General features: G+C 31.6%; 2 protein-coding genes across 2 annotated transcripts; one reads left to right on the top strand and one right to left on the bottom strand.

The window, feature by feature from the left end:
- Positions 1-32,922: 32,922 nt before the first annotated feature.
- On the top strand, positions 32,923-33,683 carry LOC139483157 (uncharacterized). Its single transcript, XM_071267192.1, has 2 exons — positions 32,923-33,233; positions 33,380-33,683. The coding sequence occupies exons 1-2, from the start codon at positions 32,923-32,925 to the stop codon at positions 33,681-33,683; spliced, it is 615 nt and encodes a 204-aa protein (XP_071123293.1).
- A 7,269-nt stretch (positions 33,684-40,952) lies between these two features.
- LOC139483156 (transient receptor potential cation channel subfamily M member-like 2) lies at positions 40,953-71,214 on the bottom strand. Its single transcript, XM_071267191.1, has 19 exons — positions 71,209-71,214; positions 70,340-70,442; positions 68,994-69,141; positions 67,672-67,783; positions 66,531-66,627; positions 64,251-64,408; positions 62,400-62,513; positions 61,723-61,782; positions 61,207-61,309; positions 60,000-60,179; positions 57,244-57,343; positions 55,827-56,124; positions 54,873-54,941; positions 53,793-53,924; positions 47,400-47,651; positions 46,440-46,635; positions 44,318-44,477; positions 42,980-43,173; positions 40,953-41,066 (listed from the first exon to the last, which is right to left on the bottom strand). Exons 1-19 carry the CDS (start codon positions 71,212-71,214, stop codon positions 40,981-40,983), a joined length of 2,568 nt encoding a protein of 855 aa, XP_071123292.1. The 3' UTR covers positions 40,953-40,980.
- Positions 71,215-72,089: the final 875 nt, after the last annotated feature.

Here is a 72,089-nt window from a genome sequence, read left to right as displayed (position 1 = left end):
TAGTAGGAACTCATAATCTAAAATGAACAACATTTAAGCACCAGTAAAGTTTGACTCATAGAAGTATATTTTTAGTAAAAACTACATTCAATTGTAAGATTTCTATATATTTTGTCGTCAAACAACAGTAGATATTAGAAATGTGTTAAATTTTAATTGTATGGTGTAAACGTGTGACAAATGAATTATTTTTATATTGTTAAAGCATTTGATATTTAGAAAATAATCAATCAATCAATGTGTAGCAAACGTCAATCTTATTATGTATTCGTTAGTCTTGAACAGTATGGTATTGATAATTAACAAGCATGAGAAATAATATATACAACTATCATTTTTTAAGCTTTAATTATTTTTATTTCACTACAATTCAACATAAAATATATTCTAACATTACTTATCCATATATATATATAAAATATGAAATAAAAATAAAAATAATTAAAGCTTAAAAAATGATAGCTGTATATATATATTCTTTAACGTTAACATCTACGCATTTGACATTTCAAATACACACATAATCATAACTATCACACTACAATCAATTCAAAAAATTCACTTCCTCATACACAATTAATCAATAGTTTTTCAATGGACGGTGGGCGATGAAAATTGTTTTTGCGGTGTAAGGAAAATTCTGCGTTTCATCTCTTCTTTCAATGAAAACCGACATATAAGAATATATTTTTATTTTTTTGTTTTTTAGAGAGAAGTAATCAACTGATTGATTTTACTAATAATCATGAATTTACTTCTCGAATGTCTTTACTTTCTTTAACTCTTCAATTAGAAATAAAATATGTATCTTGAATCATGCCAAAAACAACGAAGACGTGTGTGTATCATTAAGAAGCGAAAAAAATGTCGAGAAAATACATGACGGACATATTTACCTGTAACGTCACTTTTGTAGTGTTGATCCAGTCGTGTGATGGACAGTTCGTGGTTCTGTTGTGCTTTTTTTGTGTGCTGTCTTAGGTTTTATGTGTGTTTTTTTTTATTCTGTGGTAAGCATGTCGAAATGTTCTATCGCATTATTTATTGGTGTATTTTTCTGCCCTGACTGTTTTTGCATTATTCGTACTGAATTCCTGTCATGTAATGTTGTCGTTTTAATGTTATATTTAACATTGCGATAAAAGCGCGAGGTTTAGCTAGCCACAAAACTAGGTTCAACACAACATTTTATTTTCTTAAAATGACCTTTACTCAGTCATTAAATGACAATTGTTATCTTATAGTTCGTTTCTGTGTGTGTGTTGCATTATCGTTTGTATTTTGTTGCACTTCAGATTTTTTGTTGTTTCGTTGTTTTTCTCTTATAGTTGATGTGTTTCCCTCGGTTTTAGTTTGTAACCCGGATTTGTTTTGTCTCAATCGATGTATGACTTTCGAACAGCGGTATACTACTGTTGTCTCTATTTTAGTTTCTCTCCATTTTGACCTTCTTTCATCGATTAAGGAAAATGATTGTTCCTGGTCGAAAGAAATATACATTTTTGACAATAACATCTGAGTAGTGACGCATCCTGTTCGTTATACGTAAGGGTTATTACGAGTGAGAATTTGATATCGCTTGATATTAACTCGGGTGATTTAGTTTTAGTATAGCACAAGCCAGTCTAAATCAAATAAAAACAGTGGAAACATGTATCAAACAATCCTATTCTCAAGAGGTATTAAACCTATTACTTTTATGGTAAACATTCTCTGCGTGTTCAAAATGAATTCCGCGGCTCGGAGAGGGCTTAATCGTTTTAACAGGTGTTTTGCTCCCTCGTGTGTCCAAGAAGAGGAAATGTTCCGTGGAGGAAGTAGTATGATGTGTGTAGCTATTTCCACACAGGTGATTTTAAGTGTTTCAAGAAGGTTAAAAATAAGTCCAATTGGTGAAGTTTAAATAAACTCATCATGCATCATAGATACAAGGATCGGAATTTTATATTTGCGCCAGACGCGCGTTTCGTCTACAAAGCTTTTTAACTTAGCATATTATTAAATACATTTCAATGTTGTTTACACTGTTGTTTTGATTTATACACGTAATGTTCATTAAAATGTATCCCTACAACTAAACTATGCCCGGTACATGTATGTATCACAGTGCAGAATTATAATGAACTTTTCTTCTTTTTTTCTGAGTTTCATGACTAAATGTATTCAGCAATGGACTTTCCGTGATACAAAAAGTGACCATGTGTCAGACCATGTACAGGATATAAAAAAAGCTGTGAGACTATTTAAAACTACGTTCATGGAAAATATAAATGTGAAGTATATTTGTCTTCATCAAATGTTAATAAAAACTTCAAAAAGGCCCACACAAAGGCAAGCGAACATGTATCAATCCGCGGTGGTAATATTTTAAAAGATATGTATTGGTTTTTTTAAACGATTTTTTTAATTTTTTTGACACAACTGAACCGACATAACTAACACCATATAGATCAAAACTATACAGGCGGTTATTATTTGTAAAACATAGTTTTATCGTAATTCACTTGTTGTTTTTTTCTTTTATATTTTGTGATTCAGACTATAACACAAAGTTGACTGCTGTATCCCTATTTTACCTACTATGTCTGTCTGTTTTTTTCACGCATCGTTGTCTATATAATGGAATTTGATGCGACTGTCATACAAGTGAGAGGTTTAGCTACCTATAAAACCAGGTTTAATCCATCATTTTCTAAAATGAAAATGCCTATGCTTATACCAAGTTAGGAATGTGACAGTTGTTATCCTATCGATTGATGTGTTTTATCTTTTGATTTGTCGTTTGATTAGGGACTTTCCGTTTTGTATTTTCCTCGGAGTTTAGTATTTTTGTGATTTTACTTTAAGCAACGGACTTTTTTTGTGCTATTAGCAGCTTGCTTGATTTCTGCGTACCGGACTAATGAAGACATTTTAGCAACGAACTAATTATTTGTAATCTATTATGTACCAATAAACTGCACCGATTGTAAACATAACAAAGTTTGATGTGGCATAAAATGGATAAACAATGTGAAGCTGGTGATAGAATTGTATCCTGATTTTTTTCTCACTTTAACTTAAAAACTGTTGTTTTGGTTTATACACGTAATGTTCATTAAAATGTATCCCTACAACTAAACTATGCCCGGTACATGTATGTATGACAGTGCATAATTATAACGAACTTTTCTTCTTTCTTTCTGAGTTTCATGACTAAATGTATTCAGCAATGGACTTTCCGTGATACAAAAAGTGACCATGTGTCAGACCATGTACAGGATATAAAACAAGTTGTGATACTATTTAAAACTACGTTCATGGAAAATATAAATGTGAAGTATATTTGTCTTCATCAAATGTTAATAAAAACTTCAAAAAGGCCTACACAAGGCAAGAAAACCTGTATCAACCGCGGTGGTAATATTTTAAAAGATATGTATTGGTTCTTTTAAACGATTTTTTTAATTTCTTTGACACCACTGAACTGACATAACTAACACCATATAGATAAAAATTATACAGGCGGTTGTTATTGGTAAAACATAGTTTTATCGTAATTCACTTGGCTTTTCTTTTTTTTTTATTTAGTGATTAAGATTATAACACAAAGTTGACTGCTGTATCCCTATTTGACCTACTATGTCTATCTGTTTTTTTCACGCATCATTGTCAATATACTGGAATTTGATGCTACTGTCATACAAGTGAGAGGTTTAGCTACCTATAAAACCAGGTTCAATCCATTATTTCCTAAAATGAAAATGCCTATGCCTATACCAAGTCAGGAATATAACAGTTGTTATCCAATCGATTGATGTGTTTTATCTTTTGATTTTGTCGTTTGATTAGTGACTTTCCGTTTTGTATTTTCTTCGGAGTTTAGTTTTTTTGTGATTTACTTGAAGCAACGGACTTTTTTTGTGGTAATAGCAGCTTGCTTGATTTCTGCGTACCGGACTAATGCCCGCGTCACACTGTCCCGATTTTTTCGCCGATGGCAATACGATAATGGAAATTTTCAAAATCGGGACTGATCGTATCCAGATCGGGCTATTCGTAGTGCCATCTTTAACCATCGTAGAACCATCGGCCACTTTTTCTAGCCTTCGGGGGCAACTTCGGGAAGGGTTCTAAATTTTTTAACATGTTAAAAAATCCCCGAAGGTGCGTCCGATGTTGAGGGTTCGTATTGAGTTCGTATCACCATCCTCACCATCGTAATGTCACCGGGAATGCATCTTTGCACATCGTAATTCATTCGTGTTTTTATCGTTTCTATTGGGCAGTTTTGACATTACGATGTCTACACGAATGAATCACGAAGGTACCCGAAGGTCTTATGATGGCAACACGACTTCGTGAAGACCTCGTAATCCCGTCGTGTTGCCATCGAATAAAAGTACGACGGCGACAAGATGGAACTACGACGGCAATAAATCCAGCTAAATGTAAGTTAATTTTCGCGCTAAAACACATTTAAAGTGCCATGCGCGATATGCACTGGTCAGTCTAGTACGACAGTTAAGAAAGACGTTCACAAAACATGGAGCTCATATCATATGATTCTATGAGAACAAGAAAGGCGACAGCGTTGTTTCTATTAATTCAAATGGAACAAGAAGAGCAGCTATTACAGGCTCAGAATTTACTTTTACAAGTAAAATATTATTTTTTGTCAATTTTTCATATCAAGTAACATAATGAAAATCATAAACGCGCCTCGTACACCAACACTGCAGGTACACGTATATAGGGAAACCAACTTTTTCTTCATTATTCTGATTTTTTTTATGTATCTTCTATGTTGTTGTCACACGAATGTTTACTCCATAACCATTTTGTTTTCTTTATGTCATATTTTGCCGCATTTGTTGCTTTCCCCACATCATTCCTTTTGTCTATATTATTATGATATTCTCCTGGAAAGAGCTCTTTTTGAATAAAAGGGATCAACGAACCCATTACCTTACCTTTAAAATAGATCAGTAAACATGGGCATAATTATGGGTGATTATTCAGACTAGTGCACACATTTTACAGTTCAAACAAGGCAATGCAGAGCGTGGCATCCCCTCGTATTTAACATATTGGGGACAAATATGGACACTATATTTGTATATGACACATGCAGAAAGTGGTAAACTGAATATGCATATTTGATACATAAACTATTTTTTTAGAAATCAACCAAAACATTCAGTAACTGGAAATACCTTTAATATTGTCTTTAGAACCAGCAGGTAAAAAAATGAGCAACCAATTTCCTGTGTATTATGCTATTTCAAGGAGAAAAAAACAAGTCCATCTGCATGACCTTGACCTTTGGCCTTGAACGTAAAAAATGTCAGGTCATTACAAGGAGGAACATTATACCAAATGTGGTTAAAATCTTTTGAAGCATATTGGATTTAGAGTGTCCACAAGGGTGATATTGCCTTGTATTAGAACTGCCACTGTGACGTTGACCTTTGAACTTTAAAGTCAATAGCGCTTAATATATTCTTAACGAGTAACACCATACAAAGTTTTGAGCATTTTGGTTTTAGAGTGTCCATAACAATTGTATCTACACGCAACTTACATGTAGTAGGCGAGGGGATAATGAACTAAGTTTTATAAGAATTAGACAAAAAGATCGATTTCCCTCCATGCATGGCAGACTTGTAAAGAAACGATATATTGTCGAAATTCTGTTCGTATCTTTTAGACATCGTAAGGCCATCGCGCCATCATCGTAATCCATCGTGTACCCTTCGTAATCCATCGTGTAGCCTTCGTAATCCATCGTGTAGGCTTCGGCTGAGATACGAAGCTTAAATACCCGTCTTCGGTTAACCTTCGTATGTCCATCTTTTGCTATCGTATATAATTTCTGCACCATCTTATAGACTTCGTTATTCATCGTACTTGCTTCGGTCACTTTTTGGTATTTTAAACGAGATCGGGACCAACTTCGTACGAACTTACAATTTTCGCATTCGGGTGTCCATCGTATATAAAAATCGGGACAGTGTGACACGGGCATTATGAAGACATTTTAGCAAGAACGCATTATTTTTAATCTAGTATGTACCAACAAACTGCAACGATTGTAAATATAACAAAGTTTGATGTGGCATAAAATGGATAAACAATGTGAAGCTGGTGATAGAATTGTATCCTGATTATTTATTACTTTAACTCAAAACTTTAACTTCACAATAATTTTCAACCAACAGGGTCCGTATGTTCGTTCATGGTGTTTGATTAGCAACAGTCAATAACTTTATAGAAACTTAAAGATTAGAAATTGTCAATGGTACAAATGTACTTTAAATTGAGATGACTTCAAAAAGGATTTAGGCGATACCTTTTTGTAATTTGTATTAAAATTCAGTTGGTAGTTATCAGAGTGAAGACTTGATATCTTAGCGTCCGATTATTTGTAAGGGTTATTTATCTTATCCGTGAACAATCGGTTTGCAGTATTTATAAAACTATAGACCGAATGTAAAAGTTTGATGTGAAACAGTAAAGTATCACTACACAATTGAAGAATATCGAAACTTTTAGCCGTATTGAAAAATCGGTATCTGTTTTGTTCCGTTTTGTCAAAATAAGCCTAAAACATCGCAAATGTATAATAGGCTATACATCAATAATCGAACAGCATTCAAATCCGTTTTCCTACAATCTTAAATTTGAATCTTGGATACGTATGTACGAACCAATTATTCAATTGTTCAATTATTGGACAGAAAAGTGAAAAATGGATTCAAAATTTTGTGTAATAATTTGTCGAACAAAAATCATTCATAAACAGATAAAACGATGATAACATTTCTTAAATCTATAACTGGTGATTTTAATTGTTTCAAGAAGGTTAAAAATAAGTCCAATTGGTGAAGTTTAAATTAACTAATCATACCTAGGCAAATAATCAGTACACATTTACGGTTTACAGATTGTGACAGGTGATTGTCTGTCTCTGTCTCTTTATATCTATTTTGATATTTACACCAGGTTGTTATACCATCATCGGTCTCATATGTCCTCGCGATGATTTATTAGATAGCGTCTTAGTCTAGTTAGTTATTTTAATGTTTTTTTTTGAATATTGGATACACTTTTAGTATCAAATCAAATATGAGAATTTTAGTCAAATGATTGTTCATACATCAAATTGTGTAATCTAAAGCATAGATATTTAATTTCGTTTCAAGTAATAGTAGTTAAACTTAATACGAAAACATATTATCTGAACATTCTTGCTTCTGTTGCTTACTATTTATTTGTTAAAAAATAAAGTTGTTTATTTGATAAACAAGCAATGTATTGAAGAAATAAAATCACATATTGATTTCTACGATTTTGTTTCAGCTGAGATACAAACTGGATACTTCAAAAGTGGTAAATATACATGGAAAGAAGCAAGAAATAGCTGTAAACTGATTGGGTTATTCGATAAAATAAAGGTTTCTGAAAATGATAACAGACAATATGGATGGGTAGATGCGTCTGTAGAATACACACCTTGGGTTGAATATAAAAGTAAGTATCACCAAGAAACGTTTTAGACAAATCTGTGGTGTGTATTTTGATAATATTATAGCTGAATCAATTGGGGAGGGATTGTTCAGCACGTCTTCATCTTTGCTTAAGTAAACGATTATTGAGTAGTAATTTTTCTTAACGAAAGGAAAGGACCAAAATTATGAAAAATGCAAAAGTTTTGAAATCCGTTTTTTCTTTGCCAGAGTACTTTAAGAAATAATACACAGATCAGATCGTGATGACTCAATTTAAAATGTCAAAAAAACAAGAAAAAAAAATACAAATGAAACCTGATCGGGACAATAACATGCATAAACATATAAGTTTGAAACGCAATGAACGTATTCCATTTTCAAATTGATGCATTATAAGGTCATGGGGAAATGCAGAGTTTATACCTGAACATGGAAATACTATTTGTTTTGTATATTGTATATTTTAACTCGTTTTTACTTTAGAATGCTTCCGTGTTAAACAAGAGTACAGAGAGAAGAATAAAGTTGTAAAATATGGAAATCAGTTGCAGGAATGTTTGCAATTTTGTAAAGACTATACCTATATCGGATTACAGGTAGATTTATTCAGTTAAGTAAATATATATAAACATGCTTAACAGCGATATTATATCTGAATGATCTAATTAATTATGTTCATTTCGGACTTTTTTTTACTATGACATATATTTGCAGTTGAAAACTTTTATCTGACATTTACTATACTGTACGACAAACAGTTAAAAAATACCAAAAAGTAATGTACAGTAATTCACAAGAAAAAAAATCATAAATTTTTGAGATAGTATGAAAACGCAAAGAAGTTTTAAGAAGATTAAACACAGAATTACAAAAAAAAAAATAACTAAAATAGTACCTTTCCAATAAAAATGTTCACAAGTTGTTATAATGGAAAGGAAAGAAAGTAATTTATCAATTCCTGAAACCAGACCACTGCACGCACATAAAATAAACATGTTTGCGCCTGTCTAAATCCGGAGTTTCTGGCTTTTGTTAGTCTTGTGTGTTTATCTAAATTTAGTTCATTTATATGCAACTGAGTTTATTGTGACGTTAATTTTCACTGAACTAGTACACATTTTTGTTTAGGAGCCAGTTGAAGCACGTTTCCGGGTGTGGGATTTTCTCGCTGTGTTGAAGACCATTTGGTGGCCTTCGGCTGTGTTCTGCACTTTGTTCGGGTTGTTGTCTGTTTGACACATTCCAAATTTCCATTCTCAATTTTATGGATATTCAGGAAATAAAATAGGGACTTCATTTTATCTTAAATGAAACTTTCATTAGACCTTAAATGGAACTATAACATTAAGTTAAAAGTGATATACAAAGATAAGATATGTCGAAGAATGACCCGTAGTGTTACTGTAAAACCGCAGAAAAGTCTCATTTAGTAATTGCATGTACAAATACGAGGAAATAAGAATCTGACTGTGGAAATATTGGTTTAATAACTTCTATGTCAACAGCAACTTCCCATCGTAGATTTCTGATGGGAACCTTTAAGTAGGAGCTATTTTGTTTTAGATATTTCCTACTTTCAAGTATGTTTTTTTTTGACTGAACCCAATTTGGTGGTAATACATCTTATAAAGTCTATCAGAATTGTTTTTCAAGGAAATCCGCTCAAGCCCATGCTATAAGGGCTGTCTAAAAATTGCAGTGAGGTTAGAGTTTTCTGCTCCTAGTTGAAGGCCTCGTTGTGACTTTACGATGAAGAACAGCAATTCAAGAGCTATTCCTTTGCTTTTTGTTGTGCACGTACTGATTTTGTGTCATGGATAAATACCCAATGTTCTTTGTTTTTCTATTATTTGTCCCTGAATAAAAAATATGAAAAAACAATTAACGATTCGATGATGTTAATTGAGGATATCTTTATCAATTCATGTTTCTTTTTAAAATAAAATTGTGAATGGAAATGGGGAATGTGTCAAAGAGACAACAAACCGACCATAGAACAGACAACAACAGAAGGTCACCAACAGGTCTTCAATGCAGCGAGAAATTCCCGCACCCAGAGGCGTCCTTCATACCTCTAAACCAATATATATACTAGTTCAGTGATAATGAACGCCATACGTAACTCCAAATTGTACACAGTTTCATATTTTTTTTTTTTTTTGTGAATTATATAAGAAAGGAGCAAATATTGGCGTCCAGAATATGAACCAGCATACAATGAATTAAATTATGTAAAAATGATAAATCTGTTCTGCTAAAGATGTCAAACGCTATCCGTATTAATTATCCGAAAAATATAGGGTATTATTTATCAACACTCTAAAACAATATTACTTGGAACTACCAAAAATAAGTAATTCATTTACTTTATTCAAGTAATTGAATTTGTCAAACTTATTGATCATTGATAGTAATTATTAGTAATGTTAAGTAATTTCAAGTAAATGCAAGTAATTTACACTTTTAGTAATTTTTCAAAAATAGCTTACCAAAGTCAAATGAGAACCTAATTCTGATTGGCTGAAAATATTTTTAGTCTCAAACCAAAACCTACTAAGTCGTCTTAATTACTTGAAATATGAAACAATTTTGTACATTTATCGATAGTCAATGTATCAGTTTTAGCACCAATTTTATATTATTAAATTATATGAAAAATGACAAATGATAGCTGTAAGATATTTTGATTTGAAAATGATTTGAGTAATGGCTAGTTATTTATAAAGTAATCATATTTAGTAATTTGAGGTAAAATTAAAAGTATAACCAAGTAATCCAAAGCAATTTTTTAAAGTATTTTAAAGTATTATCCCCAAAAAATTGCTAGTTATCCAAACTTATGAAATTTTCAGACTGTGCAACCAACATATGCTGAAACTGTAAACTTAGGAATCATTAATTATCCAAATTTATTAAACTCAATGCAAGTAAACGACATTATGAAGTGCCCGAGCCTACAATTTTGTTAAGGAAGAACAATTGATATGTGCAATTCTTTAAAAATTTTACAAAATTCAAGTTATTTCTTTTTACTTAAAACAGGAAGTTATTACTTGATATTTATGTTAATATAAATGAAATCTTTTATCTGTATAACTTGCAGTGTTCATATAAAAGTTTCAAATTTAACTTTTGATCTAGACCTTTTTCAAATTTATCTATATATCCTAACTATTAAGAAACATAATTTTATGATGCCCTTCTATATATTGACAATTTTATCTAAAAAGTGATCAAGCACAATATTTTTTATTCATATATTCAGCTTTTAATATTTATTAAAATAATTGTGCAAACTGCCAGCATTCTCATTTATATTTCAAAATATACTTATCATATATTGACAATTGTATTTCCATATCAATCTGATATTTATATCACTAAACCCTCAATTGACAAATTAACTTGTATTCCCATTGCTCCTCTCTGCATACACATATTATTGTGAATACTAAGTTTTTTTGAATGCCAGTGTACTGTTTTTATTCACAACATCAAACACTGTAGACAAAATATATTTATAAATGGCTGTCAAAGCTGTGATGATAAAATCAGTTAAAAAAAACATTCAACTGAAATTACGTTACCAGCAAGGCCCCTTTTATACAAAACCAAACATGCATTATGACGAGAGAGTTATATATGTTCTATAGACACTTGTTTTGAATGTTTGTAAATTGAGTTTGAAGTTTCCATGCAATTAGAAATATAACAGTATGAGTCTGAAAAATAAATAAATATATAATATATATATATAGAGTAAAATTATATAGTAATAATATAAAGTAATTTATCTAATCCTACCTTGTAATGAGTTGGAATTTTAGCAAATCATTTACTGCATTTACGTAGAAATAAATTACTAAGTAATTTTTGGAATAGTTTTACTAAATTCAAGCAATCAGTATTTACTGAAAAACTATTTGGTTCACTTAAATGAAGTAAACAAATAAATTAAGTAATTTCTTCAGAATGTTTAGTAAAACTAAGTAAAATCAAGTAATTGTAAGAAATAGTAAGTAAATCTGTAAGTAATATAATTACTCAAAATAAATAAAGAAGATTTACAAAGTATTTATTTTTAGAGTGCATGTTTCCCTAAAACCAGACATTTATGACTTAGTTTAGAATTTTATCTATGACTTGAAGAATGCATTTTTGGTAAATTTTGTGTTTTTATTTGGGTGAACATTTTTAGCACATGATTTTTATTTAATAGATAGGAAGATGTGGTGTGAGTGTAAATGAGACAACTTTCCATCCAAATAACAATTTATAAAAGTAAACCATTACAGGTCAATGTACGGCCTTCAACACGGAGCCTTGTCTCAACCGAACAAAAAGATATCAAGGGCCCCAAAATTACTTGAGTAAAACCATTCAAACAGGAAAACCAACGGTCTAATCTATATAAAGAACGAGAAACGAGAAACACGTATAAATTATACATAAACAAACGACAACTACTTCTGATAAAATACTTTAACGATTTTCAGCATGGACTTAGATGTATTTTTTTCCTGCTTCTGGAGTTTATTCCTAAATTAATATTTCACATTAACATGTTTTTATTCTCCATGTGTATTATTTGTCTCATATTCGTTCCAAGATAAAATACTTCGACCTCGGTCGGAAAAAAGTGACAAAATGGACATGAGGAAAAAAATCATTCGTTGTATTAACACTTCCATACTACTCTCTACTTCATAGCTGTCACAGAAAGCAAGGTTTTACAGAATTTTAACTTGACAAAAGCAACACTATACATTCATGTAGTGCCTGACTACCGATCGAGTTCAACAAAAGCTTGTGTTAGATTTTTGTTTCTCGGTTATTGAATGAGAGCTTGTCATATGTATAGATCCTGTTTGTTTGTAAATAAAACTATGAGCTATCCTCTCTCACTTTTAATCCAAGCATAACTTTTGGTTCTTTATATGGTTTAGTTTATATATGATAAACATGAACACCAAATTTCTTTTTGTTTTATGCATTTTATTTATTTATTTATTTGTTTATTTTTTCTTTCTTTTGTTTATTGACGTTTACAACCTTTTTTTGACTAAGGATCTTTTTTAATTGTCCGTTTAAGACAGTATTTTGAAACTCTGGTTTTCCTTATAACGATGCTATGCAGCTATTCCTAATTAGGTATACAGATTTTATTTTTTCAAAACTAATGTTCAGAAAGTAGAAATTAGGCAGATCATTACTGAGTACTGGTCCTTTTTTAAAATTACCAATCCTAATGTTTTTAATTTTTTTTATCTTTCACATCACCGATCACGTCTTACACCGTTTAGTCAATTCATACATTTCATAAATTTTCAATACTTGGCGAAATTGAAAGGGGAAATATACATGTTATCTCAATGAATACCATAAAAACATATTAGAATATAGCAGTCAACCAAAAATTAAATAAAATATTGATGAAAATTATAAGTATTTGCATTCCATGCGGTATATACACAATTAAAAGCTATACAAATTTGCATTAAAGGATTTATTTACTTAGCTTAGAGAAAATATAAGAAAATGTAGCTTACTTATTTTCCACGTATTTTATTTATAAACACCAGCAAGCCAACTGTGTCTGTTTGAGTGCGAATGAAACAGACATTATGAAAGCTGTATCAAAATGCCCACAGAGAACAACAGAACCGTGCAAGAAAGACAAATTCTTATACTGTGCAAATGTCAAGACTAGTTCTGATGGTTTCATTATCTACAAATCAGGTAAATGGTACAAACAAATATATACAGCTTTTTTATATGAGTCATTTTTCTGTTATTCAAGACTGTAGTTGAACATGAGTGTGCTTATGACGTAAGATTGCACACTCGTCTATGAATACCCTATATTTTTGTATTCGTCAGTAGTTTTTGTTACAATCTTTAATTTATAAGTGTCTTGATTAAAAGATAACATTATGAAATAGTGACGAGAAAAATATTTCTGAGCATATACTCAACTTTTTATTTTATGAAAAATATATGAGCCGAAATGTCTGTGCCAAACATACGTTGACAGGCTCAGATAGACTTCTGTTTCAAACAGTAATCAAAACCAGAAATAGAAATATCTTTGAACAATTATCGGCTTGAAAGGGTTAGAATCGCTCGCATGAGTTAAACATAATTTGATTTATCTTGATCGTATTTACTCCACTTTAACAGCCACCAACCCACATATGGCGTTCTAAACGGGGAGTTATATACATGTATGATCGGTTCACCTTAACATGGTTGACATGTGCATTGTGACTTATCGTGAAATGGTAAACACATGTGGGCCATTTCACAGATTTTTGTAAAATATTGTAAACATCAAGGAACGTTGAATGTGATTCTTCATTTAAACTGTTATACAGTATATCTATTTGCTTAAATAGTAATTTTATATATCCTTGACAGCAATAACTGTGCGTACGTTCGTCCATCCGTTCGTTCGTCGGTCCGTCCATCCGTCCGTGTGTCCCGCTTCAGGTTAAAGTTGTTTGGTTAAGGTAGCTTTTGATGAAGTTGAAGTCCAACCAAAACTCCAATTTAGTACATATGTTTCCTATGATGTGATCTTTCTAATTCAAATGCCACATTAGATTTTTGACCGCAATTCCAGGGTCCCCTGAACATAGAAAATGATACTGCGAGTGGGGTATCCGTGTACTGTGGACACATTCTAGATAAAAGACTGCTATAAAAGAGGGACGAAAGATACCAAAGGGACAGTCAAACTCATCAATCGAAAATCAACCGACAACGCCATGGCTAAAAATGAAAAAGACAAACAATAGTACACATGACACAACATAGAAAAATAAAGAATAAACAACACGAACCCCACCAAAAACTAGGGGTGATATCAGGTGCTCCGGAAGGGTAAGCAGATCCTGCTCCACATGAATTGATAGTACATAAATAACGGAACTGAAAAAGTAAAAAAAAATATTGGTCTGGGTGATTGATTTTGAAATATAAGCCATTAAAAATTTGGCGGGAAATGATTCTCTCTAAATTTTTCATACAGTTATAATAGTTGGCATTGTTTTTCTTTCAAAACAATGAAAAAATAACAAGGATTTTATTAGACTTCCTTGTATGGCTTTTGAACCTATATGTAATTAAATTATACAAAGAAAAGTAGGGCTTAGTTGGCAAATATTTTAATTGCAATACATGGATAAAACCAGATGATTCCAAATATCTGACAAAAAAATAAAAAAACAAGAGATGCTAGTATCCTAAATGTCCATAACTTTCATTTAGACCTGACCATGTTTAAATCGTATGCAAACTTTAACCATAAAAATGTTCACACACTTTTCCTTGCAGCAATGAAGACATTTAATATTTATCAAAATACAATATTTTTGTGAAACTTTAAAAAAAACCACATAGGGTATGTTGTCCTCCTTTAAATAAAAAAAAAATCTATAGGTAATCATCGGAATAAACTAAAAGCACATCTACGCAATGTACAATGGTTGTTACACTGAAAAAAAACCAACTCTCTTTTGGTCCTATATATCGGTTTTAATTCCAATTTAAAATGATGGCAATGAGTAAATTCCCTCAAAATAGTCAATTATTGTATTAGTAGGAGTGATTTGTGATAAGCAGCCTTGGACATACATGACCTCGTGCAAAGACGAACTATACTTTCAGAAGTTGCATGACAATAAGGTTAAACTGGATATAGCATTCATGTATTATACTAGAAAATAAGCATAAATCATTGCTAGTATTATAACCGAAGACGATTTGTAAAAACATTACTACAATGTTAAATTTAAATTGTAAGATATTCTTATCCCACAAAGTCGTTTAAAATATAGAAATTAAGCAAAACCACAGGGAATTACATCAATTTTGAACGGACCGAAACCTTCTTCGGTATACAGGGTAAGCGTGGAAATTGGTTGTTACCAAAATAAATCATACCTCGTTCCACTATTTAAATCATCACACAGGGATGTTTAAATGAAAGGAATTTCGGGAGCATATGATCAAAGAAGAGTCAGCAGTCTGTCATTTTGGTTGTATTTCATAGGCAAATGGTCTCTTGATGGGAAAGGTCATTGTAATTACTTAAAACGGTTTCTGTTGATGAGCTGGGTTTCAAGTGCATGATTGAAATAAAATTTATACAGATAAAAGACATTGGAAAATTACAAAAATGTTAATTAATTTAAACAATCTCATTCAAATCAGCTGTTAGTTTTCGCTACAGTACAGAAGTGCAGAGATTTTTGAATGACAATTCGAGTGTCGCATTACAGATGTATATTTTGTAAAGTATTTAGTGGCAATGTCATGTTTTTGTTGTTGTAAGGAAAAGTTTCTAATTTTATTAAAAATGGAGGGAAAAATGTATTTAAATGACTTCATTTCACTCAATCTTCTATTCATATCCAGGTTATATCAATGAACAGTTTGGGATAGGAAATTGTTTGGGAGTGTCTAGTATTGACGGACGAAGCAAATTCTTTCAGGCTTACCAATGCAGGAACACTTTCTATTCGTTCTGTACAAAAGGTAAGGATATTTAGATACAATCATATTTCGAAACATTCACAGAAATTATAAATTCAATGGAAAAATCAACAGCCTTTTTCAGTTTGTGGGTGTGTTTTCCATGAAAGAATGTATTTGATATTGATTTTAATTACTCTGATTTTTCTTGTTTACCATGAGAATTTGAGTTTCTGTCATTATTTCAATTTTTGTAGTGCAACCAACAGACTGAATATATAAATTAGAAACAAACACAATGTAAAAAAAACGTTATCTTACAGTCTGATTTTAGAAATGTAACTTACGTCATATTTGTCTGTTTTTATATTGTTTAAGATTAAGATTCAATGGTAACTGCTGTTAACCTATTTTTGATATTGTTACGTATTACGTCAGTTCGTTTTGTTTACACATTGTTGTCAATATAATTGCATTTCTGAAACTATCATACAAGTGAGAGGTTAAGCTAGCTATAAAACCAGTTGTAATACAACATTTTCTACATTAGGAAATGCCTGTACCAAGTCAGGAATTTGATAGTTGTTTTCTATTCGTTTGATTTGTTTGAGCTCTGGATTTTGCCACTTGATAAGGGATTTTGAATGTTCCTTGGAGTTCGGTATTTACTTTATTTTTACTTATTGTAGCTTGGAAATCTCTGTAGCAAAATAAGTACGTTTAATCCTTGATAGAGACCTTTTGGGTCGTTTTGATTCTGTGAAATTATTTTCACTTTTGAGATTTTCCTCTACTAACATCCAGAATACACAGTGTGTACATAATTTACATACATATGTTTCGTGTATTTTGATCAATCCTATTTTTTTGTATTTTTTTAAGATTCAGCAACATTTTACATTCAAGCCTTCAACAGGAGTTGGATAAGTTCTACTTAAAAATGTATCAAGGATCATAATTATAATCTCATTTCATATAACGCTTACAAAAAGTTGGAAAGAACGGATATTGGATATTTCTGGCTAGCGAATATACGGAGACCAATAATCCAAAAGGGTGAAGGTATGACGTCTGTTTATGAAAATTTATAGTATTACTTTATAGATTTATTCATTTTGCTGCTCCTTCAGATATGAGTATGACACTTTCGGAAGCTGTAAATATGTTATTTATAAAGTTCACTTTATTTCTGTTTTTTTCTGTTCCCATAAAGTTTGGAAGATGTGTTATGATTGTCAATGAGATAACAAACACCCGAGACCAAAATGACGTATATGTCTTTGTAGATGTTACATGCAATAACTACATGTCAACTTAATGCCATAATCAACGAACAAAACACATACCACATTTAATGATACCAAATGGCAAAAAAAAAACCAAATCAAACGAGTGAATCCACGGCCTTATTTGTTGAATAATTACAAACCAAAAATGATGTGAATAAACAACCGACAAACATTGAATTACATGATCTTGATTTTAGATAGGCACGCATTTCTCAATTTTATCTATCGATCAACGTGTTTAGCTTATTCAAATTATGAGATTTTCAGAGCTTATGATGCATACTCCTTATGTTTCCAAGTAAAATTCAAAGACTCGACTGTAAACTATAATTGAGAATGGAAAAGGGGAAGAGTTTGTTTCGATCTTTATTATAGAAAAGGTCAGAAATTTCAACGGAAATATACAGGTGTTCTGTCTAGGTTAGATTTGTTTTGCATCCTCATTAATGTGTCCTGAGTAGACTTTATGCATTTTTGGCGTATTTAAGTATTAGTATGATATCTTGGAAGTGAAAGATTATCATATAATCAGAAATTGCCTCTCCCAAGTTGTTATTTCAGATTCTCACGTGGAAAAAAACTAAATAATAAGACAAACAAGACTCTTTTTCGTTTTCTTTTTGATGACGTCGATGAATTTTTGGTCACTTAATGTGTTTTGCATTGTTTTCGAATCGTTCGCTCAGCTCATGTTGGTAGTCTGTATAGTTCTTATTCAATATGGGATATCAATTCCTGATGATAACGGTGTATGTGTTTATAAAGCTCATAAAGAAAGAAACGATCCACGTAAACTTATTTGTATTTTGAATATCTTATATTATGTTCCTATATATTTATGAATTTTTATGTTATTTTATCCTGTCGATATCATATACCTGTATTTTGGCATAGCGCATGTTTATGCTTTATTCATGCTGTTTTCGACGCCGGGACTCTTATATTTCAGTACTTTGTGTCCATTGTCTTTATGTTTGTTTTGTGTTGTACATCCTGCCGATCTGATAAGTCAAGCAATTGTAAAGGATTTTTACAGTATTTTCTTGAGTTGTGCTATAACAATTCTGCTCAAGATAAAAACACGAGTTGATTGCCAAAACAAAACTTTTCGAAACCCGCCACATTCTGTATGTGCCTGTTCAAAGTCAGTACATGTACCTGTAATTCGGTGGTTAAGATAAGCGTAACCTATCAGATGGATAAAAAAAAATACATCTAACAAAAACCTGCATGGGTACTTATACATCCCTTCTTCAAGAAGATAATACGAATATATCTGAGAGAAATCGTTGTTTCTGACAGCTAGTTAAAGCAAATAACACCTTATAAAATATACCTTCCATCTGAGACTAAAATATCAATCAATTCACATCCAACATCGATTGACTATTTTAAATCTCGGTCTATTTCTGAAATTAATTCTTACATACCTTTGATTTTTTAACCCTGTATGCCAATATTGTCCATGTGAAATTTTAGAATTGTCTGTATATACATTGAACGACAAATATATGTGACGTATAAAATTTTCTGACGTCAGACACGCGAATCAATGAATGTTTTTGTAGAAAGATGTTTTGTGTTCTGTTAAATTGTTCCTTTTAAAATTGTTACATGATGATGACTGATGTATCCATATTTTGGCTTTTTTATTTAGTATGCCTGTTTTGTTCACGCATCATTGTAAATATAAAGGAATTTGATAAAACTGTCATCAAATTGAGAGGTTTAACATTTTCTAAATTTGAGAAGAAGAGTTTGGTCATAAACTGTGATTCATAAAAGTACAAGAACAAAGTCAAGTATGCTCTTAAAGGGGCGTAATTAGTGTCCACATGAATGCCTACAACCTGTCAATAAACTTCATTACCGAAACGTACATACATCTTTTCAACGAGAAAATTTACAGTTTCAATCATCTTATCACACCCTCCTTTAGTATAAATTATAGCTCATTAGAGTAAAAAAGGTTTTAAATGAGTTGCAGCTTATATATTTGCATTCAAATTTACCAAACGCACATTTGATTAAATATGGAAGTTTAAAAAAAGGGTATAAAAAGAGTTGAACAAATAAAACTGTCAACAGAATCAAAAGGACCACCAAGAGCACATTATTTATCTAAAACATCCAAAGAATTTTGTACACTCCAAAAGTAGCTAATTCCTCTATTCGCATATATATTTCATTACGAAAGTTAATTTAAAGTTATTTGACATTAGTTAATGAACAAGCTAAGAGCACTGACAGATTAGTTGTAGAATACTTACGAGAGACTGAAATGAAGCTATATTTTACTTGGTGTTTTTTTTGTGTAGTTTAGGAAACAAAAACGTAGTAGTGACCTGCAATTAAATATAAGGCGATGAGTGCCAATGAGACAACTCTCAATTTATAAAAGTAAACCATTATACAGGTAGGTCAAAGTGTGGTCTCCAACACGGAGCCTTGGCTCACATCGAACAACAAGCTATAAAGGGCCCCAAAAATGGCTTGTGTAAAATCATTCACACTAGAAAGCCAATGGTCTAACATATATAAAAAAACGAGAAACACTTATGAACCACATCAACAAACGACAACTACTGAACATCAGATTCCTAACTTAGGACAGGTGCAAACCATTTCAGAAAAAACAACAATAACCTTGAACAAAATCCACCATTTGAAATAATATACACAGGTAAAGGAAAATTGTTTTGTTGTTAGGGATACAGTTTTAATCGAGAAAGAAAATCTTTAACAAAATAAATAACTTTGATGTTCATAGTACGAACAAGTAAAAATTTGTTATAAACCAAACACGTATCAAAGCTGGTATATAGACTAGATATAACACTGAAAAAGTAAACATTGAATAAAACAAAAAGCATAACAAATAGTATCAACAGGTCAAATTAACAAGAAAGTACGATTTGAGAGTACTCGCAGTTACTGACAGCCAAAAACTATACATAATAAACATATCATGCATCAGAGACTAAAATGCACTAAAACACATCCCAGGGATTTCTCATTTTAACGTCATGGATAGTCAAAGAAGACATGAATTGTGCAATGCCAACAATAAATGTATCGACAGGCAATAGGATGGTTAACCTCTTTATAGATAAACATTAAGTTAACGTGGTTGTATCTTTATACAAATTAAGTAATGTTTAATTTGCTGATGACGAAATCGATATTACTGCCAATATAAACTATATTCAAAGAACTAGTTACAACATTGTTAAGATAACCCTTACTGATAAGTTTACTTAAAGGTTCGATAAGTTTACAGGGGTCACATAGTGATTAATTTTTACAGTTGGCAGAGAGGGCGTCTTAATGACATGACGACACTGTTTCCATTTATTGTAGATGGAGGGTAATATTTTTGTCCTTTCATAAGAAAAGTTTTGACCAGACGGTCTTCGATGATGATGAGGTCTTCTGAAATGACATAACCATAGGGAACATATCTAAAACTAGATGTTTCACAGTCTCAAGTGGAAAGAACATTGTTTTCTATATCGACGTGTGATGTAACTGACGTATAATTAAACATCAAATGTCTGCTGTTTTTTTAATGAGAATACGAAATAATAGGTGGTTCTATATTATCAAAATATGAAGGTATTTGGCTTTGCAAATGTTCACAATAAGTTTTAAGCTGTGATGTGGTTATGATATCTTTGTTTACTATATGACTCTGTGTGCTACGAAGGAGTTAGTAGTTTTTGCATTATTTGTTGTGTTCGTCGTGTCTCAAAATAAAAAACAAAACAATAGATTTGTTCTGTTATAAATCCTCAGCTTCAAATTATTGGGTGGAAAAGGGGGGAGGGGGCGTTCCTTCATGATCAAGGTAAATCTAGAAAAGCACTTCGGATAGACCAATGTATAACATCTTATGTATTTTGTGTTTCTGAAGGAGATTTAGCTATTGTAGCAATTTTAACAATAGTCTATACACGCATAGAAATAATGAAAGAATGAAGCATTTTTGAATTTGTTCAGTTGATATTTTTCTTGTAAACCGAGACATAATCCGATGTAATCCATGTTCGAACGTTATCAGATACCGATTTAGTTATGGGCAGTTGGCTGGTTCTCCTTATGTCGATTGATACATGATAAATGCATACTAGTAAACCTTTTACAGGTACTACTCAAACCATTGGCTTACCAGAGGCCCCTTTATTCAAAATCTTTGCACCTGTGATCAAAATCACTTTTAACGATCTTAAGAGAAAATATAAACATTTCGATATAACTTAGTACATTTTAATGTTAGATGTTTTTGTGAAAAGAGCCCCTGATCTTTGCGCATACATCCGTTATACATGTTTACATGATTTATAAGAACGATAAGTAAACAAGTATAACTACTGTCGAAAGTAAGGACGTCTTTAATGTAGTTTGTACTTAAATTGCAGATGTAAATCAAACATATTGTATAGCTGTGAAAGTAGCTAAAAAGAATCATAAAGTATCTTGGCTTGTCAGGCCATGTATTGAGAGATATCAAGCATTATGTGATGATACAGATATAACATCTTCCTATGAAATACCAGCTACAAAAGCTGTAACATCTTCCTATGAAATACCAGCTACAAAAGCTGTAACATCTTCCTACGAAACACCATCAATTATAACGATGACATCTTCCTTCGAAACAACATATTCAATAACGGTGAACAATTCTCCTGGGTTTGAGAAAAAAGAAAACAAAACCAATAGTAAGTGTATTGTTAAATAGATAGTATGTTCGAAAGTCCATTAATACATTTCAAAAAAAGTATAACGTCGATTCGTTTTCCGCAAAACAAATAACTTGCAAGAGTAACTGCTGTACTTTATAAACGAGGACCAACATATATTCTCTCACATAATCGTTCCATTTCTATTTTAAATGCCATATCTAAAAAAAAATTTGAGAGACATGTATGTACACAGTTATATAAATTCTTAACTAATAAAAAAGTGTTACATATCTCTCAGTTAGGTTTCAAGCAAGGTCATTCATGTCAAACAGCACCGACTAAACTAATTGATGAATGGTTGAAAAATTTAGATAATGGAGAAATAGTTGGTACTGTGTTTTTAGATTTCAGTAAGGCTTTTGACCTTATTAACTATGTGGTACTTTTAGAAAAGTTAAAACTTTATTATATCGAAGAACATATGATAGATTGGATAAAATCATATTTGTCTGAAAGACAACAAGATGTTCAATACGCTAACATTAAATCTGATAGATCGTTTGTAAAATATAGAGTGCTTCAATGTTCTATTTTATGTCCTCTGCTATTTTTAATTTATATAAATTATTTATCATTTCATGTTAAACAATCCGACATGGAATTTTATGCTGATGATTCAACTTTGCATTTTGATAATAAAACATTGAAAAAATAAACAGCATATTGCAAAATGATTTGAATGCTATACAATCGTTGTGTGACAATAACAGTATGAAAATTAATGCACAAAAAAAGAAAGTGTATGAAATTGGGTTCAAAACAAAAACTTACACAACTACCAGAAGTATGTATTACCGTCAACGAAACATGTATTCAGAATGTCCATTCTTTCAAATTACTTGGAATTGACATTGATGAAAATTTAAGCTGGTAAAATCATGTTGATCGTAAATGTAAGATTATCTCAACTTAAATATATTTTTTGGTATAAAATTAAAGTATATTTGCCTATACACACAACACAACTATTTTAAAATGCATATATTCTACCATATAAAGACTATTGTAGTTCAGTTTGGGGAAATTTATTACAAAAAGATTCAGATAGAATCATAAAACTTCAAAAAAGAGTAGCAAGAATTAAACTTAAATGCGACATTACTGTTCCATCTTATTTTAGGTTTTTATCAATAAAATGACTATCTTTTACAAAAAAGAATAAAATACCAACAATCAATTATAATGTATAGAATTGTAAATGGACTAAAACCTGATTACTTAGCACTGCTATATTACTGATGTGCAACACCACAACTTACGATCTGTCTCAAGTAATGACCTTTTTGTTCCTAGATCAAATACAAATTTTTATAAAAATCTTCATTATTCTGCAACCAAGGTATGGAATAATTTACCAATCAAGTATATGTTTACGTTATCAAATAAATGATTGAATCATCCAAATGGGTATATACATTTAGATACTTTTCAGATTTATTACTGATAGCACTGATACTAACAGCTGTTCTAACTTTAGCAGTGATTATTGTGATAATTATTTTATGCAAAAGGTATGTTTTCTGTTATTTGACTTTGCTTATGAATAAGACTGTTGTCATATTGTCCAATTAAAGTAAGATGACGAAGTTTACCCTATGTTCTATTTTTGTATGTACTTAAGTTGTACCAAATCATAAGTTTGGTACATGTATCTCTGACGAGTTTTTTTTTAAAACTTTTGCGACCATTGATAGAGCGGAAAAAAATTAAGGCCTATATTCAACACACACTAACACCCTATCGTGTCAGCTTTTTTTTAATTAGTCCCTCGAAAGAGGATCTCAAAATTACCTGAAATTACAAAAGAAGTTGGAAAAACGATGGCACAAGTCATGATGAGGAGACTACGTAAACTGTTGTTTTTTTTTCGAAAATTGTGATTACCTGCTAGTATAATTACTTTTGACGTAATGCGGAACAGCCAGTTTTGTGTTTTTATGCGCTTGCGTTAAAAGTAGAAAAATATACTGTCATTATACTGGTTGACAATAATAGGTCTTCATATTAAAATTACTTTTTAATGTGTTATGTTCTCAGTTGCCAATTAGAGTCTGAATCTTTTCTTTTCTTGTGGATTTTTTTTGTATTCATAAAATGATCAATTAAACTGCAAATTTAAAAAAAACAATCCTTTTATAATGCAATTCTTTCATGCATGCCATGGTCAATGCTTATTTTAACCTGGGTAGGATATATTTGGCAATATACCGAGCGAAAGTGAGGTGTAAAATGTGGAAAACTATAAAGCCTATCCACGTTTAAATTTACAATGGTATGATAGAATTATTTCGATTTTACATGTTGTAGTAAAATTACGAACTTTTGTAGTTCGAAGCGGACCTATAATACACGTTCAAAAGTCATCCATTTTGATTTGATGAAGCAAAAATTTTATAGATTAACCGACGGTTTCATGATAAACATATTAACTTACTTTAGAATGATTTTATTTAATTTTCTAGTGAGCAACACCAAAAAAGAATGTCCGTTTTGATTTCCGGCTTTGTTTAAAATTCTATGGAAGTTGCATTTTCAATTGTTATGTCAATCACGTGTAGCCCATGTTTAATTGTAATAAGTTGTTTCCAAAGCGAAAGAAGAACGGTATACTAGAATGACAAATACAAAAAGAAAAAGAATAATGAACGTGTTTTGTTATCAGTCAGTGTCTCCTTTTGTCTTTATGTTGGTTTATCGTTATTCTTTCTCTATTTTACCACCAGAAGGCATCACCACAACACCAACATGTACACATCAAGTGCACTGACAAACACAAAAACACACACAAACACACATGTGTACATAAATTAAGTACTACATAACTACTCTAACTATCAGCACGACAATGTTAAATATTCAAATTGGGAGAAGGAAACGTTTGTTCTTTCCTCGCCGGCATTCGAAATCGTGCTATTGGGATATCGATGGGTACCGATAATGTCAGTTAATAGTGTGAATTTATTGATTTTTTTTTCATTATAAGTCCTTGGTCTTTCCACTTGCAACTCATCTTCTAATTTATATTTATTAGACGGACCTCATTAAGATCTGGACACCTACCAAGCAATGAAGTAACATACGCTCATGTCAACAAGCCTACAAAAGAGAAAACACCTGACCATGCTGGCGAACAGACTAGAAACAACCCACTCGACGATACCTATGATCACATGGAACATTATCGAGTAAGTCAAAATCAGATTCCAACTGAGAGCAATTATGATACCATGCAGTCTGGTGGAAATGAAGAATTGGAAAATGACTATGACGTCACAAGTGGAACAGACAGACCAAGACAAATTGTCGTTGATGATAGTGCAGAATATAGTCATGTACAGGTAGAACATCATGAAATAAAAGAAAACAAAACTTTAATTAGTGTTTAACTTAGAAATACAAGAAAACTGCGTGTATATAACGTTAGCCAGATAATACAGCAGTAGTATCAATATTAGTGTTTCTATATAGAGAATTTTATAATACTTTACACTATAATTGTGAGCAATTATCTGTGCTTTGCCTTTTTCTTTATTTATAAGATCATATACATTACAGACTTTTTTGTTAAGTTAATTGTTTTAAAAGATGTTTGTAAGATCATGAAGAAGTTCAATTTGTATGACCACATTTTTAACAATGTCACCAATGTATGATTTGGGTTAAAAGGTAATGAAAAGAACTATTTAGCATGAACGTTTGTGTGTGTACGCGAATTTCTCCACTTGTGGCTATAACGACAACAAGTGAAATGTTCATTTTAACCATCCACAAATAAACCTAACATGTTTAAACAAATGACATATGAAACTCAACATCTGAAATACTTATTTCATCATCTTATTTTTTTGCTGATTTGTAAATAAATACATGTATATATATATATTTTGTTGTCATCCATGGTGAGTCTTTTGTATGTACAAGTTGTCACTCTTACTCCTTCCGACCGGCATGTAAACCAATAAATACGTAGGTACGTCAGGTCGGAATGTGGACGTCACATTTAAACCCAGTGTAGATCAGTGTAGCGAAAATTGCACTACGCTCAATGTACGCCCGAGAACGTTTGCAACACCTCTTTGAGGAGTCGTTCTTTTAAGTGGCGATTTTGCATGACTTTACGCTTGTCCATACATGACCACATTTTCCAGTCACCATTTCCACTGTCAAACTCGGCGACGAACTGTTTCAAACTAACTTATTTGATGTATTTTTATAAAAGAATGATACGTTGTATTAGATAAAAGATAAAAGAGAGTCAAAACAATATGAATTTGGAGAAATTATTATTCACAGTGCGGCCTTTAACAATGAGCAAAACCAAACCATATAGTCAGCTAAGAAAGACTCGACTCGAGCAACTGTGAATTAATTTAAACGAACAAAAAAATACGAAAAAAGATATGTCAAACAAACAATTATGTTATGGTACCCAAAGTGCACCTATTTTGACAGTTTGTCCACTTACGTTTCTTTTTTATCAAGACAAAGTTTTCATCTTACGTTTATCTGGTAGATGTATCCTTATTCACTATATAGTCCAACAAATCTAATTTTGAATCCATATTGAAACATAAAAAATAGGTTTGAACCGACTTCAAACGACCTATGATTTGGTAATGACGAGTACCCAAATTGCACCCATGCCTATATTCACGTCTGTAAAAATCGAATAACTGATGTTTTGTTTTATTTCTTCCAAAAATTAAGAACAATTTGACAATAGTTCCTGCTTTCTATTAATTTTCAAGAAATGGATGCCTGCAAAATAACGTAATTGCTCGTTTAAAAAAAAAAGACTTTTTGTGGACGTTGCATGATGAAGTTTTCGTTCATTTTTTTTTCTCCAGTTACATTAAAACACTTCATCTGCTGATATAAACTGTGAACGTTGTGTGAATTTATAAATATATTTACCTATTTGAAAGACGTGCATAATGTCAAATTATCCAAAAATACAAATTGTTTAGTCCCTTAGAAAACTTGTAAGGTTTTCGCTGCTATTTATGCTAATAAGTGCAATTTGGTTACTGTGACGTTAGAGAATTAAGATAAAATGTGAGAAAAATAGTTCTTATGATATGCTTTCAGAATAAAAAAAAAACATATAGTGTTAAAGAAACGCATGGTCGTTATGTATTACTGTGTTATACTTATATGTAAATATTAAGATATTAATCAGTCAAATATATATCTGAGATATTGCAAAATTAGTTGTATTTTGATGTATTGTTACATGCATACATAAAATGTTGTCTAATGCTTAGTCCGTTTCTGTATATGTTACATTTTAATGTTGTGTCGTTGTTCTCCTCTTATATTTAATGCGTTTCCCTCAGTTTTAGTTTGTTACCCAAATTTTGTTTTTTTGTCCATAGATTAACGAGTTTTGAACAGCGGTGTACTACTGTTGCCTTTATGTATAATATTTGCAAGCAAAATAAGTCTATATTTGATATGTTTTAAAACATTAAATGATGTATACATTTTTTTTATGCAAATGTTTTTATATCCTGTTATTTCCCTAAAGTATGTGTACCTATTTTCTGAGAACTTAAGAACTCACCGCTAAAGATAAAACGTTTTGTCAATATCAATTTGAAAACAGAAAACACAATATTTACAGGTGTACAAAATGTATTATAGAAGAAACTAATGTTGATTTTTTTTTATATATATCTAACAGACTAGTTTTTAAAATCCCATATGAAATTAAACTCAATTCAACTGGAGTTTATAGGTATGTTTTACAGTTGAAGCTACTTTTAAGAATATAGTACATACTTTAATCAAAATAGTTCCTACGAATAGCTCTAACTTTGTCAAAATGTAAATTTTAAACCAAATGGGTAATTTTGGTAGAAAATGAAACCTGAAAGTCTTGGGATCACTGTAGAACCCTTGATGAACATTTGGTATAAATGAATAAATGTATAAAATTATAATAGGAACATATTTGCCCTATTGATCTGATATATCTGTTTTTATACTACCCATATTTGGAGCTCCGATATCATGAAAACACATTTAAAACACATTTAAAACACGTGCACGTCTGCGTTTCTGTAAACAAATCTATCTTCACTAAAAAAAACAAGAGGCTCTTGATTATTTTGGGTTTTCAATTTATATAAATGGTTCTTCGATTCTGTCATATCTTCTTCAAAAGCAAAAACAAGAGAGGACACACTGAAATGTCTCGTTTGTCTCGTGTTCATAATATAATTTATGATGAAAGTAAAAAAAAACATTGTATACCCCAAGCATTACATTATTGCTGTTTACAGTTTATCTACATCTATAATAATATTCAAGATAATAACCAAAAACAGCAAAATTTCCTTAAAATTACCAATTCAGGGGCGGCAACCCAACAACGGGTTGTCCGATTCATCTGAAAATTTCAGGGCAGATAGATCTTGACATGATAAACAATTTTACTCATGTCAGATTTGCTCTAAATGCTTTGGTTTTTGAGTTATAAGCTAAAAACTGCATTTTACCCCTATGTTCTATTTTAGCCATGGCGGCCATCTTGGTTGGTTAGCCGGGTCACCGGACACAATTTTTAAACTAGTTACCCCAATGATGATTGTTGCCAAGTCTGGTTCAATTTGGCCCAGTAGTTTCAGAGGAGAAGATTTTTGTAAAAGATAACTAAGATTTACGGAAAATGGTTAAAAATTGACTATAAAGGGCCATAACTTCTAAAGGGGTCAACTGACCATTTCGGTCATGTTGACGTATTTGTAAATCTTACTTTGCTGAACATTTTTTCTGTTTACAGTTTATCTCTATCTATAATAATATTCATGATAATAACCAAAAACAGCAAAATTTCCTTAAAATTACCAATTCAGGGGCAGCAACCTAACAACGGGTTGTCCGATTCATCTGAAAATTTTAGGGCAGATAGATCTTGACCTGATAAACAATTTTACCCCCATGACATATTTGCTCTAAATGCTTTGGATTTTGAGTTATAGGCTAAAAACTGCATTTTACCCCTATGTTCTATTTTTAGCCATGGCGGCCATGTTTTTTTTATGAAATGGGAATTAAAACACAAACTTTATTCAAGATACCCTAGGAATCAATCAGATGAAGTTTTGTTTGAATTGGTTCAGTAGTTTCAGAGGAGAAGACCTTTGAAATAGTTTACGACGGACGGCTGACGACGACGGACGGACGGACGACGACGGACGCCAAGTGATGGCAAAAGCTCACATTTCCTTTTGGATAGGTGAGCTAAAAGTACAAAAGAAAGCAAGTGATGATTAAAGTAGACTAGACACATGTGCAAAATCTGTACGTTTTGACTATCTGACAAAACATCGTTACTTTGCGTGAAATATTTTCCACTGAACGTGATGCAGAAAACAACAAATTAATCCTCTATACTTTAACCCTCTCCCTTTCACACCGGTACAGCTTACCGGTGAAACCAATTTCAAGATTTTTTGGGGACATTTAGACTTGTTTAATTGCCATTTGCTGACGTACAGATGAGGTTAAGGGCTCAAATTAATCCTCAGATAACCAGCAATGCGATTTAATGTGCATCAAACCTCTATCATTATTAGTTAATAAACAAGTCGCCTCTTACTGATGTGTAATTTTTCTGTAAAAACCATTTATTTTTCTTCGAATTTTGAGGAATATTTTCAAAAAGAAGTGCAAAGAAAACTGCTCTTTTAAGAGGATTAATGGCTTTTTTCAATAACTGTGCAGTGAGTTTTTGAAGAATAGCATTAAACTAATAGTTCTAAGTTGTACACTAGTTGCAAATGTAATTTTTAGTGTAGCAGCGCAATCACAAACTTAAAATACGCTAAAAATCTGAAGTCATTTCTTAAAGATATTATGAGAAAAGAGACAAAAACCGCTAAAATATTCTGAATTTTTTTTGGCAAAGTTGAAATAGATGTAACAAAACATGGTTTCGTAAGTGTTGCGGTAAACTAAAGTTGAAAACACTTTTGTTTGAATAAAGGAACATGTATATTTCAATGATAAAATGACAGTTTAAAGAGTGAATTCCTCCTAGATTTGCGTAAAAATCATGCATTTGGCAACAAAAAATTATCATCTGAACACATAATTCCAAAAAGAAAAGAAACTGGGTGAGAATCTTTATATCATTTTTTTTTAATTTCTTACGTAGTATTAGACTTGAGTACGTAAATTTCAATAAATTCACTACAATGTCAGTGGCGCAGGGGTACGCTGATCTATCCCAAGGCGCTAAGATTGAGAGTTCGAATCCCACTGCCGGAGTTGGAAAAATAATTTCCTATATTAAATGTAACTTAACTTAACTTTCGAATCCCACTACCAGAGTTGGAAAAATAATTTCCTATATTAAATGTAACTTAACTTAACTTAACTTGCCAGTGGCGCAGGGGTTCACTGATCTATCCCAAGGCGCTAAGATTGAGAATTCGAATCCCACTGCCGGAATTGGAAAAATAATTTTCTATATTAAATGTAACTTAACTTAACTTAACTTTCGAATTCCACTGCCGGAGTTGGAAAAATAATTTCCTATATTAAATGTAACTTAACTTAACTTTAGTTTACTTTCAATTTCAAAAAGGAAACCTACGAAATTTTTTTAAAAGAATGTGTGTGCAAAATTGCCCCCCCCCCCCCTCCTTTTTACCCCCTTTACTCCATCGGGCTCGGTCAAGGGTGTCCCAGATCAAGCTAACATTGGTAATTCAATGAATTTTCCCTTGTAAAAACAGTTTAGGTTGCTGATTGATTGAAAACGAATTAGACAAACAACTAGGGTCCAAGTTTGAAATCGGACAAAAAGAGCGTCTAAACTCAATTATTTTGAATGTTACGGACATCGATATTTCAAGGCCTATAGCACGTTATGCGTCTATTTATACCACTATGATAACTTATATGGCTTCAACAGACTCGAGGCATTGTGTTTTCACCAAAACCTGACCCTATTAGCCCACCAATATGTCTCTGCACGACTTTTTGCCCAAGGATTTCGTACTTTTTCACTTTTTCCCCAACAGTCACGTGACTTTTAGAAATATACCACGTGACCAAAAAATGACGAATTATCTTCAAACTTAATTTTTTGAAATATTTTACCAATTATCTTTCATTTGAGACCAACATGACATGTGTATGACCATTGATGCGAATGCTGTATTCATTTAAACTTCGATAATGTATTTTCGATAAGTAAAGGTCTAAAATGCATGAAAGGGAAAGGGTTAAGACAAATAGGCAGTGCTTACAGTTTTATATAATTAGTTAAATTTCAGTCACTGGTGCACACGGAAAATAAGGTGCTGCGTGGATAAAGAGATATGTGAGGTCTACGTCAATGAGACAGCAAGCCAACTACAGAAATAACCGACTAACATCTAGATGGAGCCGTTTAATCATTAACAATATACACGTTTCCTAACAATATATAATATGAGTGCTATCAGATTTGTATATTATGTTTTTTTAGCCAGCAGTGTTCACCGATAGTGAAGTATGTAACAGAAGGAGAATCGGGTGTTGGGTTATACGTTAATAGAACAACTTAACAACGACAGAAATAACAAGTACACATCGGGATGCAGACATATAATCGAAACAAATAGGCAGATGACCGTGCAATATATCTCGCCAATAGGTTGCATTTCTGTAAATATTGACAATGGAATTTCCCATAGGAACTCCTTGTACGGCTAAAACTGTACCACTTTTACTATGAAGTTTGATAAAAATCTTATCTCAGAATTGAAAGTTGATATGCACTACTATTTTTTTCAAAGGTCAAAATATAGGGCTGTGCGGCATATTTTCAACGTTCATACGCTCTGAACTGTTCAGAGTTTAAACTAACACTGATATTCTTACTGTAACTACCCCTACTTCGAATGAAGGGTTACCACAGATTTCAATGTAAACAATATGCACATGTATATTTACTGGTAACATTCCCAAGTTATGTCTCTATGCGATGGAACACAGAGAGCATAACTGGGAACCAGTATGAAACAAAATTAATTTTCTATGAATATTCTAAATCTCCCCAAAAGAGGAGTGGTTTGAAAAACAGCGGTATTTACAAAGTGCAACCTATATTGTCTCAATTGCATGAAGGATATATAGAAATTCAACTGATAATTGTTATCAAAGATCTGCAGCAGCTATTAACAGCTATTAACACTCAATCTCTAAATAATGGGGGAGCATTACAATATATCATACGACCATTTACGATGATCATGGCGTGGTACACACACACGTTAAATTAGATGTAATGGGTTTAAATAAAATTTATTTGTTATACCTCTCAAACATCTTCTGTTATCATAAAAAATTGATATGAGAGATTAGAAAATAGAATAGTTAATTTAAGAATTTATCTCGTCTCCTCAATTTTTGTACTGGTTTCACCAAGTCAAAACGAGGGCCAAGTTCCCGAGAATGTTCGACTATTATTACTACACTGCGGTTAGTTCATGTCTGTTAAATGTTGTGTGATGCGTCTAGTTTGCTGTGTTTTGTGTCTGTGTGATTGTCACCTCTCGCTTTCAGCGCCGCTGGCTAACAGAAATGTAAAAAGGTGAGCAGTTTGTCAGTCACATCCTGCCAGTACATAGCCTCTCCACATCAAGTCCTATGTAGTACCCCCCTTGTCCACTTTGCCAAAGCCTTTGACAGCTTAGATAGAGATGTGTTGTGGCAGTTGATGAGACACTATGGCATTCCTGAAAAAATTATTACCATCACCAGAAACACCTATACAGGAATGCAGAGTAAGGTTATACACGAAGGTCAATTAATTGAGGCCTTTGATATAACAACTGGGGTAAGACAAGGCTGTCTCCTTTCACCTATGCTATTTCTCCTGGCAGTTGATTGGATCATGATGGCAGACGAAATGGCATCCAATGGACCATGCTCACTCAGCTGGATGACCTAGACTTTGCCGAAGACATTGCATTGCTATCCCACAACCACCAACAAATGCAGGACAAACTAGAGCAGGTTGAAAAGAGAGTAGCAGAAACAGGCCTTTCCATCAATCATAATAAGACAGTGTTAAAGTCAAACACGAAGTCCCAAGCCAGTCTGATGGTTAACACCCAAGCATTAGAAGAAGTGGAATCCTTTACATACCTTGGAAGCGTAGTGGATAATCTTGGCGGCTCAAATAAAGATGTAAAGATCAGAATTGGCAAAGTCAGAACTGCATTTATCATGATGGGGTCAATCTGGAAAGCACGAAATATCACGCTTAAGACCAAAATACGCTTGTTCAATTCAAAACCCTTCTCTTATATGGAGCTGGGACTTGGAAAACAACAAAAAACCTGCTTCATAAACTCCAAGTCTTCATTAACAACTGCCTCAGGCGCATCCCTAACATCAAATGGCATGAGAAGATATCAAACAAAGATCTTTGGGAAAAGACCAACCAATCCCCAGTTGATGAAGAGTTAAAAAAGAGAAAATGGCGATGGATAGGACACACACTGAGAAAGCCAAAAACTAACATTACAAGGCAAGCATTACAGTGGAACCCACAAGGAAAGCGTAGCAGGGACAGACCAAGATACACCTGGAGAAGGAATGTTGCAGCGGAGATGGAGAAAGAACAAGTGGCACGATCTGGAGAGGCTAGCAAAGAACAGAACAAGGTGGAGAAATATCGTTAGTGGCCTATGCTCCACCAAGGGGCAACATAATTAAGCAAAGTAAAGAAGTAAGCGGTTAGTTCATAGTTTTTAAGTTTTTAAAGACCTTGACTGACTATACATCTCTTGCACAGTTGGTTATGTTTATAGTTGTTGCAAGGCTAACAAACTTACATGTAATACGTGTTATGAAAAATTATAGTAAACGGAACTTTTTCAAAGTTTTATAAATTTTAGTTAATTATCAGGAGAAAATATGGTGAAGACTCAATCTATGCTTTGTTTTTATTTGGGGGGGGGGGGGACAAATTACTTTTAGTCTGCGGAGATCACAACTTAAAAAAAGAAGAAAAAGGCCAAAAACAAACGTATTTAATACGTATATAAATATTCTGATTTCTACAAATACCTTATTTTAGATAAAATCAGCAAATAGATAACTATATAAGTTTTAAAACCCTTTACAGCGTATGCTAGCCTGTGAAAGAAGTGGCTTGTTTTATTATGTATCATATCTTGGAAACACATGTGTGTTTGTTTTACATCTATAATACTAAAATTACGAGGTCCAATTTGTCAGCCGTCATCACGTAAAAACGACGAATCACAGAATTTAACTCTATATATAACTAATATAGTACAAAGGTGTAGATTAAAAATAACACCACTCCAGGCCCTTTTGTTTTCCACGTAATTAATATTGCCAATAATTAAGAAGTTCCGGGTCGAGTCCGCTACCGATACCAATAGTATATTCACCTGTTACCTATTACCTTATCTGTACGTTCTGCATCTGACAGGTGCACCGCCAAACGTTGTATTCAGGATTAATATGCTATATATACACGGTTCATAACCACAGGGTTGACACTACTAAATTGTCAAATTGTTACCTATTGTAGTATTTTAATCAGTAAGACTTTCTAAGATAACAATACGAATACTAAATATCTGGACTAAAAATAAGGCGTATAGGTACAGTTTTCAATTTGTTAGTGGGCATGACGTAAAACAGCGAAGCAAAGAATTCAACTTTATTTATAACTTATATAGGACAATGCTGTTGATTAAAAAATACTCCATTCCCGGACCTTTTGTTTTCCAAATAATTAATATTAGTGTTTCAGTTCGACGGGTTCAAACAGAAAGACTTGAAAGCAGAGAAAAACTGTTTATCTTATAATCGGCATGACTTTATCAGATGACAATACTAATACTGAAATAAGGCTTGCGCATAGTTATATACTTTAATTCAGTCACGGACCCGTGATATCACGGGTGTGTTCTAGTGTCCATATAAGTTAATGGGTTGCCGTGACACGTAAAACCTAAATATGAATAAAAAAAAGATGCATGGTATATGTCCAAAAAGCAACACAATAACACACAATTAAATGGTATGAAATTCGCTGTTTTTACTTAATTAGATGGTCAGTTAAAATATACATAACTCTTTTCATGCAAGGTGTGTTGTTTTGAAAGTACGAATGACGGCATTATAGTGAAGTGATAGAAACTAAGAATTTTACCTCGGGGCTTTCTTTAACGAAGGCCTACGTCAAATCGTCGAGTTATAGTGGTGTGCAATGCTGTCAATCCGAGAAGATGTATATTCTGTATCACAGAATGGTATCGACAACAGCCAAAGTCTAGCACAATTTCTTCGCAAACTATTAAAGCGGCTTAAGTCTGATTTTAGTTAACGTCAGAATTACACTGACACAATTATTTCGTAAAGAAAAAAACAACATAAAAACAAGTCGTAAGTCGAAGTTGACATCAGTATGTATGGTACCAGATGGAACAAAACTGGACAAATAATCCACTTAGTTGACCAGAGGACGTCAATTCAATTACTAGTCTAATGAAAAAAGAGTGAGATGATATAAGGAATCGGTCTCCACTGCAGTGTTAGAAGAAAACAACAATGTTACCACTGCTGAAGGAGCAGTTCAAGGGATTACATCCTGACATGATATTACAGAACAAAGACCATTGCATATGAAAAAAATCTCTTCGAGTCACAAAAACATTTAAAAAAGAGTTTTTGTTATTTTTATTTCCCTCCAGAAAATTAAGAAGATCACAAAGAGCGTTCATGAATACATGCACGTCTGCGCTGATTTTCCGAAACTAATAGTCTGTGTATTAATTCTTTAATTTTTAACACAGAAGTAAACATGCTGCAAGTTTTTGAATCACTGTAGAACCCTTCATGAACGTTTGTTCCATACTCGGGTACAAGTGCGCTATGATATTTCAGGGAAAAAAAACGAGAGCACTTTGCGTTTTAGTAAAATAATCTCCTTCACCAAAAAAAAAAAAAACAACAAAGGAAAGCAAGTGTTTATTAAAGTAGACTAGACACACGTGCAAAATCGAACATTGTGATTTTGTCACACAATGGCGTTGATGTGCGTGAAATATTTGCCACTCTCAGATTATAAAGCAGAAAACAACACACTAATCCGCTATACTGGAAACAAAAACAAACCCGTGGAGAGCAAGCAATAAGTATTGCGTGAATGAAAGGGGTTTGAAGGTTTACGCCAATGAAACAGCAAACCAAATACAGAAATAACCGAAGGACATCTAGAGGGAGACAGTTAGTCAAACAATTTACATGTTTTCTAATAATATGTCTCATGAGTGCTATCATATTTGTATGTCGTTTTGTTCAACCAGCAGTGTACACGGATAGTGAAATGTGTAATAGAATAAGAATCAGATGTGGGTTATTCGTCAACTGAACTGCAGCCAAACGACAAAAATAAACCTCGTGATGCAGACATTAAGTCTTCGACAAAAAGACAAGTCACCGTACAATATGTTTTACTTAAGACTATTAAACCAAGAGTTTCAAATGGTGAAGTTGAAATCATCTCTTCGTAAATTTTACGGACGCCATTACGAGTTGATTGACCTCTACGAAATATCCGTTTCACAGATGATAGCAGATATGTTCCTTACGTCGTAACTACAATCCCGTTCCCTTTTTCACGGATGCGTCCTACCGAATAGGACTCATTACCGAGTTTTTTCTAACATTAGGAACACGACGAGTGCAACATGAGGACCAAGAATTGCCTACCCTTCCATAGCACCTAATATCACCCCCAGTTTTTGATAGGGATCGTGTTGAATAGTCTGTATTTTTCTATGTTGTGTTTGTGAACTATAATTGTTGACCTGTTTGTCTATTTTTAAGCCATGGCGTTGTCAGTTGATTTTCGATTTATGAGTTGTGTGAATGTCCCTCTGTTATCTTTCGCCCCTCTTTTCAGAATATATTCATCTGATGTTTCAGTTCCGTTGAAATATTGAACAAAAACTATTAAAATATTTTAATCATGTTAAATGTATAACTAATTTGATCAAAGTATATTATGTCACCAGCTAAAATGTTGAGAAAATGGTTGAGGGGTAAAAAGAAAGGATTTTATCAAAAATTATGAACAGTTTAAAATCATTTTTTTCCTTCAAAATTCGTAGATATTACTAAGTACGGTGCAGTCCGGTGTATCCGCGCACAGAAGACTTATGACTTCACTTCATTCAACTAATACAACCAATTATTGGATAAAGGTGTTTGAAGACATTCAGAACATAGTTTTATTTTATAAAATCTTCTGTTTGTATGGTTTCACCCTCGAGATTTTGTTAAATGTGTGTCCAGGAAACCCCCTGTTTTGAGAGTTCCTCTAATGTCCGGTGATTTCGCGCATGCCTTCCTAAAAAAGCTTATTTTGAATAAGGGAAAGATTTTATACAACGAAATGTGTAATAGTTAAAGTTGAACAAAACACACTGCCAATGATGCACAGCAAAATTAATTTTTTTCTGATATAATTTTGACCTAAATAAAACAAATTTTATCTGATGATGTATTTTTTTTTATGTAAATTTGCTAAATATGGTAAATCACGAAATTGAATTTATTAATTAACTCTTGAACATTTTTTTCTTTTCTATCCCTTCAAAAGGCTAAAACAATTATACAAATACAATACAATACACAGTTTTTTATTGTCAATTATGACGCCCAATAATTTGAGCAGTACAATTAAGTTCAATTTCATACTAGTTATTACATATTGATTACATTGATTATTTCACAATTACACAAAATCAAGTCTTTTTCAGCAGAATATTTTCTACAGGAATGATATATATAGTTTTACAATATAATATAGATGAACAAACTTCTGGTGACTAAACTGTTTCTAGAATTAAATTTCTCTCAAAGTACACAAAGTACACAATAATAAATTTACTTTTTTAATTATAACATTATCCTTAGATGACACTGACTAACCATTATAATTTTGATTTATTTGGGAGGCTTTTAAAGTTTGTGTTTACCTTATTTCAGTTATTTATATGTTCAGATCTTTTATTTTCTAAAACAAGACACTGAAGAAGAAAATGGATTTCATCCTCAACTTCAATATTGCATAATTTCCATATTCAATCCTCCACCGAAGACCCATATACATGTATCTACCTCTTTCAATTTCTAATTTATGTCCACTGACTCTGAACTTAGTGAGCAGTCGCCTTTCATCCTCATTAAAAATTGTCTTTCCATACAAATATTTTCTTTAAATAATCTGTAAGGTCTTAGTTTATTTTCCTGCTGTTTATTTTGTCTATCATTGTAAAGTTCAGATTTCGAAATACAAGAATATTTCTGTTTTAATTTCCGGTAAATTAGTGATTTAAAATCCATCCTTCAATTTTTAACAAGTTTGAGATCTATATCAAGATATTTCATAAGAATAACAATACAACTATACCAACTATTTTTGTTTAAACTATTTAGAGACATTCAGAGCGTCAGAGAGAAGGATATCATCAGACTTTAATATATATTTATAATATCTAAGCATACTTAAAATTACTTCAAGAAATAATGGATATCTTCCCATTTCACCCAATACAGCTATATTTGTAGATTTTTTACTTAAACCCATAGAAAATTTACAGAATTTGTCATGAATACTTTCTTGTTTCATGTCCTTGCATAGTTTAAATAGATTATGTTCACTTTAATGTAGTTTATTTATTACTGAAGATCCCCATATTTCACCCCATTTAATAACACAGGTTTCACAGTATAATCAAATATATGTGAAAGTGTGTTAATTTTTAGGTTTATATAACTTATACTTTTTTTTATATTTACATTTAAATCCCCTTTTATATAAATCTTCTTTAGCCTCTGTAAAGCTTCTACTTGCACATAAATAAATTCCTGAATATTTACAACCCTAGCCCTTTCAATAGGTACAGTTTCTATCATTTAGTATTATTTCATACAATTTTCCTGTTTTATTAAATACTACTGATGTAGTTTTTTTATATTTATTTGGAGCCCCCATTTATCACAGTAATTATATAGTTTATCAATACACATCTGTAAGCCTTCAGCTGTTTTTGACATCAATACTGAGTCATCTGCATACAATAAGCAATTAAGCTGTAAGGAATTTAAAATAGCAGCTTTACAGGTCTCATCAAATGAGTCAAGTATATCATTTATACAAAAATTAAATAAGGTGGGACTTAATTAAATGATCCCCTTGTTTGACTCCTATGTTAGATGTAAAGTTTTAAGTCATAGAATATTTGTATACTTTTACACAAAGTTCAATATTATTATACATATCTTTTAGCGTGTTATAAAATAAATCACTGACTACTCCAATATTTCTTAGTTTATAAAAAAGTCCATCATGACTAACAGTGTCAAAGGCTCGTCGTAGGTCAACAAACCATGTAAAAAAAATTGTATCGCCTTGTTGAGTATACTTTTCTATAAAAGTTCTCAAAACTAAATGATGATCACTGGTGCGCTTGCCTTTACAGACACCAATTTGTTCTGGTTTGATAATATTTCTACTTGCAAAAACTTCTCTAAACGAATATTTAAAATGTTCACAATTAACTTACCTAAACAACTTCTAATGGTAATTTCTCTATAATTTGAAGGGTCATCTTTTGAACCACTTTTAAATAAAGGAACTATATATTCTTTTGCCCAAAAATTTTGGACATTTCCTGAGTTGAAGATACTATTAAACAATTTTTGAAAACAAGGAACTATATATATTTGATTGGACTTTAACATTTCATAAAAATTGAGTCAAAACCACTGGCTTTTTTTATTCTTAAGTGTACTGATCGTCTTTTCTATTTCTGTTTTTGAAATCAAATTATCAAGTTCAGTAAATATTTGGTCTCTCTCCATATCTTTTAGCTTATCTTTCAAATAATCACGGGACGCATTAGTCTCTTTTTTATTTAAGTTTTTAAAATAAGAAAACCAAGCATATGTTGACACATTGGACGTTGAATTCTCCCTATTTGTATCTGCTTACTCATGAAGCAGTGCCTAATATTGATTTGGCATATCGTCCTTTATAAATTATATGTCATTGAATGATTTTGTTTGTGTTACTGAATGGATATGACGAAATCAGCAGATGCGCGACATCACCGGCCGCGCGGACACCGGGGACTCCACTGTAATTTTTCAATCTATCAACGAAGTTTAAAAATGTGCTATCTTTCAAAAAATGAAGAAAGAAAAAAATCCCAACTTTACAAACTTGACAGCATAGTCAGTTTGACACGATAAAGCAACAAAAGTTCACAAAAATGTCTATTATTAACACCAATCAAAACGTTTTTAAAGTTGTTTTTTTTCGTATTTTTTACTTCATCTTTAGTATAAGTATAAACACGTTTAATTGTGAAACAGTGATTTAAAAAAAAAAATTGATAGAATATCGTAAAATCATAAATAATTAGTAAAAAAAAGCGCACCATTATGGACCTCCACATCTGTCTTATGTAGAACTCTGATATTACGTAATGTTGTTTAATTACTTGATGATATTCTGTCATTCACGGAATATAGTTTTGGCATAACGTAATGAAGTTAACTATGTATACTCAAATAGTTCTCAGTTTCATCTGCCCAGGGTTCTTGTCAATGTAGCTTGAGTCTTTATTATACTGAATCAATAATCAAATGTAACTGCAATTATAATGATATTCAATTACTTCACATAACTTAAAACAGCGTTTTATAATGTAAAAAATTATAATAATGCTAAATTCAACGAATGAATAAGACAATAATAATCAAAACCAAGGAGTAAACAAAGACTCAAAAAACCAAAGGACATTTACATCAACGGTTATAAATAACAAATAAGAAAAAAACACGAACTCCACTAAAAACCGGGAGTGAAGTCAGGTGCTTCGGACAACTAAGACAAAGAATTTAAAACAAATCGTATCCTACATGTTACTAAATGAGTCCCTTGTCCTTTTCCTCTTCTAAAATGACTCGAGCAAATTCTCGCTGCCGCTGTAGCATTTCATCAATACCATGACCTAAAAAACAATCGTTTTATTTACAAACTATTTTACTCAAAAGCCATTAGACTAGTAAGTGAATATACGGTTTACATATAAAAAAAAACCAGTTATAGTTCATTTCACAGATATACTATGATCTTATGAGTCTTTTACAGACGTACAAAATTATAAACTGGTATCTACTCTGCGTTTATTTAGGGCAGCAAACCGTGCTTTTGTTATATTATTACATGTCAATATCAAACCTCACCTCAATTTATTATCAGAAGCAGCATTTTAAAATTTGAACAACAATGTTTAAACGATTCACAAATTATTGAAAACGTATCGCACAGAAACAATACACAGTTTTATTTTCCTATCAATTACAGGTTACGACTGCTAAAGTCAAGTGTGATCAAAGTAAAGATTCTAATTGACATTACTATGTCATCATTAACAACATATTAACACTTATTGGTTGAACGGTTCTCAAGTTATTGTACGGAAACGATTCACAGTATAGTTTCCAATCATTCAAAATCAGGCATTGGGTAATCGTAATCAGTAATCGTAATCAGCTGTAATAGATTACATTTTGCAGTGTTATCCTAAGTAATATGTAATCATGACATTTCTGATTACAAGTAATCGTAATGTAATCGATTACATTGCAAAAATCAGGTGTAATCGTGATTACTTTTAGATTACTTTAAGATTACATTCATATGATTACTTGCTGATTACAAATCTTGTATATATGAAAATAGTTTTTGATAGACAATAGGAAAATAGGAAAATGTAAAGCAAGAATGAAAAAATCATGAAACAAGTATTCACTATGATGGGACTTTGTTTAATGTGATAAATTGAAAAAGTTTTGTATATCCAAGTGTTTTATTTTGTTGACAGTTTACTAAAGGAATTTGCTTCCAATGTTTCGTTATAAGATTGAGCTCTTATGATACAAGAACATTCCTTAAAAGCATTTTTGTTCCTTGATTGCATACTTCTAATATTAACTCCAATTTCATATAAGTTTGCCCAATAATTTGATAAAACTACATTGAAATTCAAAAGCAGAAAACATTAAGTTCCAATTTGACTTTGATGGTCGACATAAATGCATGAGCCCACTTATTCAAAATAGAATTTAAAACCAGATGTCATTTTTTTACAAATTGAATACATTGTGTTTTCCATAAATATTATGATATGTGCTTTCTAATTACATCAAGTATTTAAAATTTTCAAACAAATAATGACAATTAACTACTTATAAATTTATTGATATTACAATTAAGACAATGAAATTTTAATACCGAAGCACACCTATTGTTGTTAAAAAATGGTAGTAGTGATTAACACTTGTAAACAAATTTATGGATCTGTCAATTGTTCTCCTACATAATAAGAACTAGAAAGTGGAAGTGGATCTGCCATACCCTCAGGAAAAAAAACCTCAAACATTACCAAGCAAGCCCTAGGAAGGAACCCCACGGACATCGAAAAAATGGGAGGCCAAAACACACCAGGCGCAGGGGACTTACAACAGAACTGAGCAAAATTAGAAAGACCCGGGAAGAAACCAAACGAATAGCCATGAACAGGAATTCGAAGAAATGGAAAGAAACTGTAGTCGCCATATGTCCCCCTTGGAACAAGGTGGATTAAGTCAAGTAAGTCACCGACAATAAAACTAAACTTAATTAATTTTTCATTATTTGTTCAGATTTTTTGTTAATTGGGCAGTTGGCTAAATTTTGTAGAAAAAACAAAGTTATATCTGTTTCTTCTTTGGAAGACGATATATGATAACCGATCGATACATCTGAAATGTTCACAAAAAGTTTTAGCAATTTTTAAAATAAGACAACATTTACGAGACATTTAGATAAAATTAAACAAGTTATTGAAAGACAAAGTTGTTAAAAAGAATAAAATATTACCTTGAATGGTTTCCTCTGTACACTCATTGCATAAGTAGAAAGGAAGATAACACATAACATAAAAGAGAATAATGAGAACTCGAAACGGGATGTTCAGTGGTGAAGGTATCTTATGTTCGTACTCAATTACTACCGAATGTCTGTGGTAACGCCATTTCTGACTGGATTTTGTCATTATCAAATTAAATCGTGCACTACAATTAAGAAAAAATAAGCAAATAGTATGTGATCATATTTGGTAATACACACTCTCTATGTGTACAGTACTTGTTTGTATTATAAATTAATAATTTATTATTCATCCTATTCGTTGATAACAGACATATAAATACTTGAATATTTATCACATGGTGAAATAAAAGATGCATTTAAAATTGTCACATAACTAACATATATCCATGTGTACAGTACTTGTTTGTATTATAAATTAATAATTTATTATTCATCCTATTCGTTGAAAACAGACATATAAATACTTGAATATTTATCACATGGTGAAATAAAAGATGCATTTAAAATTGTCACATAACTAACATATTGTATTTGTCGAAGTAAACGATCATCCAGTTAATGATTTCATTCGTGAACTTGATTAAAATGTCAAATTTCAAACAATAAAACTATTTAGTGTATTTCTTCCTTCTCATGATGATTTAAATTCCTCAAGCACAATACAAAATATGGACGATTAAAAGTACTCATTGGTCATAATATACTTAGTCGCAAATTATTCCATTGGAGCGTTTTATTAAAGATGATATAATCATAACTGATTTTATTTCATTAATATATTATCAAAACATCACGGCTTGAGATGGATTGTATAATTGAACTAATTTTTTTTGTTGGAAGCCAGTCAGATGTAGGGCATCTACTTATGGCGTTTATAGGTGTAATACCACCAAATCATGGTACGTCACATCCGGTTGTATACGAAAGTAGGTCTAAAAAAATATTCCCTTGAATTTGACTCTATTTTACAGTTTTGCAACATTCTGTTATCGTTAGTTTACAAGTTTCTGTATATGAACTAGTTTTAAATATGCATTTTATATAAAAGTATAAACAAAATGTGTTTTACCATATGCATGCTAACGTTGACAAAAAATGTTATTTTTCAAATGCAGTACAAATGTAGAACGACATCTTTTATCAGACAAACTGTCAATTTTTTCTCTAATAGATAATTGAACATTTCTTCATTGATAAATAAGGTTCTTAAACACAACTGGACAGAAAAAGGTTTTAAATTTAAATTTCTGTTAACAGCTATATCCCATCAATTTATATGGACCTTTCCATCGGCACACTATCCGATGAAACCATTATAATTCTCACCTAAACATCGCGATAACAATATTCAGCAGCAACCAGTTCGTTAACATCATATATATAGCGGCTATTACTGGAGGAAGCCAGTCAGATGTGGGGCATCTACTTATTGAAGGATCGTTCTTCCATAATGTACTATTGGATGTGCATCCAGTATCCTCGGAACCTGAAATTCCAAAAAAAAAAAATTAGTTAAATTATACAATCCATTTCAAGCCGTGATGTTTGATAATATATTAATGAAACAAAATCAGTTATGATTATATCATCTTTAATAAAACGCGCCAATGAAATGGTTTGCGACTAAATATATTATGACCAATGAGTACTTTTAATCGTCCATATTTTGTATTGTGCTTGAGGAATTTAAATCATCACGAACAAGGAGAAATACACTAAATAGTTTTATTGAAGATTAGATATATATAATTACTCATCACAGATACAAAGGATATATCAGAGTTAAACTGATGGTAGTACCCTAAACGCGCGTTTCGTCAGCGAAATATTCGTCGATGGAGCAATAATAGCTAGATCTCTTTGCATATATATTTATTTATACAGAAGAGCTACATTTGCATTGTTTTTGTTTATAGTAACCACTTGCGTGTACCATCGTATTTTGTTATATTCTAGATAAATGAAATGCCAAAATCAAATGAGTATGTTTTATACATATACGTAGCAGTTCAACTTCATCACAACCGTGTTAAGCAAACATGGTATGTTGCGTAGATATCCAATAACATCATATTCCTGTCCTGGTCAATAACAGGTTATTGTACATTTTTATGCCGTCAAAAGCGTTTATAACAACAATGACGAAGAAGACCCTCGACTAAAGCTAAATGTTTTGATAAATAATATTCACTAATACTAAAAGAAAATCTATCTTGACGTTCGAATACTCCATGAATTTAGATTTGAAAACAAATGAAGTTATTTCAGTGGAGGACATCACATGTTTGATCTTAGCAGACGGAATAATGATTTTTTTTTATCATTTTTAAGAATTTGTATAATGAGTTATCAATATATTATAACATTTCGACCCATTTACGCCCCTGGCTTGCGCATTGAGGTGTAATGAAAATCGTTGGATGATGCTTGGAACGATATGGAAAATAAAATGTTAAAATTTTATGATTATTTCCCAATATGCCGATTGTTATTCGGATTACAGATATTTAAGTACAACGCCATTAAAATATACGATTGGAATGTCTACCAAAATGGTTTAAGCAAGATCTGTTTCTGCTCCCTCCTTCAAAATAGATAATTCATAAAAGAAAAAGGAAAATGAAATCTCTTTGTAAGAAATGTTCAAATCTATGATATATACATGTGGACATATGCATACTGAACACGTCAACCACAACAAACCAAAATCAACGTCTTTATATTGTTCAGAAAAAAAGGTCGGTTTATCATTTAAACGCTTAGTTATTTTGAAAAGGAACTTCTTTGTATTCTAAAAAATATGCATATTCTATAGTTCGTACAGATAATAGTATGAATTGATTCAGCACTAACAAATGAAATAATGTGATATACATGTATAGTCATATCAAAATTTGAAGACAGACATGACGAATGAAGTAATGGGTTTAAGTTTATATAACATACTATACTACGATAAATTGAGTACCAGAACTTTGGAGCCATGGATGTGATATCCACTTACTTGGAAAATAGTTTATATGTAACTACATAGAAAAAGTAATAAACCATTTTTGTATCATTAAGAGTAAATAAATCTGTATCTTCAAATTGTGTTCATGAGTTCGTTAAAACAAATGTTTTGTTTTGAGTTAAAACATTGTAGGTATAGATAAAATTCGCCGTTTCAGAATCTAATGCATCCTGGGTAATATTTTCAAAAGTGCTCATAAAATCGTCGTGATTGGTTAAAATGTCATAAACAATGGAAATTCAACCAATGACCTGACGTTATTTTCTTTTTTGGGTACAAACAATGAAATTACTCATGATTGTTTAGATTCTGAACAACATCTTCAGCCATCCATGTGGACTTTACATGGTGCAATCAATACAAATACGACAATGAATTACAAGGTTTTGTCTATCTAAACTACTAAAATTGGCATATCTGATATATTAAACAAACCTTCAAGAACATCCAAATTCAATTCTCCGTAGACCTGCCAATACGGTATTTTAAGAATAGACCAAATTTGCCAGTACTGTATATCTCTTGGGAACGCTTTAACTGTATGATTTGGGTAAACATTTGCATGGTAAACTATACCAGCAGCAAACATTAGTATGATTAGAATCACCAAATATTCAGCGAGATCCACAAGCTAGAATACAAAGAACACATAATTGTAAAAAATACTTGTTTAATTCTCTGCATGTACTATAAATAACTCTTTTGAAAATTAGCTAGATTGCAGGTTTTATTATAATTAAGCATGAAATTCCTATCCTTAATAAGCACCTTCAAAAATGGTCTTTTTTCTTTGAATATACTGGTTATCTCTGAATGTTATGTTACAATCTATCAGCCTACGAACAAGACAAGTTCGCTTTTTGTTAGTTCACATGTAATCAAATGACACATTCCATCAATGACTTATTGTTTTTTTAGTATTTCATTGAACCTTGTGGGGAAAATAACTTTTTGCAAAAGCTGATATGCATCAAAACGAAATATGAAGTATATCTAAACGAGATAGCAACATACAGTCTACAATAATAAGCATGTGTCCTAACAACAAGATAGCACTAATTCGTCCCTAGTTTATACATTTTGAGACTAAAATTTGACTGAACAATGAAGGATCTGCCATGAGCACCCACAATTTAGTTGAAATACAGAAAGAACTCACACTTATTGATGTGAATTGTTTAAATCTGAGAAACATATACAATCTTTGAGTGATATATAGTTGTAAAAACACTGTTTGGTGGTAGGTAATACGATGTAATAACTGCGAACGGGCACATAAAAGCGAATTTGAACACGTTTAATTTTGCATAATGTTTTTTTTCGCGTGGTAAGGCACCCACCCCCTACCAAAAAAATTAATTCAATAGATTGTTTTTTCAATATAAAACAACTCACCATTTCTTTGATCATTATAATGATAATACCAAATCGTTTGATCAGAAGTAATAGGTTCAAGAAACGTAGAAACATTACGAACAAAGCCACGCTGTAGATTCGTCTAGTATGAAAAAGTAAATCAGGATGATAATAGTGTAGTCCAAAGCCGACGATGTATAAAATGAAGCAGACAAAATCCAAAATGTTCCATATGTCAAATAAATGCAGCAATACTCTTTGAATTGACCAGGAACAATCTTCAGGTCGAATCTGTAAAGACAATTTTAACTTAAAAACATGGTATCTATTTTTGAGTTGTTATCTGCATTTGATCATGCGTAATACGACTTACAAACCTGCTCGTGCATTTTTCATTGTTATTCAACGAAAATTTATATTCTAAGATACCTGGGACGATCTTATTTCACAAAGGATTTCTATTGTCTACTTATTGTACCTCGAACTTATTTACCCGATGTAGGTCTTTAAGTTGAAGTTCAATTCAATAAAAGTTAATCGGGCATGACTAATTAGATACGCCCTCTTAAAATCAGGGGGTCCGAAATAGGATTGGGAAAAACACCCAGCAAAATACCTTAATTTACCTTTTCAAGAATTTGTTTGATTCACAGTGCTTTTGGTTGCTTAAATATCTTCGATCAATAATCAGGCGGTATTTTGTGGAAATAAATAACCTGTCCCGAACCGGGAGATGTTGGCTGCAATAGGAATTATTTATAAAAAAGTCCATATCTCATTTACTTATAGTGTCCGTTATTGTTTGTAAATTCATGACGTTTTGTATATGACATTCGTCTAGAAAAAAAGGAAGGGGGGCTTTATAACTTACTAGTTCGATCATTATTGTTCAAATCTATTCTATTACGGCATACGTTTTACCTCTAGCGAACGCTCTGTCTTATTGTAAAAAGTGCCACTCTAAATTTGTGAACATTTGCTTCAAATTGATCCGCTTTGAATTTAGTCGTGAATATGCATGACATATTTGCCACTGGACACAAAGGAGCAATAAATTAATCAGCTTCATTTAGTGATTTATAATAATTTGTCCTCAGTTGATTATAGTCTCGAACAGTTTTCCAATTTTTATATATTTCATTTTTATTAACATTTGAATTTTTATGCGTAAATCTTAGAATTTCATCCTTCATTTTTCTCTTTGCATGTAATCTTTTTTTTTTAATATTAAAAAACGTTGTTGTAGTACATACACATCAGGGGTTATATTGTATAATTTCCAGCAAAACTAACAGGGGAGGGACTACATCAGAAAAACAATCTTCATTGAGTGGCAATAACTCATATATTGAAGCATACAATGACGGCTCCCTCGTCTAGGTGACAACATATGCTGTTTGAAGTTTATTTATATCTCAGACTAGTATATAATAGTTGTCATAAAAGGGTGGAAAATGATAAAAAAAAAAAGGTTGACAACAATTTATAAAAAAGATTCAACTTATTTTGAGCGTTTCATTTTTTTTAATATTGTCTTGCTAATCGGTTTTGTTATATTTTTTTTTCATCTACTATTGTTCTAGCAAAAGTCACAAAAATGTTGTTAAAATCAGCCATGCGACTTATAATTATTTAAAAAGATTAAGCTGACTTTTCTTGTTGTTTATGTAAATGCTCTTTTGTTCCGACGTTGGAAAGTTCCGGGCGGAAAGAACTAACTAGCCGAAAAGTTCCGGAGGAACTTAATAACTAGTTACTTTGTTCTTTCTCTGGTTTAAAGTTCCACCGTAACAAAGTGACTAGTTGAAAAGTTCCAACGGAACATACCAACTATAGTTAGAAAGTTCCTTTTTGCCAAATTAGTCAAAACCGGAACTAACAAACTAGCCCAAAAGTTCCAACGGAACTTACCAACCAGTCACAAAGTTCCATTTTTTGATGCAAAGTAAAAGCGTAACATATTATATTTGAACCTTTCAAAGGGGAACCAAGATACTGATTACAAAAGTCAAAAGGAACTTATCAACTAGTCACAAAGTTCCTCTTTTGGCAAATTAGTCAAAACCGAAACTAACAAACCAGCCCAAAAGTTCCTCCTCATGTGGTTACTTTTAAAATATCAATTTCAGATTAATGTATAACAATGAATTACAACTTATTCCGTTATGAAGGCAACATTCTGACCGAATTAACTAGTTGTTCTGTTCCGCCAGAACTATTCAACTAGATACATTGTTCCGGGACTTTGTAACTAGTTACTTTTTTCCGAAACTTTTCGACTGCACTCGGAACAAAATAACTAGTTGAAAAGTAACTGACGGAACATAGTGGCTGTTACATTTACCCATTTCAATCATCCAACTCGTGTGTAGATCATCTTTTCCTCTAATGTTTTTTTAAGGTAAAGATAGCTTGGAATTCTCACTGCACCAGGCATCTGATATACATTCCTATTATATTTTGATCGGACAAAGCTGCGTATTTATATAACCAATAAGCCAAACGAACGCACCACTTTAGCAAGGGTATACTGTGGAACGGGAGAGGTCTAGAGATGTAAATATTTCTATACCCAAGCAAATATTGGTTTTGAATAAAAGGAGATAAAGTTATACATTAATGCGACAGCAACCCAAAGACACAAATAAATAAAAATATTTAGAGTCAACATTCGGTCTTTTTTTTTATAGAACATTCCGTGTACAGAATAATAAACTCAAAACCGACCCATGACTAAATAATAGTTATACGGAGTTAATTCAATATTTTCCGTCAAATATTATATATCCGAAAAGGCACATTTGATTTACTATAATTATTTACCATGAAAGATAATAATCCCAACACTTCACTGTATAATAAAACGGCAAAATAAATAATGATAATGGATGACGACCAGCGGCGAATAAAATTTATATTCAGGACGATTACGTGAAATATAATAAGAGCATTAACCCTGTTTTTTACTAGACTGACAAGCTGAGTCTTTTTTTATCGTATAAGTTCACAAGATATTAGTTCGCAGAAAGAAAAGTCACTCGACCAGGACACATTTCCGACGCTGAGCCGGCCAGTCTGTGCTCTCACTTTATGATGCCACGTGTTAAGCGTTGAAATAGAATACCAATTTAATTAACGTCTTTGTTTGACCCGTTCAGGATTGGAACAAATTTAAAAATCGCTCTCGAGGCGAACGCCCCCACACGAGACCAACCAGGAGAGCAGTAGTGATCGGTAGTACAGAATATCATACCAAAAACTAAAGTACAATACACAATACAGTTTCACAGAATTATCACAGTTACTAAAGCGAGCTAAAAGTATCTAACCTAAATTGGATGCGTGAAATGATATTGTAAACTACACGTAAACATGGATGATCGACTTCAGGGTAGATATTGTGAATCAAATTAAAAACTCTTGCACCTATTGTACGACCTACCTATTGTATTTAAAATTTATGTGTTATAGTCATTAACAGGCATGAAATATTTGCTACTGGACTTAAAGCAAACAACAATCAATCAATTTAATTAATTTCTCTGTTACAGTACTAGTACTTGGCACACAAAGACAAGATCTTGTAAAATGCTATAATTAACAATTTTCATTTAAATTTTTATGTTGTTTTCTTTTCTTTTCTTTTCTTTTTTTTTTGGGGGGGGGGGTCTCTTCAGTTTATCATATAAATGACTGCTTATTCAAAAGTTTTAGATATTTTTTTTACTATTGTTCTTATCTAATGTTTAAATACGATTTATAACATGATTTTTTTTTGTCAGGCAAGGATAAAACTAAGAAAGATAAAAGTTTTTTCCAGGTGTTTTTGCTTCATTTAGACACGAAAAGGGAATAACGGACGACTAAATTAAAGTGTTTTTTTTTCATATAATATATTGAACTTGCGAATATATCTCACCCAACACGTTTTGATCGGGACAGTGAAACCTAGTTCAATACGGTTTTATTCATTGAAGTTTGCATGCATAGTTCATTAAAAAAAAACACAAATAAAGCAAGATCTATTAATTGATTGGACTGAATAGACAACACTAATTATTTTGCATTCGCATGTATCTTAATGTAGGAAAATCACCAAATCAGAAACAAAAGGAACATTTGCCGGATGTGAAGGACCTTATGCATCTAGGACTGTCCGATTAAAAGTTCTTAAACAAGCTGTTTAAAAAGCTAATTGTTGGAAGAGTTTACTTACTGTTTTCTAAGGTCTGATCTTTACGATTCTATTTCATGATTACTGACAGATCAAAAACATCAAGTATATATAACATGAAGTTGTTGGGCATAATATTCATTGGTCAGTTATAAATGAGGTCTGTACGGGGGTTTTGATTGCTGATTTATTAAATAAGAAATCGTTATTTTGAAAAGTTGGCTAAAAAATATAAATTTACCCCCTAATTTTGTAAAACTATCATTTGGTGTTATTAAGATGAAATGTTTTTTTATCATAAATAAATAATTATATGATGTAATGCCATTAGATTGGTCCGTTTTCATTTCAATTTGGTAACTGTTAATTGTATATACCAGTCTGAGTACTGTTTAACTATCATTTAAGTTAAACATATTTCGACTCGTCCAGTTCAGGGGAATTAGGTTTCTGCAAGTACTTTTTATGTACTTTTCATATATTTTTGACGGTTTGTAAGTCAGTAAAAGTTCAATGATTAAGTTAATATTGACATTAAAAGACCTCCTCACAAAAAGGGCTGTTCAAATCCCCTCGACCTTCGGGCTCGGGGATCTGAACACCCCTTTTTGTTCGGAGGCCTTTTAATATCAATATTAAATTATCATTGAACTTTTACTATTACATAATCCCTTACGTTTCAGAGTAAATCTCCTACACTTTTCAGCAATTTATTACAGTCTTAATTTGAAAAAGAAAAATAACTTAATTACGGTATATTTATAACTGCTATGATTATTTTCTTCTTTAAATTAGTAAATGTAGATTTCGTATGATTGCAATGAGACAACTATTCATTAAAGTTCAAATAATTATATAAAGTGGCGGTAGGCAATTAAAGGGAACCTACGAATGATGCTCATACAGCACATCTAGATTTATCGTTTGTGTTTTTATTTAATTTTTCGGGAGAAAATACCTCTTTGTGATGGAAGAGATTATATGTATCAGTATTTGCTCAAATTAAAATCATTTAGACCAGACTAAAGATATGTATTGTGAATTCAAATAAGACTAGCTAGCAAATACGAAACAAACTTAAGGAATGTTGAAAGCTCAGCTGTATCTGATTACACGACTTAGTGCAAATTCTTTCCCTAGCCAGCCATACGATTTTCTTGATTCACATTTCATGTTTTCAAGGTAAGTATGTTTCACAAATTGAATCTCCTAAAACGGAGTAATTTCAAATTAAATATCTGATTCAAGATAAGCTATTTTAAAGATACTGTTTGTAAAGTTGATACAGCATGGTGAATGCTTCGTTTGTAAGAGCTGTATGAGCATTATTCCCAGGTTGATGTTCTTTAGTATAGATTTTCATTTATTAAACTACAACTGTGCTTTATTTGTCGATAAAACGGTTAAAAACAAAAAAGATAGTAATGTCGAAATATTTTTAATTTATTTTATATCTTATCAAAAAGTGAAATAACCAAAATAACAAACTCTGGGGAAAATTCCTCAATCAAATGGCAAAATCAAAAGCTGAACTCATCAAACGAACTAATAACAACTGTCATATTCCGGACTTGGTACAGGCATTTGTGTATGTAGAAAAATCAAATATTTCTGATTAATAGAAACTGCAGCTGGTTGTTTTATCACAACAGCAATTGACATTACTAATAATTAAACGTGAAATTTATTTTGAATTCTAAGAGTACTTGCATGGTCTTTGTAACTCATTCGTGGAGTTTTCAACACAACTTTAGTCAAGCAAACAACTCTGAGCAAAAGTTGTAAATACAGCTTTTACGTGCAAGAGGGACTGACATAAAAACATACATTTTTGATAACAATAAAACGAAAGTGAACTACTTTTTTGTACAAAACAGGACGTAACAATGATGTAAGATGCAGAAGATCGTTTTTGTATGACAATAACATGTGCCCGACAATTGTATAAGGAACTTGTTGTTTATTGGTTATCGTTTGTTGATATGGTTCATATGTGTTTCTTGTTTCTAGTTATTCGAAAAGATTAAACCAGTAGTTTTCCTGTTTTTAAACTAGCAAATTTAGGGTCTCCTTATAACTTGCTGTTCAGTGTGAGCCAAGGCTCAGTGTCGAAGGTCTTTCTTTGGCCTATAATGGTTTACTTTTACAAATTGTGACTTGGATGGAAAATTGTCTCATTGGTACTAATACCCCATTGGCACTAATACCCCATCTTCGTTTATCTAAGTAGAATATTTAAGGAAATGCAATTGACTCACCATACTCCATAGTTCCTCCAATAAATCTCCACACATATAAAAGAATATCATCCCTTCTAATATCGAAATCTTTCTTTGTAAATCACGGGTGAGAAAATAGCTGAACATAACTAAAGCCGTTACAAAAAATATCTGAATAATCAAAAGTATTGTTATGAGTTCATAAAAATGTTTTAAATCTAAAAATTATGATCATTTGCTCAATTTTAATTTATATTTAAAGGGATCTTACTTTTGTTATGGACTGTGACGCATGCATTGTAAATGTCTGCACTTCTTATTAGAATAGGCAAAAACTTCAAATATAAAATCACCAAAGAAAGTTCAAATCTAACAATGCTTAACTAAACAAAACATTAATAGGATGTGTCCAACATACTGACAATGCTTCCATACGTAAATGAATAGTGAACAGAACATCATGCTAGTGTTAGCTTGATAGATTCACTAATTCGGATGTTATGTTTCCTTCTTTCAATGGTCTGACGAGTTTTTAAACCTATTGACTAATAGCTGAAAACAAATACTCTCTATTTCAATTAATATTTCATTGAATAACGAGAATTCACAAAACCCGGAAGTTGTGTTTTTTCTTCCAATAGTTTAGATACTTATGAAAGGGCACACGTTAAGCCTGCTTTATACGTTATCTTATCATTTATTTTGGTATTGCCTTGTTCAAGTTACCGGTTACCTTTTGGTAGCTGCAATGTGAATATTATGTTTTGTGTGTTTTAGTAAAACGATGAACGTTCTAGATTAGGAACCAACGAATTCATGCTTGATCATCATATAAAACTGGATTTACTAAACAACATTATAAGTCAAGTTTTCAGAATCATGTTTTCTTTGTTTTTTGTTGTTGGCCTGTGCAGCAGTCTGTTGTTCTTTGTTAATTTGCTAACGTTGTGCTATGCGTGTTTTTTTGTTAATTATATGTTTATACATTGTTCATGGAATACTATGAATTAAGACATAACATATCTTCACTGACAGTTTTGTAATTGAGAGGAAATTTTCCAAAAGAAGATAACAAATAGACCTGATACGTGTAGCACGTTTTTTTTTATGGTAACTTACTACATTGATAGAAAGCTTTGTAACAGGTGCTTTTAATAATGTCCATGCTGAATCCAGGCGAAGATGGTCCTGAAACATATATGTATTTTATACCAAAATGACATTCAATGTAATTGGATAATGTCCATTAATCCTATTTTTCTTTAACATAGGTCAAATAATTGTGAGGGTGCCTCCAAAATTATTTAATCTATTATTTTGCATCAACCATTTTCCCTCGGTTTTAGTTTGTTACCCCGATTTTGTTATTTGTCCATGGATTTATGAGTTTTGAACAGCGGTATACTACTGTTGCCTTTATTTATATACCATCTTTGTATAAATCAGAAACCACCCATTAGGAAAGCCCCGTCAGAGGTTTGTTTACTACATAACATGAGAGGTTAAGATGTGGTGCAAATAGTAGTCACACAGTATATATCAATATGAACACTTTGTTTAGGACATGAGTATTAAGATTTTCGTCAGAAATGATAATGTGTATGTTCAAGTTCTAATCGACGGAATTCATTGCAAAAAAAACAGTAAGAATTTTGCTGACTTTCAGACGCTGTTACAATTGATAGTGTGCAGTCTAAGCAATCAAATATAACCCAACAATTAAGAATCTCAAAATGCTAATTCTTTCCCAAGTTTCTGGAAATTTCTTAGCACAGAAAAATGAAAACTATATGTAAAAGAAATACAAAAAAAAACCATTTTAAGGAATATATGAACGTACAAATGATGTGTTTGTGATGTCATTCATTATTTGTAAAAATTATAAATTAGAACAAAACCCATTATATTCATGTTTTTGTAATTACGTGTATATATTAATCTGAACTCTCAACTTCATGTAATACGTACAATCCATATTATAAACGTTTACTAGTACTTTTTAAGTAAGGTTATCTTTTTACCATGCATGCTTTGTTATTATAAAAAACATGTTAGTATTTTGAATATTAAAACCTTAATGTATGGCAAACATTCCCGACTTTTGACATTCTTTGTAGTATTTCCATCCGTTGGTTTGTTCAAAGTAACTGTAGTGTCTTCCTCATTGACGTAAGGAAACATCCGTTTACTGGCATCTTTCTGCGCAGATGGATGAGATATAAATTCTTCCATGTTGAATTGATGTCCGAAATGTAAAGGACTTTCTTTGTGATCCCACACTTCGGAAACATAGTCAAGAGCTTTAGTTGCCATTGTTTCCTTGTGAATAAACATTTTGTCTAAAAGTTTAACTGCACGTGAGGTAAATTTTCTGAAAACCAAAAAAAAAGCTTTAAAGCACGCATATAGCGTTGTAAAATGTATGTTAAAATGCAAGCATGTGTATCGATTTCATCTAAAATTGGTTTTTAATAAAAGAAAATAAAAAATTTGTAACTTGAATGCTCTGCTGTTTTAGAAATCAAAACTGATTCATGCTCATGATGAATACTGTGGAAATTGAGAATGCTTGTGAAATCTCATCTAGAGTATAAAATTTACTATCAGATCTACAACCAATTTGTCATTACAGGAAACATTATTTAACCCTATCAAGCTATGTAAGTGTCTGCTCTTAGTCAGGAATTTGTATTTCAGTGGCTGTCATTAGTTTATATTTGACATAATTGTTTTATGCCCCCGCAACCAAAAGTATGGAGGCATATTGTTTTACCCCCGTCCGTCCAATTATAGGTATATAGTTATTGTGGTCATGTTTTTGATTGTTATTAATATTTGCTCTTTTTGGGAGATAAATGAACTTTGTCATTTTTTGGAGTATTTTCTTGCAAATGACATGTATGAAGAGCGATTCCGAATAACTCCTCCTTCAGTTTGTATATTAGGAAATGTTCACTTTTCTGGCTGTTTGAACATATATATTGAAGGTGTTCATGTGGTCAGGGTTTTTGATTATTTATTAATATTTGCTTTTTTTTAAATAGTAGAACTTTGTCAATTTAGGATATAAGCGATTAAATGTGCTCCAATGCTCCACTTTGTGTATTTTAAAATAACACGGACACAATTACATCTCGAAGAAAGTCTTACATTGACTTTGTTATAATACAGTAACCTCAGAGTGTAGTGCAGGGCATCACTTTGTCTAGTTCGTTAATTGTTTTATCATGAATTGGGTCTTCAGCTTTTCCTTCAATTTAACCTTTGATATCCAAATATAAGGTCTGTTTGTTTAGTTGCTGAAGGCCATGCGGTGGCCATTTATTTCTTACATCAACTGCTTTTGACAATCAGACCATATCTCCATATTGTTATATCTACTTCAGATGTAAACAAAAATAAAACTTGGCCTTCAGATAGTTGAACTGTTCCCTTCGAAAAAAGAATATTTAAGTATATTTTTCAAAACAAATATATATATAAGTCTTACCTAGAATGAGATAAAATATCGGCTTGTAGTGTTTCTTCAAACAGCTGTTCTGCCTTATTTGCCATGGCAGTGAGGTATACGTTTGAGACAAGAGCAGTCACTAAATAATTGACAGAACTATGTTTATTCTTTTTAAACGCTGTTAGCGTATTAATAAAATATAATGCTTACACTGATAATGTGTATTCAATTTTTTATATATATTCATTGCATCGAAGGTGCCACAAAGAAAATTGTCGTGTGTCTAATATTGTTTTTTTAATATTTAAGATATTATACTCTTACTATAAAATTAGGATGGCCCGTAAATTACAGTTTCTCAGGAATATCATCGACATTGGATGAATTTGCGGGACTTGTTTCCCCGTCACTCATTTAATATGGCTGTTTCCATTTCGATTTACTTACTTCTGTGACGTCATTCATTGCAATAGAGGATCACTTGTGTACACATTAAGAAGCCTTATATGTTATTCACCAGTTGATGAATTATAGGCTTACGTATTAGTTGATGAATATTAGGGATATGTTTTGCTGTGTGCATGTTTTACAGGTTGTTTGTCATTTCTTGCGTTTAATTGAAAGTAAACTGATGTGTTCAGTATCACGTGCTAATAGTTTACTAGGATTATAATTTAGTACACCAGACGTGCGTCTCGTCTACATAAGACACATCAGTGACGTTCAGTTCAAAATAGTTATAAAGCCAAACAAGTACAAAGTTGAATAGCATTGAGGACCCAAAATTCCAAAAAGTGGTGCAAAATACGGCTAAGGTAATCATTTCCTGGGATAAGAAAATCTTTAGTTTTTCGAAAAATTATTAATTTTGTCACAGGAGTTTTTTTTTAAAAATACCATATAATTGTTGTTTATAAGATATGTAAGGTATGTTACTCATCATTTTTACTATGTTCTTAAATGATTTGTTACATATTAGCGATTTCCATCATGGCCCACGTAAATGTGTTGATATAAATTGTACGAGTTTTAGATAGTCAACAGTGCAACTCTGATAAAAGATTAAAAAAAAACAAGTAGAATATCAAAAATACAAAACCCTAAAGAAATTTCAAAACGGAAAGTCCCTTATCAAATGTAAAAATCAAGAAAGCAAACACATGCAACGAAAGAAAACAACTATCACATTCTTAACATGGTAGAGGTTTTTCATTATGTAGAAATTGTGTATTAAACTTGATTGTAAGGCTAAATTAACATCTCACTTGTATCATAGGGGGTCATTAACACAACCGAGTAATTGTTTTTATCTCTGCCTTGCTGAACACATTTCCAATACCACACACTTAGATATGGTAATTATTTATATGATTTGTTTCTCTCTGTGACAATATTAATTATAGTTATTTAAATTTCAAATAAGCATTATGCAAAAATAAAAACTTATCATGAAAATTAATCCATTTATTTAACTTCTGTTGTTTTATTTTATTGTGTTGAGCAAAACAAACAGGGATAATATGGAAAAGTATCAAACATCGGGTACATGCAGAGCAATGAGGATCAGCCTTGATATCAATTATTATTTTCCGACCAGATTATCATTAATTCTTTTCAAAGGAAGATACTAAGATACATATACAATTGACTGCGGGTCATTTGATTAAAGAACTATGCATTGTGGCTTTCGAATTGAGTTCAAAATCAAATATAAAATTGTAAGTTGAATTGTTTGACCTTTGCTATAAATTCATCTTGATACATAATAAAGCTACGGGGTCCTTTGCATTTGGTTGGTAAACATATAACCTTGTTAAGGTCAGTCGGTAAAAACTTTTATTAAATCGATAGTAGCAATTTCCTACAGCGAATTTATTTAAAAGTACCTACAACAATATTGTTTTAGAATTAGTGTGAAGTTATTTATGAGATAGTAGCGAAAATGATTTTTTTTAAACCGGAAGTTGCAAGTAATTTTCATCATTTTAAGCTAAGTATATATAATCATATATTTTAGAGTCATCTAAAGTAAGTTATTGTTATCGCTTGAAGTTAAACTGGTTTAACGGGACTGACTTATTATCTTCCTAAATCGTGTTGCCTTACCAGTTGAATTTTTGTTAATTAGTGTAAGATAAACTATCTTGTAAACCCAGAAATAACATTTTTATGAACAATTTAATTCAATTGGGTTTTTTTAACTCTTCGTTTTTCATCAATTCACCACTGTATTCCTTTTTTTAAGCGAAATGTCTGTCAGCTTTAAAATTTATGAAAACGAAAAAAATATACGATATTGAAACGGACACTGTTTAAACTAATTGATTAGTTTACACATATCTTATTTGCTTAAATGTGCAAAAGGGATGAGACACAAGTTAATCAAACTTTTATAGTCTTCTCCCACAACTAATTGATTGACAATGTAGGTCGTTTGATTTGCGGTCCTTTGTCCATCGAAAAGAATGTTATCCAAATGATAACCTAGCTATAATTTTTTGACTCACAACATGTAGACCTTGAGTTAATTTTGATAATTTTAGATTTAGACCTTTGCTATGAATTCACATTTTATATGGCAAGTTTTGGGTTCTTTGTATAAGATTTCTTGACATACTTTTGAATAAAATATACCATTTAATTTATTTTGAAAACAAAAGCAACCATTTATAAAGATGACCGGAATGTATCATGCTATAATCAATACATAGCAAAACAATTTTAAAATACATTTATTTTGGTAGATATAAATAACATAAAAACATAAATGTAGACAATGAGAAATAAAGTCTTACGCATTGGATTGTCACAGTTGCTCCACAATTCAGCTGCTAGTTCAACATTGTTCCCCATTATAGCAACTCTTAATGACTCAATAACGGGAATTTTCTCCGGTAATTTCAAATATGCCGTTTCATCAGACTTCTTTGATTTTTTGCAGCATGTTACCAAGCCAAGTTTAGAAAAACAGAGTCCTATATAAACAAATCCAATATAAAAAAATGGCAAAAAAAAATACTGATATGATTCTACTATTCAAAACTTTACAGATAGATACTCAGATAAAAGTACACAAAATAAATGTAAATACTTATTAGAAAAAGTAAAAAAAAACAAGTTTGTATTTTTGTATTTTTAAATCTGTTTCTACAAGATTTTATGCATCCAACATTCGTGTGTTCACTTTAAATTTATATAGATCTTCGAGACACCTGTTATCTCTTAGAAAATAGAAAAACATGCACAAAACAATCGATTGCGGTAGGTGCAAATATTTGTGGATCTTTTTTATGGACAGGCACAAATTCCGCTTGAAAATTTCATACAATGATTTAAGTTTTATTTCTTTAACACATTAACTTGCATCTCTTTCACCGGCGACAGTTTTGCTGTAAGGAATATAAACAGAATGGGAAACAATTTCATCGACAAGAGTACACATGTTTATGATCAGGCAAGTTTGAGTTGACTGTTCTGTCTTGAAAACGTACATAGCAAAATCGTTTAAGCATCATCTTGCTTTATTTTTATATATTTAGATTACAGGTTGACTAATACTATAAATTCATAGTAATACAAATTTAGATAAATTTGTCAAGTGAAATACCCTTTTTCATAGATAATAACAACAAAATAGATGTGCTCAAAAAATTATTTTTACTTAAAGTACTTGACGACAGACTTTACAACATAGCTGGAAAAAACTTCATCTTTTGTGTAAGTTAGCTAGCTTATAAGTCTCCAAACTCCTAAATGTTTGTGTAGATGTCTTTCCACACTATCTTTGAAGTACTCAACAAAATCAGTTATATTTATGTGGTTCATACATGTAAGAGTTTCTCGTTTCTCGTTTTTGTATCGATTAGACCGTTGATTTATTGGTTTATTTTTTTTATAAATTGTGACTTCGATGGAGAGTTGTCTCATTGGCACTCATACCACATCTTCCTATATCTATATAAATTTTAAATCTCCCAGTGTTAAGTTACTTTTCAAACTCACCTTGAAGGAGTTTATTTGATATGCTCCTAATGGCATCTTGTGTGTCCTTAAAACCTTTTCCTTTGCCATTTGCCAAATAGATAACTGCTTCTGGGTGCACGTTCTGGAATAAAAAAAAGTGCAGTTTATAAGTGTAATTATGTGAAAACATTTTCATTTTTTGGGGGGAGCTGGTTTAATTTTTACCCGGTAAACAAAAACTGAATCATTAGCTTCAGATTAAATTGAACAAACTATCGAACCTATAACACGTTCAGTTTACAGTACCATAGCTATATTATCAATACATGTGTAAGTCGATATGTGAATTTTGTGTTGATAATATAATTTTATTGTGTATTGTTTCTCTATTAAATCATCGAATATTTTATCACACAACTGCTTGATAGATTCATTTTTTTTCATAATCCTTTTTCGAATGAACTTTATGTTTTTCATAAACACTATAAAGTGGGCTTGTAATTAAAGTTATCCAACATTAAAAATACTGGAAGTCAGAAAACTATGACAGTGTACCTCAAGTAATTTAAATCCGTTCATGTCTTTGCCTGGTGTACTGGTTCGTGACTTTACTACCTACAATATAAACGACTGGATCAATAGCAATATGTGTTACATCATAAACAAAGACAATAAATTGGCAAATGTTAAAACTGTTTGCACTGTTTTATTCAACTGCATTAATGGTCTAGAAACACACCAATATCAAAATGTTAAACAGAGACCACACATACAAGTGATCTCCGAATGTTTGTTAATTAGTAATCATTTAAAACAAGGATATTTGGTAAGAGTTGAAAAATTATGTTATGAAGGAAAAGTATCCAATTGAAAAACGTTTCCAAAGTTTTATACAGTTGTTCTTAAATCGAAATCATGATTTGTTGTAATAAGTATTTAAAGTCGTCTTCGGCTCTACATCGAAACAAAAAAAGATTCAATATCATATATATAGTATTGAAAAACTCCTATGTAAGATGAAGTTGTGCGTCAAAACAAACATGGAATAGTAGCAAATCTGGTGTTTTCTTCTCACTTATCTAAGTACTGTACACACTGTAGCATTACCCTCTATCTCAGTACATCATTTGACTTTCTTTTTTCTTCTTTTTAGATTTTATTTGGTTGACTTAACAATGATAATCACTCGTGTGCTCTATATGCGGTTTGAATGTACCTTAACACATAATTACCTCCTGACATAATGTTGTGAACTGTTGTTTAGATAATGCAAAATTTTCGTTGCTGCTTAGTATTTGTTGAATTATATCTGTCCTTGTCCCAACAAAAGCATTTACAAATGTATGCTGAAAAAAATAGATTAATTTTGATGTGTTTCCAAACATTTACAGAAGCGATGATTAACCCCGACAAATTGAGGCCTCTTTCGATCAATTCTATTTTCCCCGGGTGATTACATTATCACACTCACTAATCCCTCGTAACAAATTGGCTATGACCAAGTAGGAAGCACATCCATTTTTCAAGGTAACAAAAAAACCGGCTTGACCGGTTATCTTCTGCCTATGATATATCTCGTAACTGTCACTGTCAGAGTTATTAATATTTAGCACGTAAAATCTTCCTTACATACCGGAAATTCTAATACACAATAGTGTTCTAAGGATAGTGTTGGTGTCTCCTACTACGTAGATATGATCCGGAATGTGAATGTGTTAAGTCCAAATATATAAATAGGGAGAAGACACAATAGATAAATAAACAGACAGACGACCTTTCTAGTATGTAATGTTTTTAAGACCGTATATTACTATTCCATGGATAAATTATCAAGACGTTTTCAAGATTTTTTTTTTATCTTTGATGTCAATACGCCGAACCCTTTTTTTCATATGGACTATAACAGCTTATTTACTGCTTTTGAAAAACGTAAAGCTGAATTCTACTCAAGATATATTTTTTTAGGAATGTAAAATACATTTTTCACCAAACTCGGTAAAAAATTGACGGACCTTACTTTCCTCATAGATTAAATCAAACCTTTAAAGTCCATACAATTTTATCAGTTTACCAGATGGTTAAATTCGGCTTTTATCGGCTTTGTGATTTGGTTGTTGTCTCTATGACATATTCCCTAATTTCATTTTCAATTATATTAGCTAAACGTTTTAAAGAAGCAGCAGATAATCGTCCGCCTAGTAGTATCGAATGTAACTTACTAAATAATTTTTTTTTTGGAATTTTTTTGAAATACTTTGCACAAACAAACACAGAAAATGTAAGAACTTTTATATATGCTAAATTTCTTGTCGACACTGAAAATTGTATGGCTAAATTAGTTTTTATAGTTGATAGAGAAAATCCCTCTCATTATCCAACCAACATAAAAAAGGTTTCTGCTGGGAAATGGAATCACATTTGTTGTCGATTGATGTAGAACACACCTACGAAATGTCGAGTATTTAGAGCGTGTTGAAAAGTATGTAAACTGTTGTAGGATGAATGTTTGTAAAATATCTTTAACTGGAGAATTTCGGAAAAGGTATCAAAAGTCATAATTACTTGGGGACAGAATATTTTTTAAGCGATCCTCTTTTTTCCAAAGTCAGTTATATTTTGTTGTTGTAAATTTCAATTGTTTTCGCGTTTTTTCTTGTAAACTATAATTTTAATTTACTATACATGAAGTTTATTTGCTATTTACTATCAATTACAAGTTTACTATCTTCGACGGTCACTGAAATATTATAAAAATTAAGACTCTATATACATAATATATCAGTAACCACCGTGGATAGTACAATTGGAATTGATAGTAAAAAGCAGATACACTTTTAAAATCATTTATAGTACATATATGATCAAAGTATACAGAAAAACGCGAAAATAATTGTCCTATTCCCAAATACAAATGAAAATTATCCGTAATTTTAAAATATTTCTTTTCATCAAGGCATGATGATTACTGCGTTAGTGGAAGGAAGAGAAGCGGACACACACAAATATGTCTTTTCATTTAATGGTATAGATTCCTTGACGTTAATTGACTTATTTGAGGTTATTTATTGCTATGTTAGCTCTACCTGAACATGCTGAAGATCAACTCGACTTTTACTCTGTGTTTGCATATTATAGCCACCAAATAATTCTTTCTTCGATAAACTGTCTATTTCAGCGACATACTTAGAAATGAAATCCATTTGGCTTAGGATCATGAGATCTGTTTTCAGATAAGATTCATCTGTAAATTAAATGGAAACATAAGATGTTTTACTTACATCTCCTTTTAGTTGGTATGAATAGCGGTCAACATAGGAATATTGAAATGACACCGCTTAAGGGCATACGATACAGTTACAGGGCAGGTAACGACGTTGCCAACGTAAAATGTTATTTTCGCGACGTCAAACTATGACATATCGGGAAAAGATACATTTTCGACTATTTTTCATCATTCAAACTGATTTCATTTGAAAACGAGTGCATAGACCCCTATTTTTTAAAACGACATTTTGTTTCATTTTGCAGGGAGATTATGTGGACCAAATTTTATTAAACTGTAAATAGAGGAATTTTTTTAATTTTGATAAATATAGAGCCAAAAAATACGATTTTTTCTTAATTCATGACCATTTGATAAATATGAGTTATTTCTGAATAAAAATGCATAATTTTTTAGGATACTTATAAAAGACAAAAATTACAAATTATCTAACAAAAAACAATTTGTGTTTATCTTTTAAAACAAAAAAGTTATGGCTTTCTTTCGAAAGGGAAAATACGGCCACAAATCCGAATTTTGAGCAAATATACAAAATGTCGACCTCATTTAACTCAAAAAGTAGCTCATGAAGGTATATTTTTTATTACATATTTGATTTAAGCAGGCAAAAACTAGCCTATATGGAAATTGTCATCAAACTGTAAATACAGGATCAAAACTGTATCGTATGCCCTTAGAGGTATATTCATGTCCATAATGTATAAAAATATCTTTAGCTGTCAGCCACTACAACTTATATGTCAAACATAACAAAACAAGCTCTAAATGGCGCCGACATAAATGTAATAAATGAACATCTGAAGACATATATACATAACCGTATATATAAACCACATTTTATTTGAATTATTTTTATTTTGCACGGTAGCCAGTGATTGATTCGAAACGGATAAACACGACACCATCTGATCCATTTGTTCTTTTTTTTTAAATATTTATATGGTCTAAAAATTCGATATAAATAAACTGTTTGTGACCTATCAAATTTAGTTCTTGCTTTAATGTTCCAAGACGTTATATGAATTCGGCGGCAAACATTTGTGATTTGAACGCAGCTGTTCAGGACTATGCCATAAATATATGGTAATTTAAAATTTAGCACATGTAGCACAAGACTGCCCATTCTGGTCATATTGATGACATTTGTTGTAATAATATCCTGCAAATTAAAATTGTCTCTGGCATAAGACACTACATATGCTCATCAACCAGGAAATACAGAATGTCACATTGTTAAACACTCCAGATCAAAAAGGGTTTTGCATTGAACAAGGTCATGTTTTTCTCTGGCTGTTAATGACGTCTTTACACCATTGGATGCTGGATGTGTAGGGATTGATAGTTTAGTCTTAGATGCATGATTTTTATTAGTTGTTAGTGACTTTGAACTAGCTGTAAGATAACTGCGAGTACTCTCAGATCTGTTTATTGTGTCTTTTTGTGTCGGGATGTATTAGTACCCGGCCACGTCCACTTTTTCAACTGATTTTTATAGTTCGTTCTTATGTTGTACTGTTATACCACTGTCCCAGGTTAGGGGGAGGGTTAGGATCCCGCTAACATGTTTAACCCCGCCACATTATTTATGTATGTGCCTGTCCCAAGTCAGGAGCCTGTAATTCAGTGGTTGTCGTTTGTTTATGTGTTACCTATTTGTTTTTCGTTCATTTTTTTTTTATATAAATAAGGCCGTTAGTTTTCTCGTTTGAATTGTTTTTCATTGTCTTATCGGGGCCTTTTATAGCTGACTATGGGCTCTGCTCATTGTTGAAGGCCGTACGGTGACCTACAGTTGTTAATGTCTGTTTTGGTCTCTTGTGGATAGTTGTCTCTTTGGCAATCATACCCCATCTTCTTTTTTATATTGATAAATGAATTAAATATGAAAGAAACTGTACAGTCCATGTGTTTGGCGAACATAAAACGTGAAGCTACATGATTACGGATTTCACATCAGCATTTTCTCACGATAGAGTTATTAGACGACTTACGGTAAAGTGATGACGTCATTAAGATCATAAAATCAATTTTGTGTTTTGAAATTGTTATGTTTAAATTCGCAACTTTTAAAGAGTAGCACCTTTTTTCTCTTCAAATGACCATGCTCGCATTATACCATCGGTTAACTTTTCCCATAGTTCCTTATGATTATTTTTCTTTACATTGAATATTGAAATCTGCAACAAAAGTTAAATATTATCAAAGTATGCGCAAAATGTGATTCAATTCATATTAGATGTGAAATGACTGCACTTGAGGGCAAAACAACGACTTATAAAAAAAAAGACTTTTACTTATATGAATCATATAGATATGTCAGGTTTTTTAGCGTTGATTCTAAAATTTATTATCAAATACTTAAACAGAAGTTTTAGAAATAACTTGTTTTACTTTTTCCTGTGATTTAAAGTTACTTAAGATATTGGATATATCTTATAGTCTTTTGACGATGTATGTATTGCTTTTAATAACAAACCGTTCTCTATCTCAATAGAGATACAATATTAAAGTTTTTTTTCCCTCAGAAGTAAAAAACAAAATTAAAAACATATGACATATAAATCCTATGTTTTGAAAGACAGAATTGGAATTCCTTTTGGGAAAGATGGATCATTTATTGTACTTTTTGCATTAACTTTACTATAATTAGGTCATACATTATCTAATTCATTTACAAATATGGAGCATGTCTTGATTGTTTGTGTACTTCGTGCTGTTTAATCTCCGACTGTTTCAGTTATCAACAGTACTACACTGGTATACCAATTGTAATGTTTTGTAAACTATTGTGTGTTTGCTGTGTTTTTCTGTTGGCTTCAGGTATTTATTTACTCGTGACCTATAATATCGTCATTTAATCCTATTTATTATTGCTGCGTAACACTATTTATAATTTACAACTGAACAATTTTTTTTTTTATTTGTAGACTAACTGTTGAAGGATACAAATTAACTAATCTAAATATCATACTAAACCTCACGAACCTGTGTTTCTGATTTTGTTTTGTTCAATGGTTGCTTTATTTGAGGGGGGAGGGGGGGCATTTTCCATCCATTTATTTACGATTAAAAGCTCGACTACATTGTTGTATGAATCCTTCTAAGAATTGGAGCTACTGATTTTAGAATATTTTGAACGACATGATGTTTTTATTAATACTGACTGTTATTTCTTTTCCAAGACTTATACTAAAATTTTAAAAGGAAAACTTTTCAAATACCATCCAATCTCTTTTGACAATTCGATTGAGAATTTCTTCAACTTTTTCATACATGTCATCACTAAACCGTTTTGCAAACATTGCTGGTAATTTTCTTTTCACTTTTGTCATGCTGCAAATATACGTAAAGATTTTATGTCCATCTTTGCAACAATTATCAAGTAACAAACAAGGCACTGTCAACTACTTCTTATTAAAGTTCTCTGGAAGAGTAAAACTTATTTAATATTGAATGATACACGAATAGGCATTGATTATCTGTTTGATACTTTTAGCTACATAGATTAGAAATAGAAAAACAAAGGAATCACACCATGTAATTCATCGATTATATGATCTGTGTAACAATGATCCCTATTATAAGGATGTTCTTATCCCAGAAAATCCAAGCTGTATTGGTCACAACTTTTATGAACTTTTGGTCCTCAGTGCTCTTTAACTTTGTATTGGTATTGGCTTTACATCTGAGCGTCACTGAAGATCCTTGTGTGCACAAAATGCACGTCTGGCGTATTAAATTTTAAACCTTGTACCTTTTGTTAGCTATTATTCGTTCGTTTCTCTGTCCTATATGTTCACCCATTTATTTGTATTGTAGTCCTGACATGTAATGTTGTCATGTTAATGTTATATTTAACATTGCCATACCAGCGAAAGGTTTGGCATGCCACACTACCAGGTTCAACCCACTATTTGTTTTCTAAAAATGTCCTGCATCAAGTCAGGAAAATGGCCATTGTTATATTATAGTTTGTGTCTGTGTGTGTTATATTTTAAAGTCGTGTTTATGTTGTGTCGTTGTTCTCCTCTTATAATTGATGCGTTTCCCTCAGCTTACGGATTTGTTGGTTTTTTTTAATCGATTTATGAATTACGAGCAGCAGTATACTACTGTTGCCTTCATTTACCAATATTTTCCCAATTATACAACTCAAACGTACCTTTCATATGTAGATATTGGAATCCCTTGTGGTAAAATTCTAATGCATACATTAAACATTCTACATTGTCTAGTGATATAGGGGAGGGTTGATATCTCAAAAATCACGTTTAACCCCGCCGAATTTTTGTTCCGCGTTTTTGTAGTTTTTTTACTTACGAACCAGAAATATCTTTTATTAGTGCAATTTCGTTATAATGGACTCTTTCAAATATTTTATGTAGTTTAAGATTTCGTATGCACGAAAATCTAACATGTCTAATCATTCTAACTATATCTTAAACAGTACATTTATATTAAACGTTGTCTCAAATGAATACTTGTTTATTATTGAGAAGTGTATATGAACGAGGAAAACAATTAAAGCTACTTATTAACTTACTCTTTTAGACATAAGGCAATTAGATCAGCTGTTCCACCAGTGCCTTTAACAACTACAACCGATATGTTTGTGTAGATAGCTCTAATTACATGTTCCAGTGTATCTAGTCCACCATTTATTACAAACAAAACAACTGGAACTCTGATTTCTGAAACATTAAATTTAATTGAGCGTAATAAGTAATGCTTATAATACATGTAATATCTGAATTTGTATCCTTAGTTTAGGTTATAAGAGCACAATTATTGGTTTACATTTGCGAGCACTTTTTTATTATCCCAAGATGGCCATGGACGACAATGAATTATCGCTTTTGTGAATCCGGATTGAATGATACAAAGTTGTAATTTTTTTTACTGAAAGATTTTTCATAAGATTTTATAATTCAAACAATTGAATCTACATTCCAATTGAACATCGTTCACACCTCTTTTGTAACGTTCATTTTTATTGGTTAATGTAAACATAAATTTTCGTGGCATCATTCTTAATTGTTGTAAGCGCAATCGCAGACAATGTATGACATATTTAAATGTATGATTCTATGTTTAATGACAGTTTCATTACACTCGAGGTTTCATTATTTTTTCTTGCTTTGACGCCATCAATTGATGATTTGATGGTCGCAAATACCTGTTTTCTGGATCCGCGTACACACATCCAGTAGACATAAATACGATCATCAAATCACAAATTCATGACGTTGGTACTTATATTCAAAACAGTTATCTCCTAATTTTAAACGATATAGGGGATATGATCATTGTTTTAACAGAGACGACATAAACAATTGGTTTTCCTAGTTTAGTATTCAAATTTAAGAAAGAAAAGATTTGGTAGGATTATCAATGAGACAGATCTCCACCAAAGACCAAATGATCTAAGGTTACTATACGGTTTTTAAAATGAGCAAACCAATACCACATAGCCAGCGAATGTGATCTACCTAATATGATTATGTCACGGATTTGTAATAACATAAGCAACACTACGAGTTCCAAACGTGGAGCAGGATCTGCTTGCCCTTCCAGAGCATCTGAGATTATCCGTAGTTTTTAGTGGGTTTCGTGTTGCTTAGTCCTTAGGTTTCTATGTTGTGTCTTCTGTACTATTTTTTGTCTTTTTGTCTTTTTATTTTATATCCATGGCGTTGTCAGTTATTTTCAATCTATGAGTTTGACTCTGTTATGTTTTGTCCCTATTCTATAAAAGTAGAAGACAACCAACAACGCCATAGGGAATGTAATCTTTTTGAGTATATGATAGTAGTAGATAATTTGAAAGACTTAAACTTGAAATTCTGTTTTCACATTTTCTTTACTATTAAAAATAAAATACTAATATACCTTTGGCACTCTCAGATGGATTAATTGAACTTCTGTCTCTCAAACTCACATCTTCGAATTTAACTTTCCCCTCTGTGTTGATGTAATTCTCTATTTCTAAAAGCTAAAAGAGATAAAAAAAAATAAATATTTTCTCTTTTGCAGTATTTTCTTTATTCCTTTCTTAACTAGCTCAACATTACCAAACACTATTTGCAAACGCCAGTACAATTTGAAACCACTTTCAACCTTTTGCTTACTCTAATATTTGCTACAAATGATGTCCTTTTTTATATGTACATGTACATCAATGCTAAGGCTATTTTGATTATGTTCAGTATCAAACTTTTTTTTCATACATCGAGTTTAACGATTTCGCATGCATATATTCAAACCAAACATATCAAACGATAATACAGCTATACCTGTTTTATCCCTTTGTTTATTCATTTGATATTATCTTATCATTTGATTTTGCCATTTGATTAGGGAGTTTCCGTTTTGAATTTTCCTCTTAGTTCAGTATTTTTGTGATTTTACTTTTTATACAACAGTTAGGTTATTAAGGGACTACATTTGTTTAGGAAAAAAAAAAACAATAATTGATTCAAATTATTTCCTTGTTTAACCTTATTTTTTTAAAACCTATCACTGTTCTTAAGATAATTCATAGAAAATAAATCTTATAATATTTTACGTTAGCTGAATAAAAACCCGGCTTAAACGCAAAATGTATAAAAACAAATACCTTGCATTATAGTAGAGCGATTCATAGTTTTGCTTTCGTTTTTCTATCGAACTTGTAACTACTAAAGTAGAATGGAACACTATAAAATCAATTTTCTTATCAATATGAGTATTGTTGTTATGTGGTTTCTATAGAGACTCACCTTCATTAAATCGACTTTAGTATTGTTTTCGTTTGCCTACAACGAATAAAAGTAAATAGGATACATGTAACTGATTACAACATAATATTAAAGAATTAAAAAAAAACCACCACAAGAAAAGTTTGAATCTACTTGTACCTCACTCATTGAACAAAGTATTGCTGAAATGAATTACAGGATAGTAATGCAAAGGGTGTCTTGAATATAAGATGTTTAAATATGTATATCTAGCTTTATTCTTCTTATTCGATCTGTTTCTTAAGTAGTAAGAAACTAATTCAGCTTAAACATGAAACAGTAGTAAGGTTACAACAGGTATTACTATGGTCGTAAGACTTCTCAACACAAACCGGATCATCATCAACAAAGCATCACAATATTATGTCAGCTGTAATGGTCTTATATACTAAATAAGAGATGTGATTGCTGACAAACTATCTACCAGGTAGCAAATATGCAGTATGTAATCCAATGAATATACCTGACTGAAAAGAGTATATGTGAACAGACAATCAATGTAATTTCTTTTTATTAAATCGAAGAACGTTTCGTCACTATCAGGATTGTTGTTTTATAATAAATACTGCATAGTTTATTGTTAATTACTCACTGTCACCTTTCCTGAGCTTGAATTATTAACGTCTGTCTGTAATCAAATAAATATTTTAAAGAATAGTTGAAATGTAAACAGACATATCATAGACTGTCATACATTTTATATTATCGCAATACCTTTAATTGCACACCAATGAGTAATGAATATACCATATGACTCAAAACACTGCAAATAATATGACGAAAAATTTATCGTTAAAACGTTGATAAGTAAACTCAAAGTAGGAGGTGTTATACATAACGCAGTAAATAAATCTATTAAAACA

Source organism: Mytilus edulis, chromosome 7 (assembly GCF_963676685.1).
Source record: "Mytilus edulis chromosome 7, xbMytEdul2.2, whole genome shotgun sequence".
NCBI lineage: Eukaryota > Metazoa > Mollusca > Bivalvia > Mytilida > Mytilidae > Mytilus > Mytilus edulis.
This window is presented reverse-complemented; position numbering and strand designations above follow the sequence as displayed.

Excerpts from the sequence above, each read along its gene's own strand:
- LOC139483157 (XM_071267192.1), top strand. The coding sequence starts at position 32,923 with ATGCTCACTCAGCTGGATGACCTAGACTTTGCCGAAGACATTGCATTG. Across the intron at positions 33,234-33,379 it reads ACTGCATTTATCATGATGGG|GCGCATCCCTAACATCAAAT; the intron begins GTCAATCTGGAA and ends CAACTGCCTCAG.
- LOC139483156 (XM_071267191.1), bottom strand. Across the intron at positions 66,628-67,671 it reads TTGTCAAAAGAGATTGGATG|ATTTCAATATTCAATGTAAA; the intron begins GTATTTGAAAAG and ends CTTTTGTTGCAG. Across the intron at positions 47,652-53,792 it reads TGGAGGAACTATGGAGTATG|ATTCGACCTGAAGATTGTTC; the intron begins GTGAGTCAATTG and ends TTGTCTTTACAG.